Here is a 72,089-nt window from a genome sequence, read left to right as displayed (position 1 = left end):
TGAACCGATTGAAGGGACACCCCGTTGGTGCGTTTTTCGCTCCTCCGAGTGTTATGATTCTGGTTATGGTTCCAAAATCAAGTGACGGAAAAAAACCCTCCATACACCCATACACATTTCACATACATGGTGGAAAATTCGCCCCCAAGCCAGAAAGACCGATTCTCCGAATGACTTCTCGCACCCGCATCAGCTGCGTGCGACATTGCGAAAAACCGTTTTTCGGAAAGTGATTCTGTTCCCCCAACCCTGGGGCACACCGACGACACCCCAGCTTTCTCGGTAGCTTGGCTCCAATGATGAGGAAAACGGTTCCGCCAAACGAATCCATTATTTCACAGTTCCACGAAACAGGCGAACTCGGCACACGGGAAGGTGTAATTTTTTTCTTCTGGTGTTGTGAGTTTAGATTTCGGTGCGAGGGAAGGCAACAACAAAAACAACAAAAAACTGTACAGGATTAACACTACATCGAGCAGCAGTCAAACGCGGCAGTCAAGGGAGTCGAGCGTACCACGCCAGTAAGGCCGGAAACGATCTAAACGGCAAATGTGACGGGCTGACGGCAGACCCAATTAATTCTCGCTTGACAAATTTTCACTTCAAACTCTCATACACATTGCGTGTTGATTCACGCCGGGGGCGGCATGTGGATACATTGGGAGATTTTCGTTTTGGAAGGCTCATTGTTTGCTGTTTGTACGGCGGCGTAGTGAGTTTGTAATGTATTTATGTGTTTGGCGATTTCTTTGCATTTTCGCGAATACTGCGCGTGCCTAATGCACGAAGTTAAAGTCGAGGTAGTTTACATTTATTACACTCAAATTACATTTTTCTTAGTTTCTTTTTTATTGAAATCGAATGTTGGAATCAAATCTTCATTCTTACTAACAAATAAGATACTTTATACTTATTTTTTGATACATTTGCGATTTATTTTCATATTGAGAAATTGCCAATAACATTACATTTTAGTTTATGTTCTGTCACGAATTTTTTTTCCAGACTCAAAATTGATTTTGTAAAAGTATTGAACAGTAGTCAGTTAAACAAATGGTATTGAATAGTACAAACAATTATAATATCAATAATAATACAAAAGCTATCGTAAACCTTTAAAAAATATGGAAACAGAATGAGTTTTGCAAATAAAAAATAATAAAACTAGTTCAATTGAAATAAAAGATTGTCAAAAGATGGATAATCCTTCTGAAAAAAGATGGTTAAGGATCATTATCAGTGTATAAAATGAGATGAAACGTCGAAAGGAAAGGATTTTTTTTCATTGTCAGATAACAAAACCCGATCAAATAAAAAAATCGGTTGTGTCCAGCAGAATGAGCATGCTTGTTTCATGTTACTCCGTGGCATTTAACATACAATTCAATGTCTGTTAAACAGCTTCGAACGCTAAAAAATTAATTTGTTGAACCTTGTTGAAGAGTTGTCCTTAGCAAATTCATAGTAAATTGAAGTGGATTGTTCGCCTTTACGTAATATTTCAAGTTTTTTAGCGATTAAACCTACTTTCTGCTTGGCATATGACGTTATTTCAGTTACGCTGAGAAACTGTGGTATGAGACCTATTAGTTAAAATCGTCATGTCCTATTATTTAAAAAATATTGTGTGCCATTGATTAGCACGTGCCTCGAGATTTCAGGCAGTGCTTGTGGGATATAGCTTAAATTTAAAAAGAGCATCTTGAGTAAAAGTAACATCGTTATTGAAGATCAACGAAGATTTATATTCAAATCAGCATGCAAGCTACTAATTCCATTTTTAATTTTGATATTTTATTGCGATTTAATTCATCCATACTTTAGTAACCGACTAGCGACTCACTTTCTGATATTTGACTCGCTTGGAAACCGGATGAATTAATCCGCAAAGGAGTAAGAAAGCAGTCAGTTGTAATAGTTAAAGTGAAGAAAGTAGTGATGGGCAAAAGGGATCTGCAGCCGGATTTGGATTGATCCGAATCCGACTGCTTTTGGATTCGAATCTGGATCACTCCGGAGTTAGTGGGAGAGATGGCTGTTTGGAAGGGAATAATGTTCAGCCTTTCTTTAAGTTGTTGGGTAATTAAGGGTAAGTTGTTGAGTTTTCATCATCCTTAGCCAATTATTCAAAACAATTAACTCATAACTACACTTCCTTATTTACAAACTATAAGTTTCCTGTGAACTTTCCGATTTGCCTATCAGATATTCACAATATATTGTTAGCTTCCATAAATAATTTTGATTCAATAAATTTATTTGAGCTACAAGGTATTGAACGTTGCTTTAAATTACGTATTAGGGAAGCAAACGATAAATTATGAGATTTGTCAAAAAAAAAATCTGCAAACATCCTGAAAATCATGGAAACCCCAGTACAGGGTTTTTTGCCGGTACGCACATAGACGATCGACTTACTTATATATATAGCTATAAATGCAGCAAAGTTAGCCAGGAGCTAGGGTTGCTTGCAAGCTTAGTTTTGTAGTGTAAGTATTTTGATCTATGAATTAAGCACGGCAGTGAAAGGGATTCAATAGGAGACATTTGGATTCGATCGGGGTAATCCGGATTCAATCGGAACCAATAGAATCTGTATTCATTCGGAGCAGCCAGATTGGAAGCCATATGTATTTCGGAGTCGGATCCAGATTAAGAATGTCGGCTAGAAGAAAAGAATGCCCATTACTAGAAGAAAATCGCTAAAGATTAATGAAAATTAACGATATTTTTATATTCTGTTTAGCGAGTTTCTTACACGAGTTAATACAACGTTCGAATCCCATTAAGCCACTCTTCTGCGCCATGTAGACTTGAAAAAAAGTTATTATTCTCATCTCTTGCTCAAATCGTTTCAATCCTCGACACTATCATACAGATTATTTTCATGCAACTGTAGTTGTACAATACTGATAAATAAACATAACAGTTCCATTCGTTTCAAGTACTTATTAAGCTATTAAGTCCAAGAATCATTCATATATTCAAAGCAATCTTTCTAAAAACAATAATGACACAAAAGTAACTCTGCTGCTCATTGGTAAAGTTTAATTTTATACACTTTTTTCGTAGATAATTAATGCAAATATAAAATGTTTGGCCAAGTAGTCGAATTGAGACTATGGGCAGTCAATATACTTTTTGGACTTTTTGGGCGTATATCACATGTTACCAGTGTACCAATCTAAATCAGTTTTTAACAATCTGCCTTGTTCGGCTCAGTTTCAATTAAATCAAACAAAATGAAAAATGAATCACATTCTTCCAAAAACTGCTTGCTTGAGGAAAACGTCAAACCTCAGCCAAACAATTGATTCACTTAATGCAAATATAATCAAACGTCTCGTATGACATCCAATCGCTGAATAATCCTGCTCACTAATCACACGATCTGCTTCGATATTGACCAAACATTGCAACGGCACAATCAGATAAACACCCCAACCACGCATTCCAGCATTCCCACCAAGGTCAAGAGCACCTGGTCGCTGACGGGCATGGGATTGGAAATGTCATATTTTTGCGAAATTTCCGTCCGTCCCCGTACGCAGCTGAACCCCAACGCATGTCCGCACGGGCCAACGGGGACGGTTCGATTACGCTTGCTTGAGTAAACAGAAAACTTCCGCTTGACGATCACTGCCAAGGTAAGGACGTACTCTGGAGTACTGGCTCGCAAGACAAGTGCGTGTGTGTGTATGTGTAAGAGGGGGAAAGAGATGGAAAGGGTTCATATTTGTGCGATTAATTTGGGTATGTTTCCGTTAGCAAACGACAAACACAAACACGTTATTGCAACATAACGGCCTCCCGATCGGCGACCTTTGGGGCGAGTGTTTGATTTTGTCGCGTTCGGTAAGGACACGCAGGTGGGCACAGGGTTTGGCATAGGGGGAGAGAGGGCACGAGTGTCAACGTACTGCATTGAGCATTGTGTGTGTAGCAACAGTTTTACAATCGTTGTCAACCACAAGGGTGGCGAAAAGAAAAAGGGACAGTTTTGTGCTATTGCAGATTGACCATTTATCTTTTTGTAAGACTGCATAATGCTAGCTACAGAGGGTTTAACCAGCCACAATTTTGCGAAATTTCAGTTTTTTGTTTGTGTTGATTGCGAATCATTTTATTGTTACAATTTCTGCACACATGTCCACACGGTAGAAGCAACGGAAAATAGAAATGTTGCCGCGCATTCGTAGCACAAAGCCACAGCTAGAGGCAATCTTAAGCGCAAATAATCGCACTCCTTTCACACACACCCCCTCTTTCCCCCCCAATTAACCTCATTTGACCGCAAGAAGCAACAACAAAAAACGTATGTTTTATGCTGCATCTTGAAATGTGCAGCATAAAACCAAACTCTATTACACTGGGCCACCTTTTTTTTTGTCTCTCCCATTTCGAACTGGGATTGGTTGGGAGCCGTCAATTGGATTGACCACGACCGGTGCGCGCGCGACCCGGGTGTATGTGATTAACGAACATATTTCTCTCCCCTAATTACCTTATGCTGTGGTGGTGACGACTGTGCATTTTTTGTGTCCGTGTGTCTCTTATGTGTATTTATCTCTTCGTTTTCACTCGCCAACATGATCGTAAGTGTTTTTTGTGTGCCCTTGTTTTTGTGTATGAGTTGAGGGTTGTTAAAGGGAACTCTTCCGACCCTGCTCCAGTTGGGACCGGTGCGGCTTCAACCACAGCTGCAGGTGTATGTCATTGCGAAAAGCTTCGCTTCTATCACTCTAACCTCGTAACAGTAATTGCAACTACACACAGACACACACACACTCCCCCGAAGGAATGGGCATTTTCTTTTAGACGCTTTTTTTGTTCGCTATCTATTTCTTCTTCTCGCCGCCTTTTGTGGCGCTGTTTGTGGTGCACTGGGTGCGCATGATGTTAAGCTTGCTTTTGCCGATTGGATTGTGGCAGGTTCGCAATAAAGCAGCTTGCAATGCAGTGCTCTTCTAGTAGCGGGAAAGGGTTTTGAGTGCTTCCTAAGCCACCGTTGGTGTTGGGCAAAAACATCGAGCCGGCACGCGAGAGGCATAAAAAGAAGCCACTGCGTGCGAGCTCGTAAAAGCTCATGTTTTTGCGCAGCACATGGTAAAAAGAGGCAATGCTTTATAAGGGAATGTGTGGTGCAAAAAACAAGAAGACCACAAACAAAATCGGTACCATTTCATAATCTTAGCATGAGCAAAATATAAGTATTTAATTTCGGGGTTTTTTTGCTTACAATTTGATATTTTTAATGTCTTGCAAAGGACAAATAAAGCTCAGGATAAGCTCGGGCTCGTTTGATGGTGAATTTGGTGGTAAATGCGTGTGTTTTTCCCCCTTTTGCTTGTCCCACTTTGTCCCATCCATCCCATTAGCCATTGCACATACAGCTACATGCACCGAGCTACAGCGATTGCGCGGCAGAAGATGGACGACGGTTCGTCTTCTAAACCTTACCGCAATCACTCGTTATTCGTTTGATGAAACGCAAGCTGAAGTAATTCACCACGCACGGCGCAATGCGACCGGGGCAGATTAGAGCAGATGTGTATCGGGGCAACGCATTTTATTTAACCGTTTGCAATGACCTGCTCAATAGGTGTACGACCACCATCACCACCACCACCACCAGCACCATTACAGACAATACGTTTTTGTAGGTCAGACAATAAGCTGCGGATGATTAGATGATTAATGAAGCGCTCTTCTTTGCTGTTTCGGTGTGGTGAGTGAGGAAATTCGGACAAGCTTCTGGGTCCGGCCGTGCCGTTCGTGAGTGGGTATTGTAATTTCGCTAAACTGCGTTTGTAATGTGATTAAGATGAGTCTGGGTGTGTGTGTGTGAGAGATTTTTTATTCCTTTTTTCTTCTTCTTCTTTCTCCTCTTCTTTAGTTGATGAGACGCCCGGCGACTGCTGCAGTACTGCGATGGGCAAAGGTTTCGATGTAATTTTTCACAATTACACTCGTCCCAGTGTTTTACCACAGATTGCTGTGCGGCACCGACACATCTTTTGCATCTTTTGCGCAATATTCAAAACAACGTAATCGACTTGGGTGGGTCGAGATGTTTGGGAAGGAGAGTGGATAGGATTTGGACTCGAGGTGGTCGATTAAATTCATATTACAACAGAAAATATTGCACGAATGGGTAGTTTGTTAGGGTCGAGATTTGAGATGAATCATTTTAATCAATTATGGCTGCTTTGGGGAAATGATTATGAAAGTTTAAAAGCTTTTAATACAAAATGCAATCGTTTGTTGTAATTTGAATGACTTGAACGAAACGTTATTAAAAATAAAAAAACATCAAAATGGTAATAAATAATCGATAAACAAATCTAAATAAAGTAGAGATGAAAGTTAAAAATCATTGGCTTATAAAAATGTAAATGAATTTCTAAAATATAAAATACAAATCTACAATCATAAAAAATACCAAAAATCGAACTGATTGTTGATTGAAAAGAAAAAAAAACTTTAAATGTTATTCAAGCTATTAAAATAGATAACAAGAAAATATAAACTGTGCGCATATCAATCTTTACGCATCTAATTAAAAATGCAAGACTGAAAAATCGAACAGCCCCTTTAAATTGGCCAAAACCCGCATGTGGGCAAACTATCCGAAGCTTCTACACCGAAGCCCGAAAAGCTATAAAAAAAACATGAACAACTGTACATCATCGTGGCGAAACCATTTCTACACCCTCGCGTCCGTTTTACTTTTACATTCACCTGCAACCACCTGCAACCCGCAAATGCTGCAAACACAAAAAAGCTCATCAATTTAAATAACGTCAGCCCGGCCCGGTAACGAGCCAAATGAAGCATGTTCTATTTCAACAGCCCTCCCCCGGAGCGGAGCGGGTACTGGTTGATGCCGCTTCGCTGATGCATTAACGCCGTTAACCTTGGCAACAGGCCGCGCTGGCGAAAATGTGAACCATTTCCTCGAGCTTCGTTACTTGCACTCGTCGTCCAGTTGCTGGGCGGCTGGTCGCGTCATGTCGCTGATTCCTCCGAACTGACCCCTTGCTGGCGGCAGAAAACGTGACCTCTGCTTAGACGAAACGTAAATCTGTCACCAATGTTCGCGTGCGCGCACGAGGAACGTCTGGCGATCGCGCACACTATGAAATGCGCCAAGGAAAATGACACATGCCTCATCGTCGCGCATACGCACACGGGCGGTAAGCTAATGTAAGGATCATGTTTGCAGTAAACCACCACCACCCCTGGGCTCCGCGGGGCGCGGTGGTGACGAGGGGGTTGACTGTGGACCCTCCTCAACGAAAGTGAACAATGCGCAAGCAATAACCGGGCTCGGTTTGCTCTCCCTTCCTGCGACCCGTTTCTTCACTGCTAACTCGAAACCGGTCGTACGGTTCGGGTTTGGGCCAGACAACAACAGCCAAGCTACGGCGGTCCAAGTAGTTGTTTCGCCCTTTTCTCTCCGTGCTGCACGCTCGCTCCAACCCTCGCAAGCGTGGAGATGAGATGCTCTTGAACTTTGGCGGGCGCGCGCGCGCGAGATGTACGCAGCAGCAGCCACGCAGCAGTAGTGCGAGTCGCGCGCTGTGCGTACTGTGCCAGTATTTTCGGCGGCATTTCCAAGGTGACAAGTGCGGTGTGGTGGATGCTGCGACAAGTACAAGTAGAAATGGTATATTTGAGACGGGCGTTTTTTTTATTACTCGTTGCAGGATTAAGGTAGTCAATCTGTCTTATTAATTTGACTCCAAATGGGGAACTATTTTTTCGTTTTATTTTTGATAAGATAAGAGATTCTAAAACATCAAAACAAGTCTGTTTTTATTTGGATTTGGCTATGTTATGGAACCCTGTGATAAACACTTTTTTCGTATAATTACACCATAAAAGACTTTTATAAATGTAGGTCTTATTTACAACAATTAATATTTATTCCTCAGTTACCTTGTGGCTTTTTAATAAGATAATCTTTTGAAATTTTTGACAATTTTTCTCTTTTTTTGTTATTCTTGTTTTTTTTTGAACTAACAACCTTCATACGATTCAAAACATTTTGTTTAAATTATCAATTTCGGAGTCAATTATTGAGCTTTTTGATTTTTTGCCTACATTTTGAGATGCTGATTTACATTACAATGATTTATATTACATTTTTTGAGATATAAAACTACTTACTGTAGACGTTTTTCCTAGCCACTTTTGTCATTTTAGTCATATTTATACTATGTATGTATGACATTGCTTGAAAAATGTATAGCAAATGATGAATAAGTTATAGTTCTAAAAAGCTTATATGTATGGACATTTCTCTTGGACAAATAAACCATAGGTTACCCACTAAATGATCAAAAATTCATGCTGGGGTTACAAAAAATCAATATAACCGTAATTTGTCTCAGAGGCGCATGTGAGTATCGGTACTATATAGGTACTATACAGTCCCAGCTTCGTCCGTTAGGTTCACGACAGGTTCTTTGAGGTGAACTGATTTTTCAGGTTGTAGAATGACGTGTTGGCAGCCAGCACCTTTGCGTGCAATTCAGCTATTGTCGTTGCTGACCTTTGACCCAATATAGGTGCGTCACGCCTAAGTAGGCTCTGATTATTTATTGGTAGTTCCGTTGATGTTGCCACCATCAGTTTGGTCTTTGCCTCGTTTATGTGCAATCCGAAGTTCTGTGCCACCTGCTCGATCCCTTGGTCGGCTTCTGCTAGATAGGAGAGCCCCAGACCAATGATGTCTATATCATCAGCGTATGCCAGGATCTGGGTTGACTTATAGAAGATGGTTCCCGTAGTCTCTACCCTTGAGTCGTGGATGGGCCTCTCTAGCGCCAAGTTGAATAGGAGACAGGCAAGCCCGTCCCCCTGACGCAGACCCTTGGTGATAGCAAAAGGTCCTGTTAGTTTGCCTTCCACCCTCACCTGGCAAGTGACGTTTACAATTACAATGGACAATAATTACCGGAATCAAACATTTACACATGGTTATGATTTGACGCATTCCAAACGTGAAATTAGCTCCGTAGACGACCACGCTCCTATGTAGTTTAATAGCAGTTAGTATAGTTCAATAGAAAGGCACATACAAAGTAGATAGGGTCACGAAAGCCAAAATAGCTCCCGACCGCTAGCGTTACTCGACGCTGGACTATCCTGACTGGTGCATAAGTAAATTAAGCAACGAAAGCAGCACTAAACAGTCAATAATGTTAAGGATTCCGATGATAGGTACCGACCTGGCTTTCTTTATTCGTCCGGTAAGGCGCAGAAGACCAGTCAGCAAACATTTCATCATTTAATCGAGTCGCTGATTCCATTTACGGAGCGTATTGCCTTCCGTAGGATGTACTTTAGTCGCGTAAGAGCTTCGGTAGATGCAGAAATGTCACCTTTTAGTACGATTTTATTGGCTTTTAATACGTTATTAAGGATTTTTTAATGAGTAAAATTACACCAATAAGTGTGCTCAAAACGTCAACAACACTGCTCAAACTGTTCAAACCCTCTTAGGACCAAATCGTTCAGAGACAACTCAATTCTTCCACACCCGACCTTGACTGCTTTCTTTAACAAAACAACCGCTTCAACAGTGAACATACTTGTCTCCTCCCGGCGACTATAAGACCGAGCAACTTTACCTGCGCTCAATCTCCCCAAATTTCGCGGAGGTGTACCCCAAAGCGGATGACATCGAATGTTGGATTTCTCTATTAAACCCCATCTCCCCCGTGCAGAACACCCATGCAGTGTATGTCGTTCGGGGCACAAGGTGTCAGCCGGCTGACGCATGTTGCAAACATGCGCTCCGGCAACAAGTCCATCCGAAACGAAATCGAAAGTAAGCCACCAACGTACACCGAGGGGACGAAAAGAGAGGTAAAGGAACGGGAAAGAAAGAAAGAAAGAAGGAAAAAAAAGAACGGAGACAGCAGCACCGGGCCACAAAACTAGGCAAAGTGTACCGATTTTGCTCAACACTTTGACAGTGTGCACACACATACGACCACTTCAACTGGCACACTAACTTTCGACACACCGGTGGATAATGTTGCCGAAGTAATGAACACCCCCGGCAGGTGTGGGCCATGGCATGGACGGGGCCGGTAATGGCATTTTCCTCTAATGCAAATGGTTTCGAGCGTGTGCGCGCCCGCTCGTGCCACCCAACTTGGCACCACCTCCAGCCCGAAACGATACGAAGCGACGAACCCCGGAGGGAGATGGATGGATCCATTTGGATTAATCGCGGGCCCGACCCGCGAGCGACCGGCCCGGCAAGCCACAATCCGTGACGCGCGTCGTACTCGGGCGCGCGCTCGCGTACGTTATATCACACGCGGCGCAAAGGTGCGTGTAAAGGCGCGAACGGGTTCGAGCCCGGGTAAGGGCCGGCGCCGCTTCATTCATGTTTGTGCCGGCTGTTTGAGGTTAAGCAAAGATGTACCGACTGGGTGCGACCGATTAAGGCTACTTATCGTTGGTCCGGGTACTTCACCGCAGCACAGTGACCCCTAAGGCGTAGCGTGAAGTGTTTGATCGAATATCTGTTTAAACGAATCGGATGACAATCGAACTTTCATCACCATCTCGTCGCACTATTGTCAAAAAAAAAGATGTAAATAATGGTAGAACGTTCTTGAAGCCGCGTCTAGCCACATTCTTAAAGCGATCGATAGAAGAAAAAACAAACACATCATTATTTATAGGATCACCAATCATAGCGAAATCGACGCACGAGCGAGAAGTTTCACCCGCGCTATCTATTTGTATGCAAATTGGGATGAGCTCACCTTCAAAGCTGACATCCGCAACATAGAAACGCGGCGGCCCAGTGAAAAGAGCAAGCGAACTATGCCGGCTACAGGTCGCTAATTGGCCAAACAGAAACAGTTGCATCCACCAAAACACTTCCTTGTACTTTGCGATCGATGCTCTCCGGTGCCGGTAAGGGGTGAACCGCCGATCTGGTCGTCAATCTGGTGATTGCCTTTCGCGGGGTTCGCATTCTGTTTTCGTGTCATTTATCATGGGACCGGATTTTGACACCCCGGCTACCGAAAGTAGTTGTTTGGGTGACGGAAGGCGAACAGATAGAGAGAGAGAGAGAGAGAGAGAGAGAGAGAGAGAGAGAGAGAGAGAGAGAGAGAACCAGAAGTAAATGTGATAACGGAGCTTTAAGTTGGCTCAAGGATACAGAGATGTTTTGGAGGTTGTGACCAGTGACAGGTTTGGTATGCTTAGCAAGAACGCGAATATATTTCCGCATTATTTTATTTTTATGTTTTTGGGTTTGTAAGAATAATAACGGGAATGAAATTTAAGACATATTTTGAAATTCGAGAACAGATAGTGTGAATAGCGACAACCATTGTAGTAACATGCTCCAATTATTAGATTCTAGACAAATCACTGTTAGGACAACCTGGCAAGCGAAAGGATTCGTGGGAATGTGTGATTTTTTAAATCACTAATAACAGCCAGATAGTATTGTTTAAATGTTTGACAGTGTTTTAATTATAGAAAGGATACTTCTAATGCGATGCTTTGTTATTGAAATATGTTTTCCAAAAACCACATAAAAGTGAGATTTAATAATAATAATAATAATAATAATAATAATAATAATAATAATAATAATAATAAAAATAATAATAATAATAATAATAATAATAATAATAATAATAATAATAATAATAATAATAATAATAATAATAATAATAATAATAATAATAATAAAAATAATAATAATAATAATAATAATAATAATAATAATAATAATAATAATAATAATTATTATTATTATTATTATAATAACAATATAATGATGATGATGAGAAGAATAATAATAATGAATTCATAAATCAATAATCAATAATCATAAACCAATTGTAATAATAAATAAATAATAATAAATAAGTAAAATAACTTAATTAAAAATCACAATAAAGAAAATGATGCTAATCAAATGGAAGCACAAAAGGAACATAAAAATACTAAAACTTTACGTTACAGATAATATGTCATAATACGAACACATTTTACAAAAAATGCTACACAAAATCGTAAAAATAGCATTCAGATTACAATATTCGAGTCACTAACGCACACATGTCAAAAATAGATCAATCATAACATAACAAACCTTTCAGTCGGCCGATATTTAAAAGTAGTTTCTGGCTCACCCTTTTGAACAGGCAAAACAAAAACTGGTATAAATCATTTCACCGGCAATCCACCGTGCGAATATAGACCCCCAAAAAAGAAAACAAAATAGAAACATCCATTTAAAAGCTGAACCTTACCAAACAATGACAAACATGATCGTTCACTTAAACCAGTTAAGCACTTTGCTTTTTTTTTCTTTCTTAATATTTGCTGTTGCTAGAATACCGGTTCTGTAGATTTGAGATTGCCGGTTTGCGCTCGATTGCAAATAAAACGGGATTGCGAATAGACAAATATAGGTCCCGCCATCAAATGCACAGCATCCATAACGGCCAATTTGCAATCGTTCAAAATAGCTTTCGCTTTCCACGGGGCGCCTTACTCCACTTTCCTGCACACGCTGGCACAAAGAAGGAAACCTTGCGACACTGTTTCCTGTAGCCTTTACTAATAAACACCACCGCCGAGGACGGTGTGGGGTGGTGACAGGATTTCAAAATTCGTCAATCATTCACCCGTTCGCTCTTTCTCTCTCTCACTCTAATACGCTCTCTTTTTATCTCTACTTCACCTATTCATCGATGCATTTCTAGCACTCGTCGAACGGGGCGGTCTGTTGTAAAGTGATAAACCACCCAACCACCCCCCGGCTGCATGCACATGCACATTTGGATGCACGTTTGGCTCAAGGGGGTCCGTTCCAGAAAACCAGTATTTTGTCGCTCTCGATCGTCATCAAACGATCAGTGACCGTTTTGCAGCGCGAGTTTGACGTCCTTCCTAACAGTAATGCCGTTTCCCACACCGGTCCAGGGAGGGGGGGGGGAACCAACTTGCAGAAAACGAAAGCATATGCACTTGCACCTTGCATCACAGAAACAGTTTCCTTTCCTTCTTCTCCTCCATCGCTGGTTTGGGGGTTGCTCTCGCAGTGCCGCCGACAACACGATCGCATGCCGCAGCCTTTCGTTTCGCACATTTTCGCGCGCCTGCACTGGACAAATGCAGGCGCGGTGCGGTGTGCGATGGTGCGTTAGATAACTTTCCGCGCAAGATCATTTGACCCACATTTGCGCTCGGTGGTCCTACTGACCCCTTCGGAGCGTGCTGTCTGGCTTCCCTGGCCTCCTAGGCGGGGAGGGATGTTGGTGTTGCTGCTGCTGCTGCTGCTGCCGCTGCCGTCAAGCCCCGTGAAAGTAGCATCACATACTTTTTCTCCCCCTGCTTGCTCTATTAATTGCGCTTTGCTGTGGCCTTTTGTGCGTACGATTATGCAATCGGTCGTGGAATTAGAACAGATGCTAGCAATACACGACTCCAGTACGATCAGCTTAGAGATAAAGAAAGAAATATAGAAAAAAAACTTAATGATCGCAATGATAGCAAGAGAGATAATTCACAGATCAAACATCATCACCTTCAAAAGATACCAATCGCAACCACAAGCACATGCACAAACACATACTTTAATCCGGAAAGAGATAAGCTAACGTGCGCCGTTTGTACTAATTGCCCTTATCGTTCCGGTACGCGTCATTGTCCGAACGCCTTATCGCGGTCGGCGGCACAAATCGATCATACGTCCCCTCCCAGTGCCGGTGTGCGTACGATCGTTGCAGGCAAATCATACCTCTCATCATTCCAAGTGGGAGTTTCCCCTCAAACAATGAAAAGGGGTGAGAATAGGGCGCTGGTGGAATCGAAATTCCGGCTATTTACTTCCTCTTCATCCGTATCATTAACCGGATTGACGTAGGGAAGTACATTCGTTACCGCACAAGGCAAGGAAATTGTTCTGTTTAATGGTTTTGCGTCAAAGGATATGATAGAAAGATTCCATCTACCGATTGAAGTAATAGTACAGTTCATTAAAATTTAATTGAATGAACATTGTTTACTTACTTGAGCGGTGCAGTGGTGAACATAACCACCTCTTTTTGATTGTTTTCATTATATGCTACTTCTAAATGTATTCTGTATTACTCAAATGTTAAACAAACTTTCATGCTGAAAGTCTGATCCCATAATAATTATTATGCAATCATTTTCACTGGAAGAAAGCTAAAATACTAGTTGGAAATTAGTAACACATACTTTAACACATGACTTATGTATCACGTTTGTTACTCGTGTTACTGATCTGTTCTATACCGTCGCTGATACTCATACTGAACCCATAACGATTCTGTTTTTGAACTGGAACTCATATCACTTCTTGACCTGATACTGAATTTACCGCTGTTGCCGCTAAACTCTGGTTTAAAGGTATCAATTTTCGACAGCGCACATCAATATTTGACTAGAATACACCTATGTTTGTCTGTAGGTCAGATCAATGATGACTGTAATATAACATCCCAAAAACACTAAAAAAACGAGTTATTTGTTAGTTTTGTGTGAATAGAAAGAAACTTATAAATTCGCACGACATTGTTTACACTTACACTTTTTTATTTTCACCAATTTTTATCACTCCATTTAAAATTATAAAATTGGCATTATTATATTTTAAATTCTATCAATTATATTATGAGTTTCTTAGATATTAGATATTATAAAAAAATACTTACAGTCAAAAATTAATTGAAAAATGGTGGCACGCTATCAAATATAGGTGCTTTAGAGACTAAAATAGGTGAATTAGGATCAAAACTGTTACTGTACTGATACTGTTCCTGGAATCGATAGACTGCCCGAACCGGTTCTGGAACTGATACTGAACTTAGCCAATAACAAAAGGTAACTATTTAAAACCAATAATATAAATAACAGTACCAGAACCGCCATATGAGAGTTGAAACTGCTTCTGATTCCATGCAGATCCTGGCATTAATCCTGAATCCATCCTAGAACTAATACTGAACCCATGTCGGTCCCAGAACTGACCCATGATTCTAGTTAATGCCAATAATGAAACAGTACAACGCAAGGGAAAAAGGAAACTAGGCCGAGAACTGGCATCGATAAATTTCCTATTCTGATTCAGCAACTGATTCCAATACCATATTGATCGGCAAACTAAGCCTAGCCTTATGTATGCAACGTAGAAACCAAGCTCAGTTTGTACATTGATGTGCTACATCGAAAACAATAAACTTCTTTACGTCACATACTAAAAAAGGCATACTTACTTTATCACCAAGCAGCAAGGACGGGGATTTTGAGAAAGAATTTCCAACTCTTCAAATCACTCCAACTCCGGTGCTGCTTCCTTATCCATATCAACCGTTAATTAATCAACACTCGAGACATGATTCAACTGTCTGCGAGAGATCGAAGCGGGACAAACATTTTATCGTTCTCGGCAGCAGGTAATTAAGCGATTGTCGCGACGTTGGGGATTACCCTACCATACAGCAGCATCATAGCCAGCAAACCACAAGTGATCGCGAGCAAACAAAAGCAATCGATGGGTAGATCGGTTGGAAAATTTCTCTTACCGTCACCGTGCAGCATTGGGGCGGGCAAACAGCAATCTGACGCAAGTTGGTTAGATCGTTGTCAAATAAATCTCTGGAAGATGCTTCGCTCGCCCTCCAACTGCTGCCCGTACTGGGGCACAATAATGTACCCAATGTGAAGGCATCGTTAGAAGAACCATGACGCAACGCACACGCCAACCTCAACCCCAGTCGTGCCGGTAAGCCATCGCGCGATAGTAACGGCATCGTATCGTTTCGTAGCATCCCGGAAGCGATCCCTCCCACTGCACAAACAATCCAAGGCGGACAGTAAATTTCTCACCCTAGGCCCCCCCCATAGACCACCCCGAGCGTCACGACGCCCGGTTGGATGACGAGACTGCTCCACCCGGCCCGAAAGCTATCCGAAATCAATCAACAAGTTGTTGTACAGGTTTCGCGCGCCTGATAATGGATTTCCGCCCGACCTCCCCACACACAGACACACACACACACACACACATGTAGGCAAAGCTCACCTTCATTCTTACCATGAATGAAGAACCCCTTCGAAGAGGGAGTGTTTCGTAGAAACAACTCGGCGCCTCCACGAGTGAAGCACGCTGCGTGGGTCACTCACTGCGATGAATTTTCATTCACCCAACCAGGCAGCACTCACTCATTCCGTGATCGGCACTCACACGGGGCACTCGCGCTAAGTACTTCGGGGCTGCAATTACGAGTGTGCTTTTTTGCACCAGCTCCCCCTACACCTTCCCAGAGCTTCCCCATTGAACCGTGAAAGAGTGAGCGAGAGAAGCGGGGAGGAGCGGCCAAGGAAGCCACTCAGCGCGCGTGGCGTTTCGCTCACGCTCGTGCTCGGCCGGTTCGTGCTTTTTCGTGCGCGGGAAGCTTTGGCGCAAACCCCGAAACGATCAACACCGAAAGCACTTGAACCGCACACGCTGGTGTGTTTGCCTCCCTCCCTTGGTGCGCTCGCCCGGCAACGGAGATGCTGTGCACCACGAATTACGGCCAAGCCAAGCCCCAAGCCCGAACGAAGCGAAACGGCAACCAGTCGATCAGTCAGTCGGTAAGCCGTTGGACGCCGCTTGGACGAGTGCCTTGCCTGCCTTGTGTGGAGGAGCCTTTGCTGCAAGTTCTGAAAGAGGGAGAGAGTGGCTGGTGGTGCTGTGCTGTTTTTGCTGTTTTTGTTTGACGCGGGAGTCGGTCGCACGACAGGATCGCTGCGGTAGTTCAGCAGCCGTGCCGTTCATTCAACCGTGTGTCGTTCCGCCGAGTGGACGTGCTATCCTCGTGTGGTGCCACCGATCTAGGCAGGACCTGCAGTGCATCCCGAGCAAGCAGTTTGAAGTTCTGGACGGAGATTTTTCGGGCTCAGCTGGGAAGAGATCGTTCATTATAAAGCGGGTGGTGAACAACATCCGGTGCAACAGTTTCGTCGTGATAGTGCGTTCGGGAAGGTGTCGATACTGCTGCTAGATATTCGGCGAGGGATTCCCCACAACCATTCGGTTGGCAAAAAGGGTTCGCGAGTTTATTGAGGTGACTCCGATAACTAAATCCCACGTACAGAGCTTGGCGCAAACAGCATATAAAATCCTGCCCCATTCCTGTTTGTGCTCCCAGTTGGTTCCAGCTTTTCGGAAGGCGATCTTCGTGATCGTGGCTTAACGCTTTTACTTTGACATCAAAACAGTAGCGATAGTATCCGTGCGTGCGTGTGTGTGTGTGTCTGTGTGTAGTGGAGTTAGTTTTGGATGGAACGTGTCCCTGTTCTATCTTTTTCGGTGTGATTCCCGTGCCAATCGGTGAGATGCTGCAAACAGTGCCGGTGACTATAGCGAGTTGTTACGATCAGGGTGACGAACAGGTACAGTCCGTCCAACTTACGTTCAGGGTGCAACCGTTCCAATCGGAATCCATCGTGTAGTGCGCGTTTTGTTTCGAGCCGTTGTTCAGGCGTTGCGATCGCGTGTGAAAATAGTTAAAGTGTGAAACGGGTGAAAACAAAAAAAATAATTTAGCATTATCATTCGTCCTGGAGCTCAAAATCAAAAGCTAGTCATTTACGGCTGGGATCAGTGAATTAAAGGGGCAATAGGAGTATAGAATAGAGTGTTATTTTTTATTGTTTGGTGCTTTACCTCTTAATTCTAACGGTGGACGGAGGAGATTTCTGTGCGAGGTTCGAGAATTTCTTCATAAAAAGGCTGACAAATAGGCTTTCCTGAGCTTTGTTTTGGCATCGGTGTACAATACGAGGTGAGTGTTCAGAGTTTGCTGAAGATACAGCACAATAATTTCCTTTTTAAAAATTTACGTGAATTAATCCTGAAACATACCGAATGTGTATCGAATGTATATGTGTACTCAAAACTGTTTGGGTTAAGTTAAGTCAACATTAAGCTTGGGTAAAAGAGTTTTTGCTCCATTAAATGTATGAAATGTAATGTAGGTCTCTCAAGGAATTTTGAAATTTTCGTATGTTTTTTTTTAATTGTTGCTAGGTTTTAATACGTTGGTGGGTTGAAGACAAGTTTAAACATCCAAAATAGTTGATAAAATGTGAAGTATTGTAAATAAATCCTGAAACTAATATTTAAAACAACGAAAAAAAAAATAACGCAAGCCGTTCTTCGTGAATAAAAAAAAATCTCAAGGATTGGACTCATACATCGGAATTAGTGCATCGAATACGAATAGAATATATTTAGACGCGTTAAATGTTAAAACTCAAATAACGGTTGGTTAGTAAAATAATAAAACATAATTAATAAATCAATAGCTGTGTGACATTCCTCCAGTATTTGATACATTCTAGGTCCTCTGGGCATTTTACTACACAAAGTTGATTATAAAAAGTGGAATTAATTTAATATTCATATCTTCAAACTCAAATACGAGTACTACAGCCAACACTACTCAACAAAACCAGCAAAGTCGTAGCGTCTTAAGCATTCAACCAAGCGCATAAACTCAACGGCTCTGAAAAGAAAACAAAAGCACCGACCGACGATCTACGGGAAGACCTTTGATTGATTTGTCAACCCAACGAATGGCCTCGACTACTCGTCTCGCCCCATCTACTCGTAAGCGCCATTGCGCAACTGCTCCACCCTTGTAGCCCTTCCACGCTGGAGGAAGAGCGGGCGAGAGAGAGAGAGAGAGTAGAAAGCCACTAGCCCAAGGTTAATCACTCGGTACTTTAGTGCACTTAGCATGGCAAAAAAATGAAAACGCACACACAAACCCCGCCTGGTCTAAGCGACAGCGCACTGTGTGCAAACGGAAAGGGCGAGCTAAATCTCAGCCATCAGGCCCGCGCGGACCACGTTTGTCGGTCGTCAGGGCAAGTTCATGAGTCACGAGACCGGGCGAGACCGTCTTGAATGTCTCTCTCTCTCTCCCCCTCTTTCGTGTTGCTGTTTAGGCACGCGATCGTGTTAACCAGGAAAAGATAAATGTAAAAATAACGAAAATCGCTACAAACAACAAACAAGGCTGGGTGATTTGTTGAATTTTCTGAGAGAATCTGTTTCTGTTTTGCTGTTTCTATCGTACCTGCAGCTTAGTTCCGGCATCGGAAACGGCGTCCTGTGCTGGTGGTGGATAAGAACAAATTGTACTAATCGAAATTCCCCGCCGAAACGTCGTGGCCCGTTGGCGATCACGTTGCCGCCTGGCGGTGAAACCGGTCCGCTCACGTGTTTGCTCGTTTGTTTGTGTCCACTCCCGGTGGGCGACAATGCTTTCGCGCCACGCGTTGGTTCACATTCCGAGCATGCGAAGGGATGCGCGCTCGCGCGCGCACATCCGCTGCACGATGCTGCCGGGGCAATTTATGCTAATCGAATGCACTTGCCAGCTGAGGGATGCCTGAAGCATCGCATCGCTGATGAGGTCTTAGAATGTGGTGTGGAGCAGAGTGAGGCAGCAAACCAAGATGCCTTATCTTAGGGCAGCGTGTGTCGAACGAGATTGAAGACAACAGCTTTGAAAAAAAAGCACTCACAGTCAATAATAAAGATCTACCTAAACCACCAGCTCCTATGACCTTAGCATGTCCAATAACCTCTATCCAGCGGGTGGTCCAGAGGTGACGCATTTGCGACTATCCATCCGCGATTACGCTCGTTAATGAACTCTTCTTTTGGGCAGGTTTGTCTAAATCGGGGACTTGACCATTTCCTATTTCACCCACGACAGACCGACCTCCCGTTCGGTTTGGACGTGCTAAACACGACCTTCGAACGGTGTTCGCTACGCTTATTCGCAAAATCGCCTTCTAAGCATCACCGTCCGGTTTAGCCGATCAGAAATACTATAGCTTTTACTTTCTTTCCGGCATTCGGGTTCCAAGTTCACGCTTTACGGTAACCGAAAACCAGTCTTCCCACTATCGCTTCATCCCCCATAAATAAAACTAATCAAGCGAATTCGACCATTGAACTTGCGGTTTTGACAGCTCGCCGACATGACACATTGGTGGTGGCAAAAAAACCGGACCTGATTTAAATATTGGCATTTCCCAAACCAAGAAATCCCACCCGCTTCCCGAATCTGTCCAGTGCGAAGGTTATTAGGTCTTCCGATGATCGAACAAACCGGAGAGATCAAACAGAAGACAAAGCGCGAGAAAGGGTAAGACAGAGAAACATACCATATCTACCGTTTTGCCAAGGACGACCGGTAACCCGTCGAGCCGCCCCGTCCCCCTTTCGCAAGCATCCTGCGATGCGATTATGTAGCGGTCAAGTTAATCGCTGTACGCTGCATATTTCCCTGACTCACTGCACGGACGGTTAACTGCCCCAGAACGGTTAACCTGTCTCGCGGTGGTAAACACAAGCCCTTGCACTGTGCCACCATTTCACTGCCATGTGACATTAGCAGTTGAATGATGTACAGACAACACACACACTTTAACCTCAGCAAGCGACGAACCGGGCCGAAGGTTCACTCTCGCTCTCCGGGAGAAGCTGAACTCAACCACAATCCAAGGATCGTCTGTAAAGCTTCGTTGCTGCTGGCTTTGTCGTCTTCGGATGGGGGAAGATAATTGAAATCGAAGTAGGCGATCCTGTCCAGTGTGTGGCTTTTTTTTGTTTCTTAATACGTTTTGCTGTATTATCGCAGCTTTAAGACAGCTTTACGCTTCTGTACATGATTGCGTGAGCAGTTGAAAAGGGAACCGTCTACTTTGAAATCGAATATTGATCGAGAAAGCGATTAATCCATTAAAAAAGAAAACTTATGATGTCTTATTTTTTCATTTTCTGTTTTTTTTTTGTTATTCAAAACTGATACACTGATGTACACATTTTTTTACATATCTTATGCACTTAAGTATTTTGAGATTCAACAGTCACTACAAACAAGGACCCTTACAGTAGAGTGCCTTCTTCGGAAACGGCTTACACAGTTACATTTTTTGTTGCCGTTTGCTACCGTCCTCGATCGCACCGTTCTGTCCTGCCCACCTGAAGCTGCCTTGTAATCGATGATATTTTCCCTACAGTACCACTGGGCAGTGCAATGTGTGTGTATGTGCGTGTGGTATGAAAACATCACAATACACTTATCGTAGGAAGCTTCACGGGAGGTTCGTCGCTGCTGCGGGCGTTGCAGTTTCTTGAATGAATAAGGCAGCCCACCGCGATCGGGTAATAGTGCCGCTACCCATAACATACTGACCTATCTGTTTATATTAAGAACAGGGAGAGCAATGTTTCAACCACCGAACCATTGTCCCCCTTGGTGAGGGATGAGCGATGCGTTACTTAATAGCCTGCGCTCTCCAGCGATGGAAGCACATATATTTAACCCAACGAGCTGCCCAACAAGGCCACGAACGTATGGGTGCTCGCACGCGTGCGTGCGAATAAAATAAAAATAAATGGTAATATTTCAATCAGCACGGTTGTAATTGCAGCAGGGAATGATTTTACTTGCCTGCTTGTTATTTCCGTTGTGATTTATTACAAAATAATGAAAATCATGGAAATTAAAGGTATTTATTGTCGTTTGTTTTAATATTTTGATAATTTTCATCCCTGTTTAAAAGATCTTTAACTCGCCCTTTGAAGGTCAATTATTTCTGTGATAAAATTTATGTCAGGTTTATTGTTTCCATTGATACAAAATGGTCTGGTCAGCTTAAAAAAAAGCGGAACTTCCCCACCAAGAGAAAAAGGGTGGAGCCCGCAAAAGGGTACAGCGACACGGAACGCTGAGGTCATCGTGTTTCTGTTTATATCGATGACAGAAACGCTGACTGATTGTACACCCTTACAATGATGACAGTCATTAGTAAAATGACTTCGAAACATATCGACAAACGAAAAAACACACAAACACACGACGCGACAGTTCCATCTCCCCACTGCTAGCTCGGTTGGTGCCAGACAGTATGGCTGACGTGAGAGGAAGCATCATGTTGCCAAACGACCGTAAAGAAAATGAATTCAACCGTATTATTTGCCAAACTGCCGCCCGTCTCACGGCCGTTTTCCTCGTCGTTCATGTTGTGCAGGTTCGTACCGGTTTTGTCAAAGGTAAGCTTTGTCTAGCTGGGGTATATTATTCTTTTTCTAAACAATTTTTCCTTATGTTGTTTTAAAAACGTTATGCTTTTAACAAAGGAAGCACCGTTCAGAAACGCAGAAAAAGGGGAAGTAACAAATGAGGTGATAAGAGATCATGATGATTTATTTCTAGCAAACGAGAAAACGGTTCTTCTTAAACGAAAATGGCTTGTATGCAAAGTACTTTTACGACAGATTTGACTGTCACACAGAATGTCACAAAACAGGAACATAAAATAGCGACAGAACATGCGAGAACAAGTGCCCGCTCTGCCCGGTGATGTACCATTCTGTTAGCAGCTAAGCAGGGGCCACGACATGACAAAAACACACATGACATCTTCGAGCAAAGAGGGATGGGGTTATTTTTTTCGTGCGTTGATATGATCTTGTTTCTAAAAGAAGATGAAGAAAGAGGTTCGAGAAGGTTCACAACGCACGCGACGTCAAGGTCGCTGGAGACAAACAGTTCCATCCGTTGCGATGTGCGGAATATGCTTCATTTTAAGACTTTATTAATAGACGCGGATTAGTGTTAGCTGTGGAAGCTATAAAATTGCATCAGAGTTTCATGAAGACTGGATAAAGTTTCAAAATCGCTTTAAATCCACGCATTGTAGCTGCAATCATTAGCATTGGCACAATTTCTCAACCACCAAACAGCTCCTCCAGAGAAAAAAGTAAGCTAACAATCAATTATGATTTCAATCGCACTTCACCTTAACACACGCGGCTCACTGTCAACGGTGCCTTTTTTCCCGATTTTGATGAGAAAAGCGTCTCTTTTGCATCATCGATCATAAGTTTTGGTGTGCAATCGCTCCACACACACACACACACACACACACACAAGCCCGATTCGATTGCACCTTCCCGAAACATCACACACCCTAAGTACAATCGAGTGAAGAAAGCCCTCTCCCCCCTGTCTAAAGACAGTGCGTGATAAAAGCCCGCTTTACAAAGCCCTTCACGCAGCAGGTGCTGCCCATCTTCAGGGTTTGCAAGGGGTTCGTCGCTTACGCTTTGCTGTTGCAAGTCTTTCGTGTGTTGCTGCTCGAGAGCTGCCACCGCCGGCGCACACATACCCGAAGGTGTGCATTGCAAACCAGGCAGGCAGCACGAGAATGTTTTCCACCAGGGGGGGGGGGGGGGAGGAGGAGGTTGCATTTGCATCAAACCTGTTCACACGCTAGCAGAGTGGAGAAGCGCCTCAAGTCGGTGTGGATGTGTGTGCCTGCGGATTAGAATGTCGCCACTGTCGTCGGTGTCGCCACGTGTGTGTGTGTGTGTTTTTTTTAATATTTTGTGGCCACTGTCGTCGCTGTGAACAAGATCGATTAGAAGCATAATAAAGTGCAATCACTCGGTAGACCGTGCACACGGCTCGTTCCTTTCGGCTGCCACAGCACTTGCCCGGGAGTGCGGATGGGGTACGTATTTAACGGGCATTGCATAAGCCCTGCAGGAGCTGCAGCGCTGCCCGAATGCCATCCGTACTTCGTCCGTAGCTCCCGAGGCGCACCGTTGCCTCCAAGGCGGGCGACATTAGGCGGCGACACACTGCCACACTGCTGAAGCAGTGGCTACTAAGCGCTCCGGCTACTAGACTAGAGCGCAACCACCAGTAGTGTCACCAGGCGCGATGTCGAAAATCAGTAGCACAGTAGGCGAGGAGTGTAGCGCTCTTAGATCTGCGCGAGATAAAATATTCCACGGGCCAGCGGGCATTTGAAGTCGTCCGGGCGTTTGCGTTTCGCGCGTGAATTACACGAGCAAAGGTGGATTTTGTAGATGGAAAATTATTTCCATACAAAAAACAGTCCAACCTTGGGTGTAATATAAGGCACAGTGCGCTTTTCAATGGTTGATAGACTCATTTTAAGAAGCCTTAAATCTATTTTAATTGATGCCAAACGCTCCGATTGCCAAAGGGAAGCATATGGCGCGTTCTTTTTCCTCGCTTTCCACCGTCCACCGAATGCAGCCACCTCCGACGACTACCTTGAGCTGCTCGTTCGTTTGCGAGTGCCTCAGAAACAGGTTTCTAAGTCAGCAGGTTTGTGGACCGCGGGCCAATTCTTCGGCCACCAGTACGGTCCTCTTGTGCAGTTTTGAAGGCGACTTGCTTACGTTCAATCAGTTCAAGTACCTCCTTCCCCTGCAGCCATTGGCGTTCAATTGGTCGCATTGGGCTGTTTGAAAATTGTAAAAAAAAGGTTAACCTCCACCAGCTGGTGTACTGCTTTTCCCTTTCGTTCGTAGACAAACGTAGGAAAATCTAAACCATCGTACTGCGTTCCCTTTCACTACGCTTTTCACAAAGACATATAAACAGTCCTAAGCGAGGTGTACATTTCCTGACACCCATCTTCGCTCGGCACGCCGTAATTTTAGCGTCACTTTTCTTGGAAAACGGATACACACGGCTACCGATGCAGTGCGATCGCTCCCCCTGCCTGCGCTGCAGCCTCCAATTTATCTCCACTCATCTATCACTTTAAACGCTTTTCCGCGTCCTATCCCAATGATGATGCTGCTGATGAGCTTGGGACAAAGCGCACCTCGCGCGCTACAACATAATCCACAGTCGTCATCGTCGTTGTCGTGTGTCCCCAAACACTCCTTCCAATGATACGGTTTGTTAGCCGACATGCCACCTGGTAAGGTTTCGTAACGGTGTGCCACGAATTATGAGCAAGATGCAGATATGTTCGGTACGTGCGCCAAGCGCAAACAGATTCCAATTGAGCCCCGCTCGGTGTTTACCGTTCATCTCTTTAGCGCACCAGCGTAGCATGTGCAGCGTTTGCTGTTGCATTGGAATCGTGTTTGAAGAGAGAAGATAGAGGGGGAGGGGAGAAGAGCAGAGAGATAGGGGTGGAAATCCCTTCACAAAGCGACGCATCAGATGGTTGTCATCGGATGAACCGTAAACATTAGGGATGGTAAAAGACCTCCAGAAGGTGTGATAGTGGTTGGATTAGTATGTGTCTTTTTTTAAGGAAATATTAAACACAACCGTTTAGTTTAAAGTTGATTAAATGTATCCTAAACTTGTAGCTATTTTATAAATAAATGAAAACTGGCTTCATTAACCATTCTTGATTGGAGTATGGGATTTCTTACATTACATGATACAGTTGACATATTTTTTGAGCCCTCATTTGTCATTACAACCTGTGGAATGTATAGTCAACTCTGCGAAGTAACTGTAGTAACTGAGAAACCCATTTTTTTTAATTACCTAAAAATATTCTATCATTCTTATGGGAAGAGATCTTCAACTATTGGAAATCGGACTCTGTGGGATCCTTGTTGGACAGGCTCTTTGGAAATCCTATTGGTTTTATCCAACAAGGGTGCTATAGAGTCCAATTCCCATTACATTAAGCTCATTTCACGCAAGAAGGAGTCAATAAAGGGACCCACAGCTATGAGAATTCCCGGGCAACCCTGTAAATGCTAAGGAAACATCTCTTTCCTGTTTTTAATTTTTTGTAATATTTCTATTAGATTTATCATGTGTTTAATATACTTAGTTTAGTTAATGTTCTGGGTTTTCACTACGTCGAAATATTTCTTTTGAAAGGTTTAACGTATCATTTAAATGTTACATTTATTCACTGACTTCGAGTTCACCACTAACAACCATCAGAACATTGAACTAAATCAAGAAAATAAAAGCGAAGAGAAGCTCATGAAAAGGATGCAAGCACATCATTCAATTAAAAGAAGACGTAAAATGACCGCTAAAGAGTCGTAAAAATCATTTTATTTCCATAAAACGACAACAATCCCATCCCCAAACAAATCAAACAGGCAAACAGAAACCCCAACCGCCCTATCAGCTTACGAATCCTCTCTCACAAAGCTCAGCCAACCGTGCGGAATCGTTGAAATGGCGCGACAACAGCAGCAGCAGCACTAGTGACTAAAAACCGACGACTCAATAAATTCGACTCAATTTTCCGCCCATTTACCACGAAAGTGGTCGGTTCCTTTTAGTCGGTGCCGCCGGTTTTTCGGGGCGCTGTTGCGTGCGTGTGTGAACTCGAGCTTGAGGCACCCGATCGGGTACATGCAAGCAAGCAAGCAAACAAACAATCGAGCAAAGCAAGTCATCCAGCCCGGGCGATAAGAAAGCCATTTAAGCGCGCGGATTTATGTTACGTGTGGCGGCGGCGCTTGGATGCTGCTGGAAGATGAGCCGGCGATGTGAATTTGTTTCCGGCACAGAAGGTAAAAGAAACAGCCCAAATTTGGCATTTTTGATGGTGAATATTTGTGCAAGCAAAGTAGCAAAATACTAAGTTTTGCTCAACAAGAGCTCACTTCAACTGCATTCTGCAGACTTGCTCGACAGGGCAGCACTGGCAGCCAGTTTCCACCAGCTACTAAGCACCTTCAGCACGAGCACAAATCAGGTTCCCGCTGGCGTTTGTACAAAGAATGACACGGCCTTGCATCGCCTTTAGCGTTTATTACACACTGCTCCAATCGGTACGCCAGCATCGATCACGGTGTCCCAACCGTATGTTTTGCCCACCGAAAACCACACACACACACACACATACACACCCGGTTGGTACCAGTTGGTCGGCAAATTCTTCACCGAAACGGCACAAACACACCACACACGCCCGCCGCGTGTTAACCGCGCCAACGCTGACCAAACATAACGGCCACGGTGTGCTTGTGCTGACCTTACGGCGCAGAGAAGTGTGTTTGCGCAAAGAGGGTCTCCCCCTGATCTGATATCCGATCAGGTGTGTGTTTCGTTTTCTTCGTACATTGATAAAACCCCATTCAACGTGTCACCCGAAACCTGCCAGAGGGATGCTGCGTCTTGGTTTCGCGCTCTAATCTAAGCCACAAACACACACACACACACACAAAACCACATCTTACTGTCGTGAGGTGAATCTCCCCCGAGCATCACCCACGGTCAAGCGGTTGGGCGGGTGAAATTGCGTAAAAAAAGCCCCCAACTGTACCTCAACGGCCGGACAGTGAGGCAAGCAATTAGCATCGTTTTGTGAAATTGTGTCCCGTTCCTCCCCGGGGGGGAGATAGTAGACGCAGGCCATGCGGAGCTTGAGCGACTGAGCCAGATAACGGCCCCATTTGCAAAATTCAGTCCACTTTCAACCCGTCGCGTTATGTGTGTTCTCTAACGCCCGCGAGCGCCCGTACAATGTTGGTGCGCGAGTGCGCGAATCGAGCCGCGTGTGTACTAACGGTGTTTGTGTGTGCTTTAACCCCGCGTGCAATTACACTCGAGCGGTTGCCCGGCTGAAGGTAATTTTGGATAGAGCGAGTCCTTCGGCCGGGTTCGGAGTCTGCCGCGGCACTTACCACTGTCACCCGGACCAAGGACACACCTCGGTACACACTGGGTGTACGTACCGATGTGTTTGATGTGCTTGTTGCGCCTGACCAAGGTGGCCAACGTTACTCTCCTTCACCTTCGGACAACAAGCGCAAGACAAGAGTGTGCGTCACCTTCCCAAAAGATCGAACATGAAAATCTATACCAAAGCATCAATGAGCAACAGCTGCACAATGAAAGGGTAGCAGCAGTGGGCCACGACCGTGTACACCGTTTTCTCATCTCCCCGAACCTTGGGCAGAGAAGAAAGAAAACTCGCACCTCCCGCACCCCTTTAAAAAGGCTTCAGAGGTCTGAAAGTTATGGGCAAGGACACGGGCACACACGTACAGAGTGGATTCAAACTGTAATTGATTCAATTAGAGTCTGGTCGAGCATTTTGAGCAAACCCCAAACGATGACTCTCCGGCAAAACGAATTGCGCTGTGGCATCTAATTCCATGCACTTGCTGCCCGAGATGACGTTCTCCGTGCGAGTATGTACGTATGTATATGTATTTGTGCCCCCCGTCTAATGCTTGCTGGTGGCCGCGGAGGTCCTCGAGCCGCGGAAAGTGAAAGCCGCAGCACACCATTTGGCGTGTAACCTTCGGCCGCGTGATGGATGGAACTGTCCGGGGCCCGGTGATGACTTCGCTGCAAAAATCTAACTTCTTAGATGCCGTTGGGCGGGTGAGGGGGGGAGGGGTAGTGGTAGTTATACGACGTCTTGAGGCAGAAGGGATATAAAATAGAGAATCCATCATGATTATTACCGTCGTCGTTATTTGTGTTGTTGCTACCGCTGCTGCTGCTGTTGTGCTATGCTAGCGATCGGTCGATCGCGATACGCCGCAGAGTTGTTCCGGAAGGCTTAAGAACGTGCGCGTCTTGGCGCAGTGGCAAAGAGCTGGGGTGGTCCAATGTGTAAAGCGTCTCGACAGCCTTGGGTCTAACTGTCTCTCACTCTAATAAAGACATTCTCGATGGATATTTGAATGAAAAACGCGACAAAACCAAAAGCATTTTTCGCGCACCGCTTGATCGAAAACAGGCGGCTTTAACCTATCAATGACCAATCCTACCCACCCACCGGTAATACCAAAAATACCGATATTCAAACGCGTAATAAAATCCAGCTTCACGGTGGTGTCATACCCCTCGCCAAGCGGCGATCATCTTCACAGCTGCCGCTTCGGTGCAGACCACCAGGCTTCAAGGTCTCTGCCAAACCGTGACCAAAACATATCGTGTCTTTCCATCATCCAATGCCGGGCGGGATGGACGGGGTCCTCTTCACTCCGGGGCGGATGGTGATTTGTTTGCTTTCTACTACGCTGGCGCACGCGCGCTCGTATGACAAACCCGCACCACCCTGCCCACTGTTTGCTGCGAGTTTTCCATCGATCTTCTTTGCACGTTGCAAACGGGGCGGTCGTGCGGGGACTGAGACGGTAATTGTTAGGCACTGAGGGAAGGGAGGGGATGTGGACTCGCGCATGGATGTCATGGACAAACTCCTCTCACACTTCTTCTCCTCGGCTAATTGTTTCGATGGTCAACACCGCCCCATCTTGATTGGCAAAATTGGAACTTTCGAATATTAGCTGCTGCTGCTGCTGCTGCTGCTGCTGCTGCTGTTGCTCTGAAAAGGGCGGTCTATGTTTTCTGCTGGACTAATCGATCGAGGGGGGGATGATGGTTTTTCGCTTATCATTCTTCCGCACCTTCGCACACACCTTTTTAAAAGCGGTAATACATCCATTATGCTCACTGCTGCTCTTTTAATTATACGGAATATTAGCATTGAGATGTCATTCGGTGGCAATGGAAAGGTTAAACTGCCGTTGCTTGGTCGCTCGCTGTGACAGACAGTCATTAGAGTTGAACCCAGCAACACCCACCGCAGGTTCTCGTGCTGATGCTGATCACTTAATCAACACCTAGTGGTATAGTGTTCTTGAAATAGGAAAAACATTAGCCTAAAACAATAAAGTGTGCAAGGTGTGGACTAAAGGCTACTTCAATTCTGCACCGTAGCTTCAACCATTCATCCATGCTAATCCTACCAAGGCTCGAGGATTTACTTCTTCAAATTGTTGTTCAAATTGTGTGCCAAGCTCGCTTAAAAGAAATGAAAACATAATCACTTGTTTCGAAACGCTGCAACGGTGCAATTTTATCTAATAGCATTAAAGTGCTTTGGTGCGCTTTGACCTTCCTCTGCTGCTGGGCTATTGGTTAGGTAGCGGCTTGAATATTTGCAGGGAGCAGAAGAGCTGAGCAGAAAGCGCATAAGCCAAGAGCTTTGAACAGTAGCTGACTGTTTGTGTTGACGAGATACTTCTGAAAGGATTTTAAGTAGTTGAAAATGTACAAACAGAGTTAAATTTGCATGAAAAAACCCTTTTTCCTTATGCTTTAATAAGCTCTTAATAATAATTTAGATCATCAATAATATAATTTAATTTAATAATTAATATAAAAAAATAATAATTTACATCATGAATTAAAAAATCAAGAAATAGAAAAACACAACATAGAAATGTATAAATACATTAATAACATTGCTTATGCTTACAAAAGTACTCCAAAATACTCAAAAAAAGTTGAAACGTGTAATTAAATATGTATTTGTTTTATGATTAGTAAAGTACCAATTTACTAAATCCATATTCATTAATTCTGTTGTCATATTTTCGAACTATGGGACCATTTACGATTCTAATCAGCTTTTGTGCATGTAGTTTGACAGTTGGCGGCTGAAATCATGGCAACACTCCATACAAAACCTCACATAAAACTTGCCTGCGATATTCAGCCTAGATTATTTTAGCCTTAAAACTAGAATTAGATTCGAGTACTTGCTCAAAAAATGGCTAAATAAGGTCGTGCTTTCTCTTATCCCAAGGTATATTAAAGAGATCTGGTAATGGAATCCAGAATCATAGTGTATGCAGACCAGGTGGTTTCATGGCATGTTTTTTTATAACCAAATTCGAACGTCACTTTTTGACAAAACGGATGAAAACTTTTACTCAAACAGGTAGCTGGTAGGTCTGGTAGCTTGACGAATACACAAAACATTCTTAAATTCTTCATTCAGAAGCAGAAGCGATAAAAACTAACCTTCTAAATACATACATCTTGGAATAAGTCCACCTTTATACTATACCCACTTTGAAAGCTGCTCGAAAACTGCTATACAATGCAAACAGTTAACAGGTTGCTGTTTCCTGTTTAAACTCATTTATGTTGTGTTTCGTTTTGAATATCAAAAAAGAAAAAATAAATAAATTCATTTTTTAAATTTTCAACACTCAACACTCATTTGAGATTACCATGATTATACAAACATACTATACAAACAATTGTCGAAAGAAGACATTTACAAATATGTTTAATTTGCTAAAATGTGGCATATTGTTCTCAATGATTTTGATTTCGAAAATTTTTGCGAAATCTATGCGAATAAAATGTAAGCAAATATTAAACGAATCTCGATCTCGATCTCGATTGCTGACATGCCGCCGTCGTCTAAAGGCACCTTCACGCGGTGCAAACAAATCATAATCAATTCATCAAATTGCAATCAAATACATCAGCGCAGCGCAATCTACAGAAAGCAAAAAGGCACGCACGCAAAGACCAAACGATGATTGAATTAAATCAGCCACAATCGACCGGCCGATCAGTGTCGCGAGTTCTGTGTGCGCCAAAAAGGGGCTCCCGGGCCAGTGCAAAACTCCAAGCGATCGGATCGATCGATTCGTGCGCTGACTCGGACTCGTGCGTAGCACAGTAGCACGGCAAGTGCCCTTAAGAACGTGCGCACAAACAGTGCACACCGGTGCAAACGCGCGTCGTGTCCCTTCGCCAATAACGGAACCCCATCGGTGGTGGTTTCCCTTTCCGTTTATGTGTTTATGTGTTTCGCCCTTTCGCCTCTTTCGCCACCCTCCCGACCGCAGTGCAGTTGAATGGAATGTGACCGCAAGAGCATAACGATCGAGCGCGCGGAAGGTTATGCTGTGCGCGGTGCGCAACCGGGCCGTTGTGAAGGTTCTGCCCGGGCCTCTGCCGTACAGGCAGCGCCAGCACCAGGACACCACCGGGTGGAAGAATGCTGCGTGTGAATGTGCGAACCTAAAACAACAAATCCAAAACAAACCAGCCCACCTGTCGTGCCCTCCGCAACTGTCTCTGCTGTTCACCATCCGTACACTGGTCGTAGCCGCGGCCGGAACGAGCCGACTCCTTGGGCAAGCAGGGCCAGAAGGGCCACACTGTTGCGGCAGCCTCGGTGGAGCCTCGATCGAGTGCAGTGTTGGTAAACGCGATTGCAGCCTTCTGCGCGTCGCAATTTCTGCACCCGATGTACCGCTCGGTTGCAACTCGATCGCAATGGCCAATGCAACGGTGCCACCGCCAACCGCCACCGACTGCTGCACCGTGCCCGCGCTCCATCGTACCAAGGTGAGAATAGTGCAGTGCCAATGCGGTGCAGTGCGGAACGCAAAAACAAATCCCCTTCACGGGAGGTGTGTAAGTGTGAGAGTCGTTTTATTAGTCCGTTACACATGGCGTTGCTCGTGTTGCATCTGCTGCGATAGACCGGATCGTAGCTCGAAATCGAAACCGTTTAGTATCGCACTTTTCCGCAGTAGTAGGCCGATGTCTATGCCAAGGTTCGTCGTGAGGGCCCCGCGCTACAACTTCCATACGCGGAGAACGGACGCGAGCGCAACTTTGTGTTGCAGCGGAACAACAAAAAAATACTACGAGACGAACGCGCTCGCATCTGTCACCGGAACCGCTTAACCTTCGCGCTAGGTGGGTCAAACGGAAGGGCATCGCAATCCGCGTAGAAGCCCTATCGATGAGCGTATTTTGTGGAGCAAAGCCGAACGGAGAGAAACGGCAAAACAAATGGGCAACGTGCTTTTTAATTGATCGCCGTACGTTGTACCGGCCCTGCCCTACGCAGCTGGGATGATGCAGCAAGCTTCTTGCCCGGTGTGTGGCGGCGGCTCTGCAGTGACGGTGGACAATTTGCCGAGCGGCCGGGACGACCCAGTAAGTCATAGCATGGCACTGGGTCACGCAATTAAACGCTTTCCTTGCGAGCGTTGGTCACTCTGGTCATGCCGCACGAGGAGGGATTAAAATACGCGGAAAAGAGGTGGGTCGAGCGAGTGAGATTGCAGCACAGCCTAGGACGCCGTAATCGCGTGTTGTGGAGCGTGCTAATTGCAAGCAGCACATGGAAACAGCTTCGATCGTTCGTCGGGGGCGTTGATTTTTAACCACGTTCAAGATCATTTTTGCCACTAGCCAATAAAATGTGACGAGATGTGCGGTTCTCCTATGGACATTTCATAGTCGTTTAATTGGACAAACTTACGGCTGAGTAGAATTGGTAGAATTTTACATGATTTTTGTTTTGCCTTGGTTATTACAGTTTAATCGCTTTGAACGATGTTTAAGGCTTCTTTGGTTTTGATTTCAATTATATTTTATTCCTATTCGCAAATAGTTTTATGATGTTCTATTATTATTTTCTGTGTTTTTAGTTTATTTTGTGTTGTCTTTTTTAGTTTTTGTTTTGTATTTTTATATTCTATAAAAGTTTCGTTTTTATCATTCGTTATTTGCTTTTACTATGTTTTGTTTCTTTGTTATACTTTATCATTCTTTTTTTCAACTACTTCCATTGTTGTTTGAATATTTCATCATTTCAGTTTGGTATAATACCTTTCTTCTTCATCTTGTATGGTTTTCTTTCTTGATAAGGGACGGCTGTACCTCATAGCTGTTTTGTATAATTGTAAAAATATTTAAAATATTTACATTTGTCAAATCACCTTTTACTTGTCATTGTCTCTTGTTCAATCGTTTCACGTATAATATGTTCTATTCTTATTTTTCTCTTTATGTTGTAATACGAATTTTAAGAATGTTTCTTTTTTTTTCAAAATATACGTTACATCCTCAGTTGTTATATCTCTTATTAATTTGCTTTATCGTAGGGAAGTGTTTTACCTTGAATTTTGCAAGTCATTTCGTAATTTTACATTTCTGAAAATCAAACAACAGATAATCCAAACACACGCACACGCGGACAATCTTTTTTCCAAACATCGAGACGATGTTTGAGGATCAAACATGCCTTTACAAAAAATACAACCTGTAAACACCTATACTTTGTGCGCACCACACAAATGCGCTGCGGCGGATCCGCATCGAGCGCATGCGCAAATGTGTGAAGGTGTGAACGGAACACGTACACCTTGCAGCAGCAAACAGCCACGCATCTAACCTCGGCTCATTAGGCTGGCAAGCTAATAAAACCTGCCCAACCTGTGCAGTGGAGCTGCTGCCCTGGACACAGCACACAGGAAGCGGCGGTACATGCTGACAGCATAAAGCAAACGGAATGTTGGATGGATATTTAATTGAAAATAAAATTTCGCACATCCCTCCCAGTGTGTGTGTGTGTGTGTGTGCAGAGTTTTGATAAAAGATTACAAACATCTTCCTTCAGTCCGTTTGTTTAGCGCCCACTGTCTTAGACGAGAGGAAAACAGCAGACAGACAACCAACCACAAGCCCAAGATCACCCAAAATCAATCGAAAACCGTACGGGTGCGCGTTCAGCTGCGGGAAGTGTGTGAGAACAATAAATAACGAAACCTTACCAACCCTTGCGCCCTCTACCTTCCCCAATCCACCCACAAACATTCAGCTGAGCCATCATCAATTATGCAAATTTCATTTGTTTGCACAATGTAGTGTTTTTTTCCCTCTCTATATTTCTTTCTTTCGGTGCTCTGGCGTATGCTTCGCTTCACGGTTGGTCTGCGCGCTCGAGTGTGCGTGCGTATATGCGTTCAACATGAGATACAAATTTGTGATAAAAAAAAACACCCACCCAAACCCACCCCTGACGGAGCTTCTTCTGTTTCAAGCGCGCGCGTACGACCATTACACCGGTGGGGTGTGTGAGATTTGATCTCGCGACGATCACTGCTTGCGCTTCTCATACATCGCCCCCCGCACTGCATTCGTTTTCGCCCTTTTGATGGTCCGATTTGTCAGACTGGCGCTTCGTCAGATGGCAGAGGTTAAATCGCTCGGGACGTCCAAGTCCAAACCGTACACCGCACACATTTGAACCGATCGTGATGTGGTGCTGTGGCCGGGCAACATTGCGGTACAATTGATTTGTTGCTCCTAATTGGAACGATGGCGTTAGGTAAGTGTCGGTGTGAGTGTGTTGAGGCTCGCACATTCAGGTCGCACACACCACCGCATGCACCGCCAAGACAGAGCGCGAAGAAAGCGAAAGTGCACACATTCTTTGAATGGTATGGCCCCGGCACCGGCGAACTGAAGAACTGATTGCAGGGTTCAATTGGAACGTGCAAACGTTTCTCGTGTGTGAATCGAACGGTGTTGGAGCATTGCACCGCGGTGCAGATCGGGAGCCTGAGCAAGTCGTCGGCTTCGTATAGGGCGAATTTTTCGGCGTGATCTTTCGCTTTATGTATCTAATCTCATAGTTATGCTTCACATTGATATAGAAGATTTTAAAAGGACTAGGTCCTCTACTCTCTTATTCAGGCTAAGAAGCTTGAAGGCTTCAAACATCACCTGATTGGTTTGAAGCCTTTAGTTTGACTTTGGACGTATAAAAACCATATGAAAACTGAGATTTGAATTTAAGTCACTTACAGCAACGTTCAAAACCATGCTACTAATAGGTTATGGCATATTCTACATCTTCCAGATCTAATAGCGACTCACTCAAATCACTTAGTGCTCAGCAAGTGTTCAGTTAAGTTAAGTTCAATGTCTCATGATGCTCTTGAAGGTTGAAGGCTTACCAGATGAATGTATGAGCTTTATTGCGTCCTTCACATCTTTTAGGAAAAAAACTATTCCTTGTATCTATTCTCCTAGAACCGTTCGAGCAGTCGTGAAGTCAATGGTCTGCGTCAACTTTTAATGCAAGTAAAAAAGTTCCGTATTATCATTAAAGCTTTAGTTACGATCCATATAAATACTAATCGCAATTCATGGGTCCAAAAAGCCACAATTTACTTTCACATAAATGGAATTGTTCAGAAATAATTGGATATCTCAATGAAGATCACGAAATAAGTATCAAATCTTGGATCTATAATAAATGAAAACTTAGCTTTGAAAATATCCTTCCATATTCATAATATTACGACAAGATGTAGCGATCACAGTTTGAATAGAAGGTTTAACATTGCACTTCTTGCAGAAAGCCCCAAAATCATGCAAATGCACTCAAAACGATGGCCAACAATGGTTCAGTTCCTACGGCAAACGCCATTTCCCATTTCTCACCCTTCAAAATGGCAAACATTTAGCAACAAAACCACCCGTCGGCGCTGACAAAACTGCACCCACTGTCCCTTAAAGTCGGTGGACCGTAAAACAGCACCTCCTAGGCAACAGCGGGATTTCCACCGAACCAATTCACCCACTTCACAGGGTGGCACGGGGAAAAAAGGTGTTAACAATAATTGCAGCAACCGCACACACACACGCTACAACCATGCCCGAGTGATCTGCATTTCTTCTGCCCACCCTCCCCCTCGCTTGGCGGGAGGTTAGTGCGCGGTCGTCGCGTATGTGGAGCAAAGCTCATTTCGCCAGCGAAAGGAAAACTCGTTCCTCGCGCTCGCTTACTCGCTATGGGGCAGAAAAGGAGGCAACAGAGTGTACATCGAGTTGTTTGGCAAATGGTTCTGATTACCACGCATGCTTTTCCACCCTTCTTCCCTCGGTCTATTGCCAATGGATGGCTTTCTGCACATGCTGCTGGTGCTGGTGCAACATGGAACGGTTAATAATAATAAGCCTAATTATCATTGCGCAATCGATGTCTTGGCTGGCTTGGGTGTGGGGCTGCCGACACGAATTTGCCGAAAAAGAAGCCCACCAAGCGCGGGGAGGAGGCCACACTGAAGGAAAATAGGCCCCCACGGGTAGGCCTTTTTTGTGTGATGGCCTATGGTCAGGGCGATTGATCGGCGATTGGCGCGATGCGTGGTGGGCGCCTGCTCCTCTTCCATCACCTCCCAACGTACGTCTTCGAAACGCATTTGAAGCCTTGCCATTCAAGTATCAAGTTTACAATAATTGCGCCTGGCAGCTGGCCGATGGTATGTGTGGCCGATGCGCCGAGACGCTTATGTAATCTCTGCTGGTACGGTTTTTGTAGGCCACCGGTAAGCGAGAAGGTTCGGCTCCACCATCGAGACGCAATTTGGAGCATTCTAACACGGCCGTTGCGGCTCAAGGATACTTGCGTACCGATCCTTTCCGTTTCGTTCTGCTGCAAAGTTTGCTCACAGGCGGAAGTCGAATCGAATCCACGCAGTACATACCATCCGTACACTGGTCGTAGCCGCGGCCGGAACGAGCCGACTCCTTGGGCAAGCAGGGCCAGAAGGGCCACACTGTTGCGGCAGCCTCGGTGGAGCCTCGATCGAGTGCAGTGTTGGTAAACGCGATTGCAGCCTTCTGCGCGTCGCAATTTCTGCACCCGATGTACCGCTCGGTTGCAACTCGATCGCAATGGCCAATGCAACGGTGCCACCGCCAACCGCCACCGACTGCTGCACCGTGCCCGCGCTCCATCGTACCAAGGTGAGAATAGTGCAGTGCCAATGCGGTGCAGTGCGGAACGCAAAAACAAATCCCCTTCACGGGAGGTGTGTAAGTGTGAGAGTCGTTTTATTAGTCCGTTACACATGGCGTTGCTCGTGTTGCATCTGCTGCGATAGACCGGATCGTAGCTCGAAATCGAAACCGTTTAGTATCGCACTTTTCCGCAGTAGTAGGCCGATGTCTATGCCAAGGTTCGTCGTGAGGGCCCCGCGCTACAACTTCCATACGCGGAGAACGGACGCGAGCGCAACTTTGTGTTGCAGCGGAACAACAAAAAAATACTACGAGACGAACGCGCTCGCATCTGTCACCGGAACCGCTTAACCTTCGCGCTAGGTGGGTCAAACGGAAGGGCATCGCAATCCGCGTAGAAGCCCTATCGATGAGCGTATTTTGTGGAGCAAAGCCGAACGGAGAGAAACGGCAAAACAAATGGGCAACGTGCTTTTTAATTGATCGCCGTACGTTGTACCGGCCCTGCCCTACGCAGCTGGGATGATGCAGCAAGCTTCTTGCCCGGTGTGTGGCGGCGGCTCTGCAGTGACGGTGGACAATTTGCCGAGCGGCCGGGACGACCCAGTAAGTCATAGCATGGCACTGGGTCACGCAATTAAACGCTTTCCTTGCGAGCGTTGGTCACTCTGGTCATGCCGCACGAGGAGGGATTAAAATACGCGGAAAAGAGGTGGGTCGAGCGAGTGAGATTGCAGCACAGCCTAGGACGCCGTAATCGCGTGTTGTGGAGCGTGCTAATTGCAAGCAGCACATGGAAACAGCTTCGATCGTTCGTCGGGGGCGTTGATTTTTAACCACGTTCAAGATCATTTTTGCCACTAGCCAATAAAATGTGACGAGATGTGCGGTTCTCCTATGGACATTTCATAGTCGTTTAATTGGACAAACTTACGGCTGAGTAGAATTGGTAGAATTTTACATGATTTTTGTTTTGCCTTGGTTATTACAGTTTAATCGCTTTGAACGATGTTTAAGGCTTCTTTGGTTTTGATTTCAATTATATTTTATTCCTATTCGCAAATAGTTTTATGATGTTCTATTATTATTTTCTGTGTTTTTAGTTTATTTTGTGTTGTCTTTTTTAGTTTTTGTTTTGTATTTTTATATTCTATAAAAGTTTCGTTTTTATCATTCGTTATTTGCTTTTACTATGTTTTGTTTCTTTGTTATACTTTATCATTCTTTTTTTCAACTACTTCCATTGTTGTTTGAATATTTCATCATTTCAGTTTGGTATAATACCTTTCTTCTTCATCTTGTATGGTTTTCTTTCTTGATAAGGGACGGCTGTACCTCATAGCTGTTTTGTATAATTGTAAAAATATTTAAAATATTTACATTTGTCAAATCACCTTTTACTTGTCATTGTCTCTTGTTCAATCGTTTCACGTATAATATGTTCTATTCTTATTTTTCTCTTTATGTTGTAATACGAATTTTAAGAATGTTTCTTTTTTTTTCAAAATATACGTTACATCCTCAGTTGTTATATCTCTTATTAATTTGCTTTATCGTAGGGAAGTGTTTTACCTTGAATTTTGCAAGTCATTTCGTAATTTTACATTTCTGAAAATCAAACAACAGATAATCCAAACACACGCACACGCGGACAATCTTTTTTCCAAACATCGAGACGATGTTTGAGGATCAAACATGCCTTTACAAAAAATACAACCTGTAAACACCTATACTTTGTGCGCACCACACAAATGCGCTGCGGCGGATCCGCATCGAGCGCATGCGCAAATGTGTGAAGGTGTGAACGGAACACGTACACCTTGCAGCAGCAAACAGCCACGCATCTAACCTCGGCTCATTAGGCTGGCAAGCTAATAAAACCTGCCCAACCTGTGCAGTGGAGCTGCTGCCCTGGACACAGCACACAGGAAGCGGCGGTACATGCTGACAGCATAAAGCAAACGGAATGTTGGATGGATATTTAATTGAAAATAAAATTTCGCACATCCCTCCCAGTGTGTGTGTGTGTGTGTGTGCAGAGTTTTGATAAAAGATTACAAACATCTTCCTTCAGTCCGTTTGTTTAGCGCCCACTGTCTTAGACGAGAGGAAAACAGCAGACAGACAACCAACCACAAGCCCAAGATCACCCAAAATCAATCGAAAACCGTACGGGTGCGCGTTCAGCTGCGGGAAGTGTGTGAGAACAATAAATAACGAAACCTTACCAACCCTTGCGCCCTCTACCTTCCCCAATCCACCCACAAACATTCAGCTGAGCCATCATCAATTATGCAAATTTCATTTGTTTGCACAATGTAGTGTTTTTTTCCCTCTCTATATTTCTTTCTTTCGGTGCTCTGGCGTATGCTTCGCTTCACGGTTGGTCTGCGCGCTCGAGTGTGCGTGCGTATATGCGTTCAACATGAGATACAAATTTGTGATAAAAAAAAACACCCACCCAAACCCACCCCTGACGGAGCTTCTTCTGTTTCAAGCGCGCGCGTACGACCATTACACCGGTGGGGTGTGTGAGATTTGATCTCGCGACGATCACTGCTTGCGCTTCTCATACATCGCCCCCCGCACTGCATTCGTTTTCGCCCTTTTGATGGTCCGATTTGTCAGACTGGCGCTTCGTCAGATGGCAGAGGTTAAATCGCTCGGGACGTCCAAGTCCAAACCGTACACCGCACACATTTGAACCGATCGTGATGTGGTGCTGTGGCCGGGCAACATTGCGGTACAATTGATTTGTTGCTCCTAATTGGAACGATGGCGTTAGGTAAGTGTCGGTGTGAGTGTGTTGAGGCTCGCACATTCAGGTCGCACACACCACCGCATGCACCGCCAAGACAGAGCGCGAAGAAAGCGAAAGTGCACACATTCTTTGAATGGTATGGCCCCGGCACCGGCGAACTGAAGAACTGATTGCAGGGTTCAATTGGAACGTGCAAACGTTTCTCGTGTGTGAATCGAACGGTGTTGGAGCATTGCACCGCGGTGCAGATCGGGAGCCTGAGCAAGTCGTCGGCTTCGTATAGGGCGAATTTTTCGGCGTGATCTTTCGCTTTATGTATCTAATCTCATAGTTATGCTTCACATTGATATAGAAGATTTTAAAAGGACTAGGTCCTCTACTCTCTTATTCAGGCTAAGAAGCTTGAAGGCTTCAAACATCACCTGATTGGTTTGAAGCCTTTAGTTTGACTTTGGACGTATAAAAACCATATGAAAACTGAGATTTGAATTTAAGTCACTTACAGCAACGTTCAAAACCATGCTACTAATAGGTTATGGCATATTCTACATCTTCCAGATCTAATAGCGACTCACTCAAATCACTTAGTGCTCAGCAAGTGTTCAGTTAAGTTAAGTTCAATGTCTCATGATGCTCTTGAAGGTTGAAGGCTTACCAGATGAATGTATGAGCTTTATTGCGTCCTTCACATCTTTTAGGAAAAAAACTATTCCTTGTATCTATTCTCCTAGAACCGTTCGAGCAGTCGTGAAGTCAATGGTCTGCGTCAACTTTTAATGCAAGTAAAAAAGTTCCGTATTATCATTAAAGCTTTAGTTACGATCCATATAAATACTAATCGCAATTCATGGGTCCAAAAAGCCACAATTTACTTTCACATAAATGGAATTGTTCAGAAATAATTGGATATCTCAATGAAGATCACGAAATAAGTATCAAATCTTGGATCTATAATAAATGAAAACTTAGCTTTGAAAATATCCTTCCATATTCATAATATTACGACAAGATGTAGCGATCACAGTTTGAATAGAAGGTTTAACATTGCACTTCTTGCAGAAAGCCCCAAAATCATGCAAATGCACTCAAAACGATGGCCAACAATGGTTCAGTTCCTACGGCAAACGCCATTTCCCATTTCTCACCCTTCAAAATGGCAAACATTTAGCAACAAAACCACCCGTCGGCGCTGACAAAACTGCACCCACTGTCCCTTAAAGTCGGTGGACCGTAAAACAGCACCTCCTAGGCAACAGCGGGATTTCCACCGAACCAATTCACCCACTTCACAGGGTGGCACGGGGAAAAAAGGTGTTAACAATAATTGCAGCAACCGCACACACACACGCTACAACCATGCCCGAGTGATCTGCATTTCTTCTGCCCACCCTCCCCCTCGCTTGGCGGGAGGTTAGTGCGCGGTCGTCGCGTATGTGGAGCAAAGCTCATTTCGCCAGCGAAAGGAAAACTCGTTCCTCGCGCTCGCTTACTCGCTATGGGGCAGAAAAGGAGGCAACAGAGTGTACATCGAGTTGTTTGGCAAATGGTTCTGATTACCACGCATGCTTTTCCACCCTTCTTCCCTCGGTCTATTGCCAATGGATGGCTTTCTGCACATGCTGCTGGTGCTGGTGCAACATGGAACGGTTAATAATAATAAGCCTAATTATCATTGCGCAATCGATGTCTTGGCTGGCTTGGGTGTGGGGCTGCCGACACGAATTTGCCGAAAAAGAAGCCCACCAAGCGCGGGGAGGAGGCCACACTGAAGGAAAATAGGCCCCCACGGGTAGGCCTTTTTTGTGTGATGGCCTATGGTCAGGGCGATTGATCGGCGATTGGCGCGATGCGTGGTGGGCGCCTGCTCCTCTTCCATCACCTCCCAACGTACGTCTTCGAAACGCATTTGAAGCCTTGCCATTCAAGTATCAAGTTTACAATAATTGCGCCTGGCAGCTGGCCGATGGTATGTGTGGCCGATGCGCCGAGACGCTTATGTAATCTCTGCTGGTACGGTTTTTGTAGGCCACCGGTAAGCGAGAAGGTTCGGCTCCACCATCGAGACGCAATTTGGAGCATTCTAACACGGCCGTTGCGGCTCAAGGATACTTGCGTACCGATCCTTTCCGTTTCGTTCTGCTGCAAAGTTTGCTCACAGGCGGAAGTCGAATCGAATCCACGCAGTACATACATTTTATGTTTCTGTTAACCATTTAACCTTCATCCTACAAGAGATTACTCTAATTTTGAGAGGAACAAATACATTTAAGTGTAATAAAAAGCTTCTCGTGTCGAAATCAGACCTTTTTCTGGGTTTTTTGGAAACGCAATAAACATAAAATAATGATACGCAACCACAAAAACGCCTAACAAACCTCAGAACACGGGCCCGTACGCACTGAACCGCACAGCATAAACGCGCTGTCGGATGGGTAACGAATCGTACCCGTGCTTAGTAGCCGCAGCTAAGCACACGACTAGAAACGACGCCAAAGCGCAGGCAAAGGTTAAACACGCGCGTATCAAGGCTTCAAGGTGGCCACCTCCAATGTGCATAATGGCCGGTGCGGGTGGGAAGCACTCCCTTGATAATGATGGCCAGAACAAGCGAAAAGCGCCAATTGCTTATTCTAGTTTGATTGTTTTGGTTTCGGTTTCTGCTCCCCGTCTCTTTCGCTCACGCTTGCTGTGAGGTTTTGATTTCCTTTACGCAATCGATTCCGCCGGTTTTGCGGTACACGCCACCCACTCGCGCATGTGCGTGTGGTCGCGTTGCGGAAATTGTTTACATTTGCAAAACTAGCGCAAATTCGAAACGCCAAAAAGGTCGTTCGAGGTGCGCATCCTGTAGCGCCGTATGTGTGTGTGTGACATTGAGGGAAGTATTGCGTAGCTTGAGTGATTTGCCAATAGGTGGCGTGTTTAGTTCTGCATTAAAACAAGGTCAATATAAAAGAAGTGAGCTGCTTAGAAGGAGGAAATGGCTTCTTAGTACCAAAGTGACGTCATTTTCAGGAGATTTCATTGAGCAAACCAGAGATTACTCTAGAAAATTCGGCAATAAAGTCTAATTTATTCGCAAATTCGTCAAAACACTGCAGCGACTCTTACTAATGCGTGCAACTAATGCTAATGAACGTTCTTCCACGTTCTAAACATTTCACAACATTGCCCTTTTGGGCCGGTATTGCGTCGTTTCTAAAATCATTACACCGCCTGGCAGACTTACTGCCCACTGCTTCTACGAAAATTCTTCGCAAGCAACCCTCGTTTTGCTGCTCTCTTCATCAGCATCGGTAATCAACCATATTGCACCTGCGAAATTAGTTTGGGATATTCCGTGCCTTTAATTTGCGCATCAAATCGCAGCCACATTGCGGCGTCCCGGTCCGTATTGCGTGTAATAAGAGTTCGCTTGCGCATAGACGCTCGAAAATGGCTGTAGCCGTAATGGCAGAAAAACAAAAAACGAGGATTAATTAATTAACCAGTAGCAACAACTGAGCGGAGTGTTTTGCCTTTGCTTCGTCGCTTTGGTTATCTGGCGTGAACATACATCTTGGCCGGTTAAAAGCGAGCGCGACTCACGGGACACTCTGTGTGTGTGCGTGTGAGCGACAACTCAGCGCAAGTGCTCGACGCAAGGTCGCGTTTCTTCGCCCTTCTTCAACTCGGCGCTGTCTCCGGTCAAAACGGGACGAGTCACCTCGTAAAGATTCACGCCTCGCTCCCTCCCGTGCTGGACGTCACCCGCATCGTGGTACACTAATTGCCACATATTGGCGAGATGAGATTTTGTCAACCTGGCGCCATGGTCCTCTCAAGCGGACGGCTCACGTGTAGTGCAAAGAAAGCAAAACTTTTCACCTTCACCCTAATAAGACCGATGATGATCGTCACCGATCACGGAGCAATTGTGAGCCAAGCACGCATACATGGCTGTACAATAAAAGCGTCCCCTTGAAGAGACAGTTCTCCGCTCCTACACTACTGGCGGTGCGGTGGAGAAATTGTTATAAATGGTATTGCTGCTGAAAGCCACCACCAACACCAGGCATCACCAGGGAAGGGAATAAAACTGTAAAACTTATCGCTTAAAATTATAATCTCCTGCATGACAATTATCGCGACGCGGCCTGTTCGTGGTTGTCTCGGTACTTGTATCGGTCCAACACCTACCCGGTATACGGTACAGGAAACCGGTCCTTGCCGTATTTGACCTTTTCACTTCTCTCTCTCTGTTTCAATCTCGTTGTGTGTGAAATTTTGCACAAAAAGAGCTCACATTTTCTTGCACTTTGAACTGTGACAGGCTGGTCTGAAGAAGAAAATAAAAAAAATGGGGAAGAAAAGACACAAAATTAAGCCATTCCAAACCTGCACCGTACCTGGTCTGTGTCTGCATGGTGTCACAAAATCAATTCCTACACACCGACGAAAGCAGCACCACGCAACGACACAAGGATGTCACACTTCACCAAGAGAGTGTCAACTTTACGTCTTCATACACCAACCCCAAAGCTGGGCTCAAAACCGCCCCAAACCGGGCTCCAGCGGCCCGCAATAACAATACTGCAACGCGTCCGGTCCCACCCGAGCGAGAGGGGCCAGTTTCGCGCTCGTTTGGCTATCATTTTTATGCTGATGTTATTTCTTTGTCCTCACAACAAACCAAGGTCGCCACCTCTTGTGCGTGCCAGTGTCCTGTTGGTCAGTGTGGTAGGGGTCCTTGCCTGGACCTGTACCGCGCCGATTTGCGACCTGCAAACGCAAAGAGAAAAGGGTAATTTATGTACGCATAACCGTGGCGCGTTAACTGTGCGTTCCGCGGACGTCCACATCAGTCCCATCCACACCACAGCCTGGCTGATCTCTCACGTGCCGGAAAAGGGTGCGATCACAAACACTGGAGGACGATGGCAATAAGGTGTGTGTGTGTGCAAGCAAGCAGGCACCACACGCCGGGTAGGGGAAGAGGTTGTTATGTAATGAAGGCGCGCACGAGAGTGATGACATTGAATTTCAGCGACGTGCCCGCACGGTTGTAGCGGGTTTGCGGTCGGTTGAGAACGGGATATGATAAGGGTACCAACAACAGCAGGGGAGCACCATCTTCCGGGAGGCATCAATCTTTCTTATCTTGGTTGGGACTTTTCTTTTCTTATGTGAATTTCTTATCTCCTGTTTGATCATGCAAAAAGTTCAGGCTTATCAAAGAACAAACAAGGTCCGATGATAATAATAACAACTTTTGGGATGTACAATTTTCATCAAAAATGATGGGCGGGCGTAAGAAGTATGTTTTGTATTTAGTTGCTTTTTTCTATAGAACAATTAAGATATCTGTTTTCATCATCTTCGCACTTTGTTATGATAATTAATTCATTTGTGATTGTGATCGCGAGAAAATTATTTTTTCTATCTTGGTTGACTTCAGCTTCAGGGTGGATTTGAACCCACGAGTTGTTGATTATAAGCCCGAGCAGCTGCACATGACACTGTTTTCCTGGTCTGTAATTATTCTGTAAATTAACTTATAAAAAGGATGCCCATTGGGAACATTAATTGGTTTTTGATTAAATTAAACGATATTGTGTAAATAAATCAAACCAATGCAAACAGGAAACCATAATGCTGTAAGGACGAAACAAACGAAAATAATGTCGCAATAAAAATTTAAATAATTTACAATTTGTATGGATATTTTGCTACTTTACTGCTCCGTAATGGAGCTAAACCAAAATTACGGCAATGTTGTTCCTCACATCTTTATTCGTACACAGTATCATTACAATTTGTTCAGCCGTGATCAAACACATGTTAACACACAACCACCCTTGTGATGCCGGTTAATACAATTATTCTTCTCCCCGCTTTGTGTCGGCTCTCCTTTGCAGATCGCAAACCAGCCCCGACCAGCAGTAGATGCGCACCGCCGGCAAGCAGCACACGAGCCGACCGCCACCGACAGCGACCCTTTGGCGCAGCAGCCGACCGAAGGTCAAACGCGACCCGCGCCAACAACGACCCGCGCCGTCGGACGCCGTAGTGCGAACGGACCCACTGCCCAACCACACCGGATACGATGGGCTTGCACAAAAACTACTTCAAAGTGGGACAGAATGCTAGCAATCAGCTGTTTGGTTTGCCGCCAAGCCCGGGCGGCCCGACGCCGCTATCGATGCTCATTTCGCAGGGAGCGAAGTTTAACAGCAGTAAGTGGTTTCCTTCTAAGTTTGTTATCTTTTGGTGCGATGTAACGGTGCGTTTAAAAATAGAAGCCCTACAACGGTGCACGCGCGTTAGAACATTTGTTATGCTTTGGGGAGCAGCGCGTGCGCATCGCTAGAGCAGCATTGCCGGCATGGGACAAAGGGCGCGTCGGGATTTCCTTTCGAATTTGTGCCTTAAACTAATGAGTAAGGAAAATTACGGGCCTTGGTGACGCTTGGCTCTGCCTACGAACTAGCGGGTGCGGCTCAATGGGTCGTGCTCGGTAGGCTGTATTTTTGAAGAGGCACAGGTCGTCCTCGAGCTTGTCCTGCCTACTTTGCAGGATGCTCGAGAGTGTTGCGATCTGCCTCACATAAATTCATTCAATTTTAAAGATTAAATCAAGTTCAACTGAATGTATTTAAGAATTAAATATTCACAGCTTTTCGATATCTCGACAGAGTAATAATCTTTCTAACAGTAGAGGTATAGTTTACAGCACGACCTTATATTACAAATATTTGATTACACAAATAAATAAAATAAAACAAAGTAATAGAAAAAAATAACAAATATCAAATTATTCATATAATTTATGATTTTTCTTGTAATTTTGTCAAGGTTTTAAAAAAAAAATTCTCTAACTGCATTCATTACTATAAATATTTTACCGACTTCCTTATTGTCAGTTTGACTCTTTTGCTCTCTTTTTATTGAATAAAATAAATTTTCTACGCGTATCCCAGACCTAACTACTATCAGTTCTTCCGATTCCAGTTCCGAAGTATTGACGATTGCGGATGATTTCTTAATGTTAATGTTGTATGTTTTCCACGAATATCTGTTGTCTCTTGCCTAAAAGTGGTCTAAAAGTGCCAAGACAATACAACTATGAAAAGAAATGTTAGACTGGATTTGTTTGGATTAATTAATCAAAAAAGGCATCATTCGCTAGGGATGATACATAATCAAACATTTTTAAATCAGATGTACTTGAATGTACTGTACTTTAGATGTACTGAAATTTGCAAAGAACTTTAGTAAATAGATAAAAAGCAGTTTTATTACATTTGTTGAGTTCTCAGTGAGATCTAAATAGTTAGTTTTGATCACATAAACCACCATTACAGTAATTACGTATGGCAATCGCTGAGTTCCAAAGTCTAACTAACCTAGTAATTGAAAAATTCACTACACAATTCCACTCAAACCCGATTAAATGCTAAAGATAATCAAAGATAAATGAACTACAGATATGAGGTTCTGAAAGTCATCCAAAGAGAACATTCCTATTGGAAAAATAGGTAAACAGAAACGGACGATTCAATCTGCCCCATTTGTCAACCCTATATTTCGGTGGTTTTAACTGACGTTTTTTTGTTCTCTTTTCATGTAAAACTCTCCATTTGCTCATATAACAGTTCAAATATCCACACTGATACAGTTAGACATGCTAAACAGCTCCTTCAACCCTGCTAATCATCTAGCTCTAGCCGTAATTAATCACTACAAAATGTCAATGGCCTATTCAAGGAGAAAAAGGGCACCCTTTCAGCACCTACTTATCTAAGCCACCAAGTAGTTCGTGATGAAGGCATAATACACTACCGTTTCCCTACAATTTTAGTCCCAGTTTTTGCATTGCCACCCTCAATCCCAACACATTAAGCCCCGAGGGAACTCCAGCGCCGAGTGCACCCGTTAATAGACAAAAGCATTTACTCTACCTCAACCTATTCGTGCTCGTGATTAGCTGAACTCAAACACACACACCGAGTGTGACGAGTAGTGCTGGTTATAAAAATCAAGACATCACTCGTCGCTCGAGATGCTGTATAATGGCTCGGTGGTCACCACCCCCTTTGTGGTGCCCGCAGGAGAAAATCGACACCAGGCGGCAGAAACTCGATTGGCGATCGTCGGGAATTGCTCTCGCTCCGTCGATGAAACCGTGTCATTACACGGACATCAAACGAGCTCTGCTCTACGGCTCTACCTCCGACGCTAATGCCGAGGAGCAGCTTGTCCCTTCAATCGCCTTTCAAATCCACACAATGTTGTTTGCCTTCCCTTCTCATTCATGCAATCAATTAATCGGGCATCGCAAAAAAAAAAGAAACGCTGATCATTGAGCAAAAACCACGATCACTCACCAGATCCCGCTGCGACTGCGATAGTCCTCCGACACGCTCCAGCCCCCAGATCAAATGGGAAGCAAACACTTACAGGCGGACGAAGTGTTAAGATGAAATAGCATCTTTCTTGTTGGACCAAACACCCGCCCCCCGCGGCAAGTACATTACACCTGCGAAGGAGCAGAAGTAATGGTGGAAAAAATCCCCCCAATTTTTTTGTTTGCACCTCGGTGCTTATTGGTTCATGATCGAGTTACATGATCATGACTCGCGAGAACGCTAATCAAATCATCAGCAGCAGCAGCATCAACATACGCTAGCCCATATGTGCCTCTCCTCTTTGGTGCCCCCTCGTACCATGATCCGAAAAATTAAATTAACGCTTCTATTCTGTTCTGTCTTCTTTGCGTTAAATATTCCTCAACAGTGGCCGCTGTCTGCGAACAACAGTGAGGAGAAAGAAATGTATTCCATATGCGTTCCTCGCCGCTGGAAGGTACGCGTCATCAAGTATCGCACAGAATCATATTTAGATGATCACATTTTCGGAGCTTGAGCCGGATATTTGGGCAATTTTTGCGCTCTTCGCTCTTCGCTGCCGGTCCGGTCTGGCCGCATATTGACTTAGCCGACATACGCTAACTGAAGAACGCGCGTACCCGCGCGTACCAACCTACCAACCTGCCCGATTGACCTTCGTGCGAGTCCGCGAGCAAACAGTGCAGACGGATTTGGGTCCTTCGAAAGCGGCACGCACACACACACACGCTTGAACGATTGATTCTGGTTCGGATTTCAGCCCGCACAAGCGTAATTGAGTACTCCATTTCAGCCGGGACTGCTGGGCGTCTCATGCACAAATTACAGCTAATGACGATTGATCATTATTATTGCTGCCTGTAAACCTTTTTTTTGTTTCTCCTCGCTGTGCGTCAAAGTTCGTCCAGCTGAGGATGATGATGATGAGGTTGATGATGAACGTTATTGGGCAAATATTTAATCGACAAGCGAAACCCGTCCCGTCCCGAGACGTGCAACTATGGACTTCTCCGACGGACGCAAAACTGTCCACCAAAACGGTCAGGTTTCGCTTTGTTGACATAGCCATATCAGGTTCCTGTTGCCTGTGTCGTCATGCGCTTAGGCACGCTGAGCGATTGCAATCGATCACCGGGCATCTTGGGCCAGTGGGTTGTGTGTTTGCACACTGTGTTAGCAATCGATGTTCAATAGAGTGGATTCGTGTGTGGTTTTGCTAAATTTCTATTAAACGTCAAGGGCTGGCAAATAATTGACGTTGAAGATTTCTAGTTTTCGAGCAGTGTTGCTTTGTAGAATGAAATAAATAGTGATTGATCAAGATCGCTATCTCGGATGATCTTAAAACTTTTCGGTAGATTGGTCGTTTTGGTTCAAACTAACGCTGTTTTTGCAACGTTACGTTTAGCAAATGAAGAAATAACCAAATATTTTTTAAATAATGATTACAACCTGCAGGTATTAAATTCATAATAATTTTAATATTGAAATACAAATGCCTTCTTTCAATGTAATTTGTTAACAAGTTATATGGCCCAAAAAAGAACGAATTAAGCGCATATTATTTTAATCTGACTCGTAAATAGTCAATTTCTCAACTTATTTTTTTCTGAAATGTTTAAATCTTTAAAAAATGTATAGATCTTCTAAAACATCCATGTATTCAATAACTAGTTAGTATAAAAAAAATTCTAACTGACAGGGAGATATATTTTATGCGATTCTCGCCAATTGTTTACATGAAATTTGACAGTTGCCAACTGAAATTATGTCTACACTCCATATAAACCCTCGCGCTAAACCATCCTTTGGATGAAAGCTTTCAAAAATGTATTAAAAAATCATATTAGTGCAATCCAGATAGCTCACGTATAATTGAGAAATGCTGTAGTTGAAAAAAATATTGTCAAGTGACGTTGAAAACTTTTTTTAAAGATGTTTACCAAAACACTAAAAGTATTTTAAATATTATTATTGATTAATATTTTCTTTGACACAGACTGACGTTTCAACTTTCTAACTTAAAACACCAAAAAGATCAGAATTAAAAGAAATCAATCAATATATTTATTCCGTATGCTAGTTTAACATGTCTTCATTTACTGCACCCTGGCTCCCAGGTCGTAGTTCGGCAACCTTTAATGTAAATGCTTTCATATGTCAAAATGCACAAAAACAAAGCGAAATGACATAATTGACACATTCAATGATTTGATGGTCACATCAATTGCCCAACAATAAACTAATGATCATGATATGATGAAAAATATCGATATAATCAACATTGCCTAGTAATCCGGTTCGAAGGACTAAATGTCATCTGGTCAAAGTACAGCATGAATAGCATACAATCCACTGCTACTGCCTCGTACAAGTACCATAATTTTGTCCACTTTTATGTGTGTGTGTGTGTAGCTGTGCAGTTTCTACATCTTCCCTTCTCCTCACTGAAATCCTTTTTCACCTATCGCATTGCAACTTATTAGAAAGAAGCTAACGATCGCATAACAGAAACAAACCACAACTCGTAAACAAAATCCATTTATGCGCCCCCCCAAGCGGCTCATGGATGGAGGGAAATTCTTGAGCAACATACCGCTCACTTCGATCCCTCTTGCCAACCGGCCACCGGCACCGGTCTAATCGGGTTGACGCTTTAACCTAAAAGACCGGTGTCTAAAACCGGTGAGAGCACCGTATCGTCCGGCAGGAGACGAGAAAAACAAACCGGTCAACCTGGGCTAGGTGGGTTGGTTGGTGTTTTAGATCGTGCGGTAGAAAATGCTCTGTCCAACCCCGTACAGCACACACGCGCGAGCGCCAAGCTTACGTAATAAGTTTAACCATCGATCGATGCCACCGCACCAGTTGCAGTTTTGCCATTGCGCCGAAAGGTTTTGCAGACACGGGTTGCATTTTTCAGCCCCTTATGCCTGCTGCTTACTTCTCGAAGGATGGTGTGTATGGCGTGCAAGAGTCACACGCAGGCTGCAGCAACAACCACACCGTACCCCTGTGCGGGTCGGCTTTAACTTGACACCGTTCAAGGCGAAAGATAGTAGTTACCTTACCGAGATTGACCCATATGGAACGCTGGTTGCAGGAGGTGGTGGTGCTGGATTCTTCCAGCACCACGATCGCGTGCAGACCTTTCTCAACACAGACACACGCTTTGCTTCTGGAAAACTTCACACTACTGAACTGCACAAGGTGTGCAGTGTTTTCCATCGAAACACCAGAGAAGGCGGGGGTAATTTGATAGGCCATTTGGCGTGCAAACACTCCCTTGATACAACCGCAACAGCGTGTGGGTCTCGTGTGAAGTTTCGCAAAGGTCCACACGGAGGACGACTCCTCCGATTCCTGAACGCGTGTGTATGTGTGCAGCGTCAAAGAAACAGCTGATCGGTGGTTTAACGAGTTAGTGCCTCATCGACTGCGACACGATCTGCTTCTCGACTGTTCGCCGATTTAAGAATTTGTTGATCTTTCCCACGGGTTTCGATCGGCTGGCGATGGTTGGCGATATCAAAAAGCTAAACAGTAAGCTGGCCATAATCTCTAATTCTTTTTTCGTTGTTTTAGTGGGGCTACCCCACAACTCAGCCGCGAGTAAATAGGCCAAGGGAACGAGTAAGGATCGAGCCACCCAGGCCAAAGATCAACACCGTGCCATGCTTACAGCGCGTGCAGTGAAAGAAAGATCGAGCATTTGTTCTTGTTTGATTTGTTTTCGTTTCGCTCCACGTTCCTCAGCGCACCCCTTTGGTCGACCTGTTTTACCACCATAGGCGAGGGACTACCCGCCAGGAGGTTGCCATTTTTAAGCACAAAATCGTACGCAAGAGTTGATTATATAACCGAAAATCCATCCCCTTGCACGGTCAACGAAATGATGCCGTCTCGATGGCTCGCAATACCTGTTTTGGAGCTGCGAACGGAGAAGGTAGGTCGTGATAGGACACCTCACACATACCGAGCTGACGAGTGATCGCAGCGTACTCTAAACGATCGTGGAATGAAACGAACCGTCAACAGTCTGCAAGGAACTCGATCGACTGCGTCTCCATGTGCTCCATGATGTAATTATTATTCAATTAAACCGTTGGCACATCTTGCATACATATGTACGCTCCCGGTGCACTGTCACAGCACTGACCTAACCCTAACAACAGCTCTCCTCCTGCTTCATTAGGGTCGGGTTAGAGTAACGGGTTTTTTTCCGGGGCAGTATTGCATCTTGCAGCCACCGATCCTTTAACCAGATCGCGCTGTGCAAAACCCCGTTGGCAAACACGTGGCCCTTACAAGGCCATCGTCTATCGTTGGGGTAGGTGGGTTGGCATGATTATACCTTGGATTACACAAATCGATTAGACGCGCGGTAACCCATAACCGACCGGCGGAGGTCAACGGGAACACAGGCACATGGACACGAATCTGCTCGTCTGGGGAATGTGTGTGTGTGTGTGGGTGAAATTACACTACAAATCGATGACTGACCGATGTCCACCGATAAGGATTAGATCGGGAAGGTGGGTGGTATTTCGTTCGCTGTGGTGGCTCGTTTTTCACAGCTCAAATAATTATCCCCTTTCGATTACTTCCGCGAGCGCTGCGAAGGACGACGGCCACAGCGGTGTAGACGGGGCCGTACCTTATCATTATCGCGCCGTGCGCCGAAGTTGAAGGTTATGAACACTTGCTCTAGGAAGGGTGATATAATATATGCATATGCAGGTCTTGCATGCAATATGTTTGTGTGTGCAAAAGGGTCTGTTGGGTGGTCAGGTTGGGCATGTTTGAATTAATGGCCCAGTGCTTGAGGTGAAATTTTGACGCTTAGCGACCGTAAGGTTGATTTATATGGTTTGAAAGGTTGAAAAAGGTGAGTCTGGGTCAAGTGGAAGGGAGTTTTAATTAATTCGATTTATCTCCTAAAGGTCCTACCACCCTGTGACTGTCTAGTCAAGACAACTGTACTCTTTTTATCTTGTTTTTGCCGCTGAACAAAGTCGCTGAGTGGTTCCAAAGTAAATGCTCTAAATGTTAATACAGTGAGGACACTAAAAGGTAAACCTCGGAGGGGCCTTGGGCACTTGGGAGCTGCTCCAGAATCTGTCGGTTAGGTGAATGATTTTTGACTCCTTCCCAAACTTTTTCTCAAATACCTTCACAGAGTACCATATTTTTGCTCTTGTCATTAGACAGATAGGACATATTCTAAAGCAATAATTTTATCCGTCTTATAGCAACATTTATCTTGAAGAGACAAATAATGTATCAAACATAACGGGACAGTCAAAATAAGCTGCAATCTTGAAGCAATATTACAATCTTGAAGAAACAATTTCCTCTTAAAAAGACTAAATTTTTTAGAGACCTCACTGTTAAAATAAATCATATCAGCTCTTCTTCTGCTTTGGCCCAACAACTGTTCTCGGTCAAGGCCTGCCTGTACCACCCCTAGCAGGATGGTCAGTCTTACCTATGGGGAAACGGTTCATTCGAGTATAGTATCGGTTATGTATAGTATTGATTTGTAACAGAATGCTTATTCAAAAACTAAAATAAAATCAATTATGAATGACTTATAACTTATGAATTATGACATATTAAATAGTCAAAAAGAGACAAATGTAATAGTCCACTCATTTCTAACTTGTAAACATATATAAAGGGAATCGAATCTGTTTAGATGTTTGTATATTCTCTGATATATTTTTAAACATTTTATGTAAAATTTCAAACAAGATTTGTACTTCAATTGTAAAAATCGAAAAAATACAGTTAAGTTAATTAAAGAAAACTGAAGAGGATTTCATATCACAATTAAATTTTTATTTAATGCAATTGCAGATGTTTCTACATAAAAATGCATAAAACCACTTAAAAGTCTAGCAAAAGCCCGTTACCGAGCTTCCTTGAAAACTCCGGATTAGTCCATCAAACCCCTTTACAAAACCAATTCTCTTCCCATCAACGTCATCATAAAGCAACCGGTGCCTACTTTGTCCTCAAAGTAATGCTGCGGTTTACTTGACCAGCACTGAACTCTTCATCCATGTGTGCTCCTTTCGGTGCGGCTAGGCAATCTATGGCAATGCCAGCTGCAACCACGTATTTATTATCGTGGGAAAATCCTACTCCCCATCGTACAGTACAATGCACCCACACCCGCACACACACGAAATGCATCATCTCACTGCATTAGCAAAGAGCAGTACAATGCATCAACCGTCCTATCCTGTGGTTATACATTTGTACGATAGAAGGGAGTCTGCAATACAACACACAAGCCATATTGCACATCCTGCTCGAATTCAAACGTTACTCCAGCGCGTGTAAGAGAATCCGGTTCGAAGGACCAAACTGAAAAGGGGATGGAAGCGTCTTTGTGGTTTGCAGTTTGATTACTACATTTGCTCCGTTTCTGTGAGTGAGAGGCTTGCGTTCCTGCGTTCCGCTTACTTTAAAGTTAAGAGAGAGCTATTGAGCCATTCATTGTTTATTGACAGATACGATTACCCATTATACCAATGGAACATTAATCAAATGTTGCTCCACTTTTGCTTCCCGTTCCTTTCCAGATCGCGTTGCGGTAATTATCTTTGGAATTGTCACCCTCATCGCCGGTGTGATCCTATCGTCCGTGCCTTGGCTAAACATTTTCATCATGAAGGTATAACACATTTAACAACAAGTGCCATTAAAGCGCTTACGCTCATCCCGCAACTTCTCTTTCCAGAATCTGAGACTGTGGAACGGCACGATAAGCTTCCACTACTGGCAGCGTCCGGGTGTGACTAGGCTAACTAAGGTGTACATATTTAACGTAACGAACCCGGAGGGATTCCTCGCCGGTGAAAAGCCAAAACTAGTTGAAGTAGGACCATTCGTGTATAGGTAAGTCACCCTGTATCCGTGCCGCACGATGTTGCATTGCATATATTCCACATCCACCTGTCTTACTACCTGGAGCTTCGATCGAACCCATCTATTTATATCCTCGATCCGGGAATTGTTAGTTCGAAGAATCGTAGCGACAGCAATCTCATTAACAATCACGTTTACGTTTCCGGTCTGGGATCGGTTGGCTAGAATCGTCATACGCGAGCGTGAGCGTCCAGGTTTTCCCCGATTGTTACCCCGCGTGCTACAGTTGGAGGGCAGAAAATTGCCCTTCATTAAAATTAAAAACAATCTAGCGTGGCATATCTTTGGTGGAGCGGGTAGCGACAGCGCACAACTCGATTAATCTCACACGGCAAAGGTGCGGCGAAATTCCCCTGCTTTTGCGAGCGAGACGATTTAATCGCGATCGGAGGAAGCATCAGCAGATCGTCGATCGCTATTTGCAGTTCGCGGCTTTCGCTTTGCGTGAGTAGCACACACACACGTACACCTGCATAGATGCACTTTGATGATGGTGTTTACATAATGCCAATTGCACAATCATAACGCGTGTAGTGCGTGATCGTACCAGTACCAGGTTCGGTCACCGAAATGAGGCCCCCCATTCTCGGCATCCACACCGTCCTAATTGCCGTCCGGACCGTCCGGGCACACTACACCAGGGACGAAGTTCAACGGTCAATGGTGTCGCCCGGGGAGGGCCGTCGGCCACGTTCAAGTACGACTAGTTTTGGTCCGTGCACACCTCCATGCCACCGCCACCGCGCGCCACCAGTACACCCTGCAGTTAGAAGATCCACCCATTAGCAAAAAGTCTCCAGCGTGCGATGGATTAGTTTATTAGACAAGTAATTGCGTCAACCCTAAGGTAGTGTGTCTGTGAGAGAGAGAGGGGGGTAAACCAAGCAGCCGGCAGTACGGCAGCCGTACCGCAATCAAGATCGTAACCAGCTACTTTACCTCCAATCGGCGATCCAAACGCAAGATCACGGCCGTCCAGTCTTTGAAAGTCTGAGATCCGTTCTCGTCGCCAGTACTTCCTCGCCGCTAGCTAGACATTTCCACCCATTTGTTTGTATACATTGTAAACTCCTTTTCTGTCTTATAGGGAGGATATGGAGAAAGTGAACATTAAGTTTCACGACAACTACACCGTGACGTACCAGCACAAGAAGATACTGCAGTTCGTTCCTGAGCTTAGCGTAGATAAGAACCTGCGAATTACGACACCAAATATTCCGCTGCTGGTAAGTGTTGCTTCAACTTTCACCCCTTTTGGAGTGCCCTGAACGTGTGCGTTGACTAATTAGATCTTATTTCGCCTCCCCTTTTCCCTCCAGACCATCTCGACCCAAAGCAAGTACCTTAGCTTCTTCGTGGCAAAAACGATATCTGTCATATTAACCGCGACCAAATACAAACCGTTCATCTCACTGACGGCCGACGAGCTGGTATTTGGGTACGACGATACGCTCGTCAGCTTGGCCCACCGGTTCTATCCCCGGAACCGGCGGCCGATGGAAAAGATGGGGTTACTAAATGGGGTAAGTGTTTGTCTGTGCGTGCGTACCTTGGGCGCAAGAGATCATTTCCAGCTTCTAGGCGCTATACATATTGACTTACCGGAAATGGCGTCTTCACACACACACACACGCGTACGCTCGTCTCATCATTATCCACATTTATGACAAAATTGCGCACACAAACAACGACGTCCATGACTGCATTCGCCAACCCCGTCTGTTCATCGTTAGTGTCAGTTCCCCTCCACGTTTAATAAAGCCTTTTTTACGATCGATCATCATAGTGCCCCCTGGCAAAGCTTACAAAACGCTTCACTCCACAAGCTTCACACAACACACAATTACATTACACCAAGCGTTTCACATTCAGCATACCGAGTGACAACTCGGAAGTTTGTGGCAGAAGACGCGCGTAACTTGTTTAGACCGACACTCGCTTTGTTCCATTGCCGTTTTTTTGTTTCTCTTCTCTTTCTTTGTGTGTTTCGATTCATTTCAGATCACCATCATCTCATCATTCTTCATCATCATCAGACTCATCTAGCACCTTCATACCATCATCAAAGCTTGATGATGATCATCATCATAAACGCTTTGCACATCTTCATCTTCCGTCGTGTACCTTTTCCATTGCACACTCGTTCACACTCATCCTTAAAGTTCATTTATTTGCATACTATCGGAACCTTTGGGGCATCTAGCAAGAATTAAGTTAATAGTATTAATCGACACGTTTCCTCCATCGCGTGGAACCTTGACTTTTGTTGTAACACTCTTAAATGGCCTTGCTAGCAGTCTGAGCCGTCTATTTCTGCCGTTGCTTCTAATGATTTTCTAGACCACGAAACGCTTCAAGCTGGTTAGTTGGTTGCGAAGGGTAGGCATGGTTTCAGCATTTTTCCGCATTTTCCGTCACAGCATTGTTATTACGATCGTGCTTGATCGAGTGAGAACGATGCTGAGAATTTTGTTTTTTTTTTTGCTAGTTCCTTTCTCATTGAATCAAGAACTCAGTGATCAAGTGTTATCGTTTTTTTCTCGCATTTCTCTCCTTTGAAAGAGGTGGAAAACGATACATGTTTCACATCAGCGCGCTATGCGGGTGATGTTTCAATGGAATGCTTAATGACCTGTCGCTGCTGTTCTGTGTCTAAGTGTGTTTGTTTGGAAATTAGATTACCATTTTCTCAGCATCCGAGTGCCGACGGTGTGGCAGTGTACGCAATTGGCAAGAGCAAATCAATTCCTACCAAGCTTTTCGCCGTTACCATATTTCATCGCGATCGTTAGCTCCATATGTACAAACACATTTTGTTGTTGTTGTTGTTGTTACATACACTTTATTACAACTGCAAAACGCACAACCGATCGTTTGGGGTGGCAATTAGAGCCCACTTACCTGCGCGATGAGAAACTCGCGATACGCATCGGATCAACCCCAAGTCCGAGTAGCGCTTCCTCTCCGGGGAAGATCATGACCCTGACCAAACGGCTGGATGCAGGAAGACCTACCACCCATCAATTATCGATTACCACACACATGTGTTCGTTGAAGTTGCTATGCCGTCGAACAAGATAAGCTTGCGTTAGGACTACTCGACAAACAAAGCAGTTCGATCTTCCATTTCATGCCGGAAAGCGGACTACGGGGTAATGCATTTCTTTTCCTGGGCAAAATATCTGGACATTCTATCGACCGCAGAACGCACAGCGCAACAATGCAACTGTTTCATGCCGGCGCCGTTCCGTTAGGTTGACATTGAACCTTTTGCGCTTCTGTTCAGCACTGCACCGCAGTGGCACCGGGTCAGGCTTTCCTTGCGGCTGTTCCGGATCGATGAGTTAGTGCCGACGGTGTGGCAGGTTCTTTACCGCTACGGTAGTTAGCTTGCTGCTGCATTAGCGAAACATTAGAGGCAGCTTGGACGGAGAGGACAATGCCAAACAGTGTCTTACGGCAGTTACACCCAGCAGTGATCGTCAACGGGCTGACAGTTTCATTATAGTCCTTCGCATTAGTCTTGACACTGTGTTGACCATTTGCTAGAGACAAAGCAAGACAAGAACAGGGTACGCTTACTGATGCAATGAAGGTTAGGTGGGGTAAGTGAAAATGCCGTAAATAAGATAAAACGAATTAGTTTTAGTGCATAAAAGAATGCGATATGATAAATTACTATTATTTTTAAACATTGACAAAATGGTACGGCCAATCATTCAAAAAGCAGTTCAAAGCAAAAAATCAAATGCACCAGCTTCTAAACAACATCAGTATTGAGTCGTAGAAGAGCTTTAGTTTATTTGTTTTAACATTTAAAATATACCAAAGGTTTTATACCAAACATCTGATATTCAAATGACTTTTGTAGCATCTGAACGAGGAGGAACGACTTGATTTTGCATAAACTTTTCTTGTGCGAAAACCCACGTGGATGCTGATAGTGGAACAAATTACTTCTAAAGAGAAAAGAATAAGCAAATAGTGGTTCAAAACATGCGGATTATAATTATTTCATTAATTATATTATTCAAATTCCTCTTTAACGAGGTGGCAAAGCTTTTTAAAGTGCTATTCAATAAAACCCCTCTTGGGGCACGTTTAACTTAATTATGTAGTCTAGCAGGGCTAATCGAACAAGCGTTCCAAGCATCGACCATTATCCGCCTTACATGGAAAAGGTGCTGCAAGTGGTGCCCGTCCACCGTGCTAGTGACCGTGCCGGGCAAATTACCAAGAATCGCATCATCAAAAGTAAATTAATCAATTCGAGCCAACTCGCGATACTTTGCCGGCACCTTCGCAACAGTTGAAAAGGGCAACCGAACAAACTCCCTTTACCGTTGGACAGCGAGGGTGGGTGTTGGCTTTATTAATTCGTCCCAGATGAACGTTGCTTTCATCTTTTCGATCCACCACTACCACCACCACCTGCAGGGAGAGAACCGATGAAGCGTATCAAAAGCAGCCGCCACAGACGCCTTCCATTTTTGCCTGCCTTTGAAGTTCCTTTGCAACGGGCGATCTATGTACCTTGCCTTCCCCCCGTGTCTACCCTACCAATGGGCATTGTATTGTAAACAAACGATTATTACAAGCACTGGTGGCAATGGGAGCAGGCGGTATGCTGATATGCTGATGAGATGGGCGATAAAATAACTTACACCGCGCGCAGCGCTGCCGGGTGTTAGTGAATCATCGCTAACGACGGTTCGGAAGCTCGCGGCGGGAGCTCTGTTAACTGTCGCACGCGATGAGACTCGAGAAGCGGACCGCTTTTCTGTAGCAGATAAGTCTGTCTGTAGCGCCAAAGCTACAGCCACTTAATTACGATTCCCTTTTTGTGCCTGCTCTAAGTATGCAGGAAGTACATTTCTAATAAGAGGGTAAGGAGGGTAATTTATTGGAAATTCTAGCTCGCTGCTCCGATGCAAAGCGATACAATCGCCACGCCACCAGCCCCCGCGTGTAGTGTAGTGGAAAGTGGTCCACGGTGCGAGCAAGAATTTAAATAGAATAGCAGGAAAGCTGTTCGCGTCGTGCTCGAAACAAAGATGGCAGGCTGTGTGTATTAACAATGTCTACGCCAGCGTTGTTAAGCATTTTACACTGATTAGAAGCTACCGTGATTTTACAACCGCTCTATTGATTGCTTCGCCTAGTCCGATCATATTTCATCCATCTCTCGCCGCAGCTTGCGTGGGAATCTCAATGCGGCAGCGTTGGTTTTACCACCGACACGCTAGAACGAAATGCAAACCTTCCGTCCCGGCGATCACTATCTGAGCGATCACGTTTACATTACTCGCTATCGAACTGGTGTAAAACTTTCCATCTACTAAGTAAATCGGGAAGAAGCTGGCACACCCTTCAACTCATTCCCTCGCACGCATTGTATCGGTCATCGGGGCGTGATAACGATTGCGTTAGTGATCTTCGAACCTAACGGAGAGTGCGCCCAGAACGGGAGCTTCCCCCAGCGATTGCATAAGTCGCTTTTTTGCTGATTTTTGAAATTACAATAAAACTGGCTGATGAGCTCGTTCTACCAAACGGACATGCACTTTCGATGCGGTAATACAACACCGGTGTGTGTGCGTGGGTTTGCGCTTTGCAAATGGATGAATTATCTCCCCGCCATGTCATAACGCATAACCCCAGCGGATAGCCGTGCAGTGCAGGTGGAAACAATTCTACAGGAATTTTCCGCTCAATTCCGCGTGTTCGTGTGGTTGATGATGACTACATTGTAGGAAGAAGAAGCTTCTTTTTTTTGTAGGAATCGGGAAGAAGGTAAACGTTGTTGACCTTGGTAATGGATTTAGTAATTTGTCTGGTGTAGTTTGTAAATTTAATAAGTCGCTCGCACTCTACAGTCTGGGAGCTTCTCTGGAGTAATTTAGGACTTTCAACCAGTACAGTTGATTTTCAATTGTGTGCTGATGGAAAAATACTTAATTGGCTTGCTGTCTTTATTAGTGCATCGACCTATTGGCCATAGTTGCAGGTTGTAATAAGTCGATTTTTCCAAACGCTAATTTCACTATTTTAACGTAGTATTGAAAGTTTAGATTAATCCCTTAATTACAGAGAGGCTTTACTATTTGCCAATCATCCTAAGTGATTATTTTATTTCAATCTCTTTATTTATCATTTCTTTTTATCATTTTTCCGATATCTGTTTACTTAATTTTTTGTAGACTTTTTACGCATTTCCTTAATCTTTTTTTATATCTTGCTTCATTGTGTTGGTGTTCGTTCTTTATTTCAATTTATTGCAATTCATTTCTTTATACTCACTACATTCTTTATCATTTTTAACGTTTTTATTTTCCAATATCGTTTTCTCTCGCTAATCTTTTCTTTTTCCCTTTCATCTCGTTTTCGTTGCTTTTCATCAAATTATTTCTACCTTTTATAATTTTTGTACAATTTCACTTCCCGTTATCTTCACTCCTCCGTTTTTTTTTACTTTTGCTGACAAAATCCAAACAACCCGTCCCTGGTTTTCTTCTCTTCTTTTCTCCATTTATGATTTAACTTGCTCTTCAACCTGGTATAAAAAATAACAACAACAAATCACACACTTTTGTCCCCACGTTGACGTGTGCAGCGAAACGGAACGCTGACGGAGTACGCAACGATGCACACGGGCCATACGGGTATGGATAAGTTTGGCTACTTTGACAAGCTGAACGGGCTGGACCATCTGCCGCACTGGGATGGCGAGCCGTGCCGAAGCATACAGGCGTCGGAGGGCAGCTTCTTTCCGCCGCGCGACATCACGCAGAAGGATACGGTCTACATCTACGATAAGGATCTCTGCCGCACGCTACCTCTGGTCTATCGGGAACCGGTTGAAAAGGATGGTGAGTATTTGGTTGGGAGGAAAGAGAAAATGAAAGAATAAGAAAGAGTAGGAAAGAAAAATAATTTGAATATTAGAAGGAAAGATAAAGAAAAAAGTAAAAAATATATAAATATAAGACAAGAAAGAGAGAAAAAAAGGAAGAAAGAGAAAAAGAGAAAGAGAAAAAATAGAAGAGAAGAAGCGAAAGAAAAAAGATAACAGTGAAAGGGAAAGATTATGAGTAGGAAACGCAAATGAGAAGAGGAAAAATAAATAAAAAAGTAGTGTGACAGATAAAAAGAACGAGATAAAAAAAAAAAACAAATTGATAAAAAGGGAAAAAGTTCTAAAAGAACGAGAGAAAGATAAAAAGAAAAAGGGAAAGATAGTGAATGAGAAACGGAAAGTTAAAAAGGGAAAAGAGATACTGAGTAAGTGAGAGAGATAAAGAGTAAGAAGAGAGAGAGAGAGAGGGATATGAAGAGAGGAGAAGAGATGAAACATAGAACACGTTTAACCTGCTATAATATTATCCTTATTAACAGGAATTTCTGCCGATCTGTACACACTCGCCGAGGACGCCTATGGACCACCAAATGAGAATAACAGCTGCTTTGATCATTCGCACTACAAGAAGTACTACGGACTGCAGAACATTAGCCCCTGCCAGTACGGTAAGCATTGAGAGTTTAAGATTTCTTGAATACTGAAACTTTAAAGACAACTATAATTGCAATCGTTTCACTTACAGGCGCACCCGTTTACATTTCGAACCCACACTTCTACCAGTCCGATCCACAGCTTCTAGATGCGGTTGAAGGTCTCGAGCCAAATGCCGAACAGCACAAAACGTACTTCAAGATACAGCCGGTAAGTAGTGTACATGTGTAAACCCCAAAGATAGAGACATAACCTAACACTTTACCTATTATCTCACAGAAACTGGGCGTCCCGCTCGAGGGTCAGGTACGGGTGCAGCTTAATCTTCTAGTCGAGAAAGCTCCGAACGTGATGGCAACCAAAGACTTTCGGGATTTCGTATTTCCCATCATGTGGCTCGAGGAGGTAAGAAACCACTTTTGCACATCCAATTGCATACCTTAAGGCGTTTGCTAATCGCTCTGTTTCATACTTTTCCACAGGGTGTCAGTGAACTGACGCCACCGATCCGCAGGTGGATCTATCTGGCGACGGTGTTCGCGCCGACCGCGCTGCCCATCCTATCGTACGGCATGATCCTGACCGGTGCGTTCGCCATGATCTACGTCTTCGTGCGGGCGTACAAGAACTTCGTCTTTACGGACGATCCGACGACCGAACTGCTCGAGATGGGTCGACGGTCGCTGCGGCGCGGCAGCCATCTGATCAGTAACGGCCAGCACCGGATACTGCATCGGGACAGCTACATCCTGCTGAAGGCAAATGGGGTTGTTGCAGCGGCCGGTGGAGAGTCGGACATTGCTGGTACGGGGACGGAAGTGGTTGCCACCAGTGGCAACGGTAGCAGCAATAACAACAACCATCTACTCCACAACCATAATCTGCTGCACAGTCATCATCATCATCTCTACATACAACCGAAGGACCAAAGTCTACTAGCGGAGGAGGACTCGCCTGCCTAAACGTGCAGGCAGCAACACCACCACCAATAGATCCTGCATAGCAGGATAATATCGTTCCCTCCGTTTTTATATTTTAATTTTTGCTCACACATTTCTGCCCTATTTTCTTGAAACGATCGGGCAAACCGTACCAACCTTGCCAACAATGTACCTTCTTCCCCGTTGTGTTTAATTCTACGACCCTCTTCCTGCCCGGATCGTTTCAAATGGTGATAGAGACTGCTGATTATTTAAATTAATTACTCTTACTCCCGCGCCCCTGATTTCCTCGTTTTCAAACTCTTTAGTGTACTGAAAAAGCACTCCACTCTAAACAGCGCCATCTGTGCCGGTTAAGTTAGGTTGCCACTGTTAGCTGATTGAGTAGTTTGTTTAGTGTGTTAGTAGTTTTGTTTCTCCTTTCTAGTAGTAGCTCTAATTGTCGTAACGGTCAGGCGTGAAACGTTTCTACCGTTTTGCGTACTGCCATCCTTAAACCAATTGCAAACGTCCTCTTTCCGCCCACACTACTTCGGCTACTAAGAGCGTTTTGAGTCGTTTTGATCGGGTCTTCCGTCCATAGTTTTATTGAACAAAATTTCTAGAACCACAGCAAAACAAAAACAAAAAATGCTCATCCTTCAGTAGGAATGATTGCGTTCGCTACGGAGAAAGTTGCTCAAACGATAGGTTCACTCAATACGGATAGGTTAGTAGGTTAGAAGTGTCTTTAAGTACTGCGTTCTTTAGGTGACAAGTTTAGGAAGAAAAAATGAATCACTCCAAATTCCTTCCACGTCGATTAGGTGCATGATTTTGGTTTAACAAATTGTGTAGACTCTTACCATAAATTCCATCTCCCTCTTCTGGATTGCCTGGATGTTTGGGAAAGTGAGAGAAACTGTCCTAGTAAGTAAAGTGTTAGTGATATAAGTGTAGCGAAAACAAAAACACACAACCAGCGTAACGATGCAAATGTTTGTTAGGTATCGTCGAGCGCGAACTTGTGTACCACAGAATGTAAATAGAAGTATAATGTTTTACTCCAATATGTAAATAAAGATAAAGAGTTTTTTTCAGATTTTTCCAAAAAAAAAACACACCCGCTTTAAGATTTTGTTCTTGTATGTTTATTTAACATTGATACAATAGAAACAGTTCTGTTTGAAGTACGAAGCACACCTTGGAGAAGAAAGCTTGTGCTTTACATTGTAACGGTGTAACGTGTCATGCGGTTTTGCTACCAACTAGTTAATTTGGCCCGGTTGCAGGATATTGCAACAGAACCTTAGAGGTGTATACTGCCTGCAGGGCACATTTAAAGGTTTTCATGCACATGTAGATAAACAATTCTGTTCTCTTTTGAAGTCTTTTTACTAATACTCTATATGACCGTGTTGCTATCTTGGTACAGGTTCCTATCAAATTCCTATCCCGGTTCATAGCCCATCAATTTTTTTGTTTTATCTACAATATGTGGTAAATGTTACTGTTTCCATTACATTAGGAACCATGGTCCACTTTCTTTCTCAGTATGTTTTACTATCGGCTAGACTCGTGGTACAGTCGTCAACTCGTACGACTTAACAACATGCCAATCATGGGTTCAAGTTCCAAATGGACCGTGTCCCCATACGTATGACTGACTTTTATCCTGCCATGGATTATCAAAAAGTTATTGAAAACCAAGCCCCGCTGTGGTACAGGCCTTGACCGACGGCAAACGATTGTTGTGGCAAAGAAGAAGATGTTTGACTATTCTGCTATGATTGACCATTTTTACAACCACATACTACATACAAAAATTTAATTTAGTCATTCTTTTTTATAGAGACTTTGAGCCGATTGGCCACATTCGCCTCTTTTAATAATGTTATCTATACCTAAAATTTAACAATCTGCTTTGCAAGCCATTTGTGGTTTGCAAATTACCTTATACCGGATAGACTCAGTTTACTTAAAACTATCTGTTGATTTTATTGTCTGTAACAATTTGGTTTTGGTTAAAGTTGTTTATAAAAGTTAATATTATGAAGGAATTTTAAAAGGCGAATGAAGGAATGAAATATGAAGGATTTTTTTTTTATATTGGCAATCGCTGTCTGGTGAGAGAATGTTTTCGATTCTGTGGTCCAATTGGCAGGTGATGCGTTCTGCTGTATAACCATGGCATTCGGTTAAGATGTGACGGATGGTAATGTCGACGCCACAGAAAATTTAGTCGTTCTAAACTTTTGGAATAGCTACTGTTAAATGTCATGACATGTTCATATGATATAAGGATGCGAGTCTCCCATCCACAGAGGTCACTGTCACGGCTTATTATTGACCCGTGCCCCACCTTCTGCAAGAATATTTGAGCACCAAGCAACCATGTATGTGCCAAATGCTAATAAAAACAATTGCACTAACTTCATTCAACTTTGTTACTTTATCATTTTCCCATATATAAAAGAAACCCTAACCTAGGAATGTCCTTATTCCGTGTATATTATTGTCCCATTACTTTTTCCTATAAGAGTTGCTGTTCATTTCAGGTTTTCAGTTCAGTTTAGTTGTATTGCCACTGCTGAACCATACGATAATTTTTCCCGCAAGATATACTTTCAATGGATTATTGAAATTCAATTATTTATATTTTGCTTTTTTCAACTGTTTAACACAACTCGTACAAAGCCTTATCCACGCATCTACGTATGAAGGCCCGATCCATGGGAAATATAAACCCGTTATATGCATGTTTTTAAGATCTTCATGTGGACCTAATTTTCAGCTCCAATGTGTTCACTATATTGCATTGTACCCGAATTTTTGGAGTAATCTATAATGAAAAATTGTATTTGTTCAACGTTCATACTGTACGATTTTGCAATCCTTTCTAGCGAGCATTTGATTTCACTTGGATGATACAGTGAACCCTCTCTTATTTGACACCTCTCCAATTTGAAAAACCTCTCTTATTTGAACATTTTGCACAGTCCCTTGATTTCCAGTACATTTTTGTTCCTTTAATTTGGAAAACCTCTGAAATCTGTGTCCCTCTTATTTGTGTATGGTGTTGCCATGGTTATTGAAAGATGTGTGCTCAAATTGGCGATTCTGTTCGCAGTTTCCTATAGCAACAGTTAAGGCTGCATACTAAATGTTCTGTCTCTTTCTTGTTTGGATGGACCTTTCATTCACTTTTCACCTCTGTAATTTGAAAACCCCTCTTATTACAGTCCCATCGCCTCTCAAATAAGAGAGGGTTCACTGTAGTTCGAAGCAAGTACTTTTTTGTCTTACTATTTGTTTAAATGTTTTGTACCACACAACACTACTCTGCATGATCAAATAGATGGAACGGGGTATAATCTTTACCACACAATTATTTAGAATCACTGGGAATAATTTGATGATTGTTGATACACTTACAATACGTTGGTAGAAGAAAACAATGATGTCTTTCGATTTGAATATCTCAATGATTCTATCAATTTACCATTGCTTGTTGCCTCAAAGAAAGGCATCCTCTTTATGAAATAAAAATCATCCAAGCACCCATAGTTGGTTAGCAAACCGTTCTATAGTGAGTAACTTTTTCGTACAGGAAGATCCTATAGTGAGCAATCGTTTCACCTATGAGCGTAACGTGAGCGTGACGTGAGCGTCACCTCTTACTTCGTTTTGTATAGGGAGATTTCGTAACGCTTGCGGCTACCGTCGGCGACGAACCCAATTACTACGGTGTGCAACTTTAATTAAACCGTTCCCTTCTCGTTGGAGATGTCTTACTTTTATGAAAATCCCATCATCACCCTCATCATTATCATCTCCCGCCGTCGTCTATTAAGCAATTAGACTGATCTTAACCGAACCGTTCGCAGCAAACATGCTGCCGGGCACGTGGCTTTCATCAACCTGCTGGGGCACTGGGAAAGCTTCCTTACCCTCCCCCGAGCTCCCAAGAGTTGAACTAATTACATGACACGCACACACACAACGTGCGACATCAAGTTCAAGACCACGCAGCGTTGCTCCCCGAAGCCGCTCGGTCGAAAGGCAATTAAGCGGTGCCCCGATACAGCACCTAGTGCTTCTGTCAATACAAATCGCCGCGTGGTTTAATCGTACCGTCCGGTCACTTCCAGGTGAGAGAGAAATAATTTTTGCTCCTCCTGCTCCTCTATTTCGCAACCCTCTCGGGGCAAGGGGGTTAATATCTAGTTGTGGCTGCGTCGGCTTACGTGCAACCGGCCTCACGATGTTGCCAACGGAGAGGAGCAGTGGGCGCTATAACCGGGCAATAGAACGCCGCCTAGAAGGGGCGGGTTATCGGTTGAATAAATAGTAATATAAATTTATCTTGACCGTTCCGGGAAGTTTATGAATGGAAAGCTACGTCAATGGATTGGAAGGGTGTCGTGCGAGCGGTTCTTAGTACCAGCATGTTAAAAGGTTAATTATGGTTTAGTTTTGTTCGAAAGAAAGGCTTGGGAGTTTCCATACACGTCAGCACATCATTTATTTAGTTTATTAACAGTTTCCAACGATGTAAGCACAAAAACGTTTGCTGCTACTCACTCATAAAACGAACAAACATCAGCTTGATTTTTTGTTTCGAGCAGTTTGACGGTATGCCGGTTCTACCAGCAGAGAGCAGCCTGAAAGTATGCAATCTGTACAACTCGGCGGAATGGTTTATGTACATGGAAAAAGGGTATTCCGTTTAAAGTTTAGTCGATTTTGAATGAAAATTTACGTGTTAGATATTTTACAGAAATACCTTTAATATTTCTTCTTCTTCTTCTTTGGCACAACAACCGTTGTCGGTCAAGGCCTGCCTGTACCACTAGTGGGCTTGGCATTCAGTGACTTATTGATTGACTCATACCAGGATAGGCAGTCCTCAGGTCAACTCAGGTCTGTGAAATGGTGTAAAATTGAGAAATACGTACTACAGGGTCATCGTAGCAAAACCTTTTTTACTAAAATCTTGATCGCAAACATCTTGGTCGCCAAATTCTTGGTCGCAAAATCCTTGGTCGCAAAAATCTTAGTCGCAAAATTATCGTTCGCAAAATCAAACAATATTGTGTGTAAGTTGTTAAAACACGAATCGTAATCGCATGAACATGGGGATAGCCTTAAACATTATTCAAGTTCAACATAACCGTTTTTCTGATGAGCTAAATTAATCTTCTTCATTGTATTTTACAACAAAACCTGCAGTTATGCGACTTAAACTTTGTACAAGTCTGTGTAACGAATATTTAGATTTTTTTACAAGTTACACGTTATTCTGAAATTCCAATTTCGGGTTATATGCAGTGTATAAGAAATAAAAACACATTACGGTATTATTTGTGAAAGTCAACATTTATTGGATTCCGATTTTCACATCTACATTACGCATACGTTGTAAAACTTAAATCAACTAAAAATAATAACATTCAGACTGCTTAAAGACGCTAGAAAAGCATACTCGTTTTGTAGGATTCAGCTAAACCAAACACGAAGAAAGGGCCAGATTTGGAAGGGAAAGGCTTGCTAACGGTTCCGAAACTATTCGAAAACAATAAATCGCTTCCCGCTTCGGTACGTCTCTTAAAGCTCGAATAAATATGTATTACCGCTTTACTAAAAGTAATATCCTAGAGTATTGATGGGGGTAGGGGGGGCTTACTATGAAGACATTGCTTAAAGTGTAAGGTATATTACCATCCCGGGGAAGGTTTTACTTATGCCCTTCCCCCTGGGGAAAAAAGCTAAAATTCTCTAAACCCCCTACGAATCGGGACGCTATCTAATACGTAAAACATTTGCAAGAGAAGAAGAAAAAACACGATCGAATCGAAACATTTGCCTTTTGGCTACACACTTTTCTCTGTACAAATGGGTGTCTCCAAGCCGGTGTCTGTTTGTTTGGTTAGAAGCCCTGGGCCATCCACAGTGCGAGGAAAATAGCGCATTCACTCGGCCGGCTCAGCTGAAGGATTGATTTGTGGGGCGCACATTTGTAGGCGCTCAGAAGATTATGTGTGGCGGTGCCACCAGCAGTACGGGCTGTAGATTGAGCGACTTGCGGGAGCCGGCGATACTGGCCACATCCGTCACGTACGCGTTGTTAATTTCTCCTGCAAGGCGTTGGAAGAGAGGAAAAAAAACATTAAGTGATACATTCAGCGAGTAGAGGAAACAGGATAGTGATCAGATACAATGCTGCAAACGCATTTCAACCCAACCTTCCGTTTCTTTGCTCTAATACATACTGCTTTGGTATTGCGGTTCAGGTTGCAAACGGACGTGTCGTGTCGCCAGGATGAAGGACAGCGTGGCCAGAATGAATCCATCGATGCAGGCTAAAATACAAAAACGTACAGAGGTGAATTGAAAATTGCAAAATAAAAACGAAAGTTTTAAGCAAGATTACTCACCAATGATCGCCAACGGATAGGCCCAGCACAAACTGCACAGCCCAACCTCGAAGCGGTTCGACTCTGGACCGCAAACCTTACGGAACTCGTCCGAGTTCCATCCGAACGGGAACGAAACGCAGGCAATCACCATGCAGAGAGCTAAAAATAGAATGAATAATGAGATTAAGCACAATGAGACAGAGTTTCATATTATTCTAACAGTAAGCTCCGAGCAGCACGATCGAGCAGAGGTGTCAAACACACCATCCAGAATTTTAATTTCAGTAAGAAATTAAGCATTTTTTTTAAACAAAATTCAGAGTATCTAGGCTTATATTATTTAACGTCCTCTACAAGGTTGAATGACGTTCGATTTGTATGCAAAAACAATCCTCACATATATTCAAACAAACAGTGTCATACAGACAGGTTTTATAAAAAGGTTTCCCAAGGATTTTTGGTTGTTTTCCAAAATATTTTGGATACTTATAGGATGGAAATCGTTCTGCGATTTACAGAGCGTCTCTCAGGTGGTGTTGTTCATTTCTATTGATTTTCAATGACACGATGCCCATGAATCGTGAGAACGATGATTATTTTATATAACAACTCTCACGCACATAAGCCTTTTTCCATACCTCGTCCGGCTACATAGACAATACGGCTGATATGTCGAGTGTTTATTTTTAATAACAATTGGCCTGGTTTAAAAAAATGGCAGTACATTTTGGCAATACCTAATTATCTATAACTTCATGTTGTTTTAAGAAACATTTATTATTTTAGTACTGAAATTTAGATTTTTTGTCATTATGTCGGAAGCGAGGTGGACTGAACCTGCATATACCAGGAATAACTGTATATGCCCTCTTGACAAATCAATACCGAGCAGAGCGCAGTTCCCTTAAATACAGCTAGCCTCATATCCTCCAAGCTGGTAGTCCGTCGAATCTGGCCACCATTCCAACCTGGTATCCCTGCCTGAGAATCGTGGTAAGACAACTTGCATATTTATCCTCTGCATATGTTTCAAACCCCTCCTCATGTAAACTTCGTCGCATGCTTGTGGATAAGCTACCAGATGCCAAAGTAGCACAAGCAAATCATCAAATCTGCTGCATCAGAGTCTGGGCTAATATTCAAAGTTTTGCCTTATCAGCACAACAACCAGCTACTCTGTACATGCTAGCACATGGTAAGGCCTCACATGGAGAGCTCTTGTTTCGAACGGGAAGAAAGACTTCCAATCAATGTTCGTTTAGTCCTCAAATGGAAAGTCTGGAACACAAATTTGCTTGCTGTAGTAGAGTAGCGGCGGCATGGGCACTGCTGCAGCAAGAAATTGTTTGCAATAGCTCCAGGAGGCCTGTTTCTAGTCTGCGATTTCCAGAAATAGCAGGAGTTAGTCCGGGAATGGCTATATGTATTCTTAGGTTGTTTGCTAACTACATTTTCCACATCGTTGATAACAACGATGATGAGATAGATTTCGTCGTCTTTAAGTGTGTACTACTTTTGTAAATGTATAGCTATATTAGAGTATTTTGTAAATATCTACCCTAGTAAATAGAACTTATTCTGTACACGCGAATATAGAGTTTTTTTTAAGTTTTTATGCAATAACAGATTTCTTTCGGCACATCATATCACTTTCTTAAGGAACTCTGTGTATCCATGCTCTTCAGAAATGACAGACTGTCGGATAAAATTATACCCGGATGACCGGCACTGAATATTGAATTGGTTATCAATCAGGGTTGTCAAACATAGCGTCCATTTTCAGTCACTTTACTGGAGTAAAGAAAAAACCCTTTTGCATAATATAAACCATCAACTATAATCCCATGTAGTACATCAAGCCATGAAAACTTATTGAGCTACCCTCTAAAAATATAAGAAATTGAAGCCACGTTTGGTACCAACTACAAAACAT

At 43.8% G+C, this 72,089-nt stretch overlaps 2 protein-coding genes and 1 non-coding gene across 6 annotated transcripts in view; 2 read left to right on the top strand and 1 right to left on the bottom strand.

Moving 5' to 3' along the window:
- The first annotated feature begins 16,574 nt into the window (after positions 1 to 16,574).
- LOC120894616 (lysosome membrane protein 2) lies at positions 16,575 to 64,854 on the top strand. The gene is made up of 11 exons (XM_040297325.1): positions 16,575 to 17,852; positions 45,882 to 46,199; positions 54,962 to 55,053; positions 55,120 to 55,277; positions 56,395 to 56,533; positions 56,627 to 56,830; positions 61,921 to 62,176; positions 62,703 to 62,831; positions 62,909 to 63,027; positions 63,097 to 63,222; positions 63,300 to 64,854. The coding sequence occupies exons 2-11, from the start codon at positions 46,070 to 46,072 to the stop codon at positions 63,777 to 63,779; spliced, it is 1,833 nt and encodes a 610-aa protein (XP_040153259.1). The 5' UTR covers positions 16,575 to 17,852; positions 45,882 to 46,069; the 3' UTR covers positions 63,780 to 64,854.
- LOC120899235 lies at positions 46,387 to 46,568 on the top strand. The gene has a single exon (XR_005739038.1). It is a non-coding gene; the product is annotated as a U12 minor spliceosomal RNA (small nuclear RNA).
- Positions 64,855 to 69,097: 4,243 nt separating the features above from the next.
- The window catches only part of LOC120895831 (LHFPL tetraspan subfamily member 3 protein), a 20,975-nt gene continuing 17,983 nt past the window's right edge, over positions 69,098 to 72,089 (bottom strand). For all 4 annotated transcript variants that reach the window (XM_040299504.1, XM_040299506.1, XM_040299507.1 and 1 more), the window contains exons 5-7: positions 70,175 to 70,315; positions 70,010 to 70,099; positions 69,098 to 69,874 (exon numbers count right to left, since the gene is read on the bottom strand). In XM_040299504.1, the coding sequence (XP_040155438.1) occupies positions 69,765 to 69,874; positions 70,010 to 70,099; positions 70,175 to 70,315 (341 nt within the window). In that variant the 3' untranslated portion in view covers positions 69,098 to 69,764. The remainder of the gene's footprint in view (positions 69,875 to 70,009; positions 70,100 to 70,174; positions 70,316 to 72,089) is intronic.

Source organism: Anopheles arabiensis, chromosome 2, assembly GCF_016920715.1.
Source record: "Anopheles arabiensis isolate DONGOLA chromosome 2, AaraD3, whole genome shotgun sequence".
In the NCBI taxonomy this organism is placed as follows: Eukaryota; Metazoa; Arthropoda; class Insecta; order Diptera; family Culicidae; genus Anopheles; species Anopheles arabiensis.
This window is presented reverse-complemented; position numbering and strand designations above follow the sequence as displayed.

Coding starts and splice junctions, on each gene's coding strand:
- LOC120894616 (XM_040297325.1), top strand. CDS start 46,070: ATGGGCTTGCACAAAAACTACTTCAAAGTGGGACAGAATGCTAGCAAT. Junction 55,278..56,394: donor GTAGGACCATTCGTGTATAG/GTAAGTCACCCT, acceptor TCTGTCTTATAG/GGAGGATATGGAGAAAGTGA. Junction 56,831..61,920: donor AGATGGGGTTACTAAATGGG/GTAAGTGTTTGT, acceptor TGACGTGTGCAG/CGAAACGGAACGCTGACGGA.